The 72,089-nt window shown below is 41.0% G+C and overlaps 1 protein-coding gene and 1 long non-coding RNA gene across 2 annotated transcripts; one reads left to right on the top strand and one right to left on the bottom strand.

Moving 5' to 3' along the window:
• Window positions 1-44,799: 44,799 nt before the first annotated feature.
• On the bottom strand, window positions 44,800-47,544 carry LOC115782094 (uncharacterized). The gene is made up of 4 exons (XM_030732106.1): window positions 47,013-47,544; window positions 46,654-46,758; window positions 46,037-46,244; window positions 44,800-45,894 (listed from the first exon to the last, which is right to left on the bottom strand). Exons 1-4 carry the CDS (start codon window positions 47,183-47,185, stop codon window positions 45,430-45,432), a joined length of 951 nt encoding a protein of 316 aa, XP_030587966.1. The 5' UTR covers window positions 47,186-47,544; the 3' UTR covers window positions 44,800-45,429.
• LOC115782095 (uncharacterized) lies at window positions 47,394-48,935 on the top strand. The gene is made up of 3 exons (XR_004020116.1): window positions 47,394-47,694; window positions 48,137-48,258; window positions 48,797-48,935. It is a non-coding gene; the product is annotated as an uncharacterized LOC115782095 (long non-coding RNA).
• The last annotated feature ends 23,154 nt before the right edge of the window (window positions 48,936-72,089 follow it).

The raw sequence follows: 72,089 nt of genomic DNA, 5'->3' as shown, positions 1-72,089 counted from the left end.
ACAGCACACTGCCCCACACTGGAATAGCTCATGATAGGTTAATCTTGTTTTAGGTATCTTTAACTAGAATTTATGACAATTCATTGCTTATAAGTCTACAGAAGGCTTAATGGATGCATTATCACCTGTGTTTTGGTCCTCTGTTTTAAATTCATTAAGCAGGCTACAACACAGATTGCATGACTGCCAGTATAAATTTGTTTAAAATGAATATTGCACATTTGTGACTGATGTGATATTGTTATAGATATTAATCACATAATGAGATAACCCTTGATATTAAAATTATAACATGAATTGGTGTTTATGAGACATAACAGTTCTGTACACAATAAACAGCCTACTCCATGAAGGTCTACAGAATGAAAATAAATTCAAGGCACACACATACAGATAGCCTCCCAGAAATATCTACTGTAGCTGTTTTGCATGATTTTCTATGCATGAAATCATCAGTAATTTCTAGACTGCCTGAGTTACTGTTCATTAGGCTGCTGTTAGACAATATAAATAGACATAATAGTCAGACTGACTCACTAATGAAAAAAAAGTAATTTTTGCTGTTAGATGACCTGTAAGATGCAAACCTTACACATTAAACTCTGATATTCCCCTACCCATCAAAATCCCCATTCAGTATGGTGCATTTGGTATGAACTTTTTTACATCCATAAATCACACCTTATTCTTTAAATTCAAAGCAGTTTATTGTCATTCTTCTCCTGTGTGTGTCCCTCCAGTGCAAGTTGCCTTAACTATACATTCTATTTTGCAAATTATATATATATATATATATATATATATATATATATATATATATATATATATATATATATATATATATATATATATATATATATAAAATAGAATAGAATAATTTCAGAAATAGAATATGTAGATAACTAACTACCTGAGTAGTTACCTGAGCTGTTCACACTGATATTGCACATCATTTTGTCATGTATTGCACAGTCAGTGGTTTATTTCACAGAATATTATCAGGGGCCTTAAAGAAACAGAGTTCTATTGCACGAGTGTTGTTGTCAGTGAGAATTTGTTAGTCTGACAGCTTCAGGATAGAAACCATTTTGCAGCCTGGTTGACCTCGTTCTGATGGTGAGTAATATACGACCTGAGGGGAGTGGGGAGAACAGTCTGTGGGCATGGTGGGAGGGGTCCCTGATTATCCTGGAGGCCCTGCTCCTGCATCTCCTGACATAGATGTCCTCTACAGTTGTGAAGGTGCTGCTGGTGATCTTCTGGGCAGACTTGACCACCCTCTGCAGAGCCTTCCTGTCAGAAGCAGAGCAGTTCCCATACCACATGGTGATGCATGTTGTTAATGATGCTGTCAACCACACACCTGTAGAAGGAGGTGAAGCTTTTGGTCTCCAGGCCAGCCTTCTATAACTTCCTCAGGAAGTAGATACTTTGGTGGGCTTTCTTGATAAGACAGCCAGAGTTCGTGTTAGTGATGTGAGTCCCCAGATATTTAAAGCTGGAGATAACTTTGACTGCTGCTCCTCCAATGCACAGTGGGGCAGGACAGGAGATGATGTTCCTCCTGAAGTCCACAATCATCTCCTTGGTTTTGGCCACATTGATGCAAAGGTAGTTGTGCTTGTAGCAGGTCTCCAAGTGTTCCACCTCCAGTCTGTACGCCGTCTCTGTGTTATTTGACCACTTCTGTGTCATCTGCAAACTTAATGATGTGGGTGCTTCTGAATGTGGATGAGAAGTCATAAGTAAGCAGTGTGTACAGCAGAGGGCTGAGGACACATCCCCGAGGGGAGCCAGTGTCGAGGGTGATGGGGGAAGAGGTGATGTTGTGGATTCGGACCATCTGCTTCCTGTTTGTTAAAAAGTCCAGGACCCAGTTGCAGACTGAGGAAATCAGACCAAGCATGTCCAGCTAGTGAACAAGTGTCTATGGGATGACTGTGTTAAAGGCGGAGCTAAAGTCTAGGAAGAGCAGCCTGACATAGGAGTCCCTGGACTCCAGGTGGGTGAGAGCCAGATGGACTACCTCGGAGATAGCATCTGCAGCGCACCTGTTTTTCCTATATGCATACTGGTGGGGTCAGTGCTGGGAGAGATTACTGATTTGATCTGTTCCATGACCAGCTGCTCGAAACACTGAATGACTATGGGTGTGAGTGCTATTGGCCTATAGTCATTCATGCATGACACAGTTGAGGTCTTAGGAACAGGGATGATGGTTGCCGTCTTGAAGCAGGATGGGACTATTTCCTGTGAGAGTGAGGTGCTAAAGATGTCAGTCGGTACCTCAGAGAGGTGGTGTGCTCAGTCATTCAAGACGCAGGCAGGGATATTGTCTGGTCCTGTAGTCTTTCAGATATTGGCCCTCTGGAATGATCTTCTGACTTTTTAATTCATGAGTCTGGGATGCTGCTCGTCTGGTGACGAGGTGAGTCGGATGGAGGGAGATTTGTTGAATGCTTCAAAGCGAGCATAAAAGGTGTTAAGAGCATCAGGTAGGGATGGGTCCCTGGGACATACAGCATCTTTTCTGCTGTGGTCTGTGATGCTCCTAATACCCGCCCACATCCTCTGAGGATCGTTGGTGTTGAATTGACCCTGGATCTTTAGGGTATATACAGCTTTGGCTCTCTTGATACCAGCATCTAAAGCTCTTTACACATTCTTAATATGGTAGCACTCAGTGTTTGCACAAAATTTTCTAAAAAGAAATTTGCAGAAATTGTGATGCAATTATGATGGACTACATCTCACTAGTAAGTCTTAGCAAGTTTATATCAACTTTGTATCAAATTAGACAAAAGTGAAAAAAAAAACTCATTAAACATTTAACAAACCCAGTCACACCCTGGTTTGATACCTTACATGTAAATTACTGCCAAATTAAAAATGCATATACCATAGTGCCAGTATATACAACTCTTACTATATAGTTACAGTTCAAATAAATTTCAGTTCACTTTCATTTATATAATACCAAATTACAACAACTGTCCCTTCAAGGCCCTTTATATTGTTGGGTAACAATATAATAGAGTCAGAGCACTGAAGAGGAACATGCACTTCCAAAAATAAGTTCAAAAGGGTGCAGGAACAAAAGCGAAAATAATATAATACACCCTACATTTTTAGAGAGAAAACCCCAACCACTGCGACCCCCTGTGAGTAAACACTGTGACAGTGGGAAGGAAAAACTCCCTGTTAACTGGAAGAAACCCCTGGCAGAACCGGGCTCAATGAGGGGCAGTCACCTGACGTGACTGGTTAGGGGTGAGAGGAAAGTGAAGAGAGCAAAGACAGACATGACCATAGACTCTGGACTCTCCTAAACTCTGGAATGACCTCCCTCTCCACATAAGAGAAGTTCTTTTAAAAAACTTCTTAAAACTTCTTTATTTGCATGTGCATTTCAGACTGGTAGATAGATCTTCTCGGCATTACTATTGGCACTGCTATTACGGTCCTTCATTGTTTATTGCATTGTTTATGGTTTTATTGTTTTATGTTCTTTTGTTTTATATTATTTTATTTGTTGTTTTATTTGTTTTATGCCCTGTGAAGCACTTTGGTCAACGGCTGTTGTTTTAATGTGCTATACAAATTGATTGATTGATTGATTGATTGATTGATTGATTGATTGATTGATTGATTGATTGATAGACACACATGGGAGACAGCCAGAGTTTAAAATGAATTATTATCGATTAAATACAATAGTGGTGTAAAAACACAGAGAATGAAAAGAGGTGAGTAAAGAAGAAACACTGCATCATGGGAAGCCATCAGCAACCTAGGCCTATTGCAGCATAACTCAGGATGGTTCAGGGTCACCTGATCCAGCCCTAACTATGAGCAGGATCAAAAAAAAAAAGTTTTAAGCCTAATCTTAAAAATAGAGAGGGTGTCTGTCTCCCGAATCCAAACTGGGAGCTGGTTCCACAGAAGAGGGGCCTGAAAGCTGAAGGCTCTGCCTCCCATTCTACTTTTAGAAAACTATAAGAACCACTCGTAAGCCTGCAGTCATAAGGCCTTTAAGATATGATGGGGCCTGATTATTCAAGACCTTATATGTGAGGATAAGGACTTTCTGCATTCAACAGTACTGTATAAATAAATTAATAAAAAAAAGAAAATTATACCTACTGTCTCCAGGTCATTGCACACAGACACAGGAGAGAATTAAACCATAAAATAAAATATGTAATACTGTACCTACTGTTATGAGGCTGTTGCACGTGAGTATCACCAGCATGATGTAAATGTAATAGTTTGAGATATAGTCCTGAGATTATTGTGATGCAATCCTGAGATTATGATAATGCTGATAGTGGTTGTAAAGAGCTTGAGTGTTTTGGAGAGTTTAGTACATTGCAGGGCCTGGGTCTTCTAGGTGGCAGTGGTGAGAAGAGCTGACGAGAATGTGAGCTCCATCTCTCAGGATACAGCTTGGTTTACAGAGGCAGCGTGTCTATGGGGAGATGGAGACCAATGATTTTCTCTGATGTATTTATGACTCCCTTGGGCTTAGAGCTTTTGGTTTCTGTGCAGTTTGTGTACCGTGCTGTAATGTTAGAATATTCTCCATTGTGCAGTGACAAAAGGCCTTGAGCACCTCTGCAGACAGATTGATCTTCTCAATGTAATAGATCTGCTGTTGAGCCTTTTTTTTTTTCTTTTTTTAATCAGAGCAGTGGAGTGGGCTATCTATATGAGGTCCTCTGAGAAATGCATCCTCAGACACTTAAAGCAGGAGACCCTCTCTGCCTCTGGTCCTTTGATAGCTAGTGGAGAAAGGACCTCTTTATGTTTTCTGAAGTCCATAATGATTTATTTTGTTTTTGATGTTCAGTGTTAGGTTGTTGTCTGTGCACCAGCTTTCCAGTTAGCAGATTTTTCATTGTTGTTAGAAATGAGAGCCACCACTGTTCTGTCACCTGCAAATTTAATTATTATGTTTGAAGAGCAGTGTATTTGAACTAGAAGCTGCAATAGTCTGGAGCTTGTCCCTTTAGTGCTATGTATGTACATATGAGGATTTTAAAATGAATTCTAAAATCATCTGGGAGCCAATGTAAAGGGAATAAAATAGGGGTGATGTGAGCTTGCTTGCTAGAGTGTATTAGGAGTCTAGCTGGAGCATTTTGTATTGCTTGAAGGTGTGAAAGTGATGATTTATCTATGCTGGTAAATAAAGCATTACAATCATCTAAGTGCAATATCAAACCAAGATTATGAGCGCTGGTCTTCGCAGATGAACAAAAGGAAGCAATCATTTGACTGATTGTTGAATGCACATCAGGAGGGGCTATAATCAAGGCCTCAGTCTTGTTGATTTATGTAATGTGGGTCTAGGCAAAGCATTAAAGTCTTGAAGTTATTTCATAAAGTTCATTTGTAGTTCTAAACAAATTTAGAGTGTTTTTTCTTCACTTTGTCTCTCCAAGATGTTATTCCTCTCTCCCACAGCCTCACATGCAAATGACCAATTATGCAAATTAGGCGATGACATAATATAGCGACTTTTAGTGACTTTTAGGACAGCCAATAGGTACTTTCCTACCTGAGGAGTTGGCAGCAGTGAATGGTAGTTATGTACATGGTTTGGTATGATGACTAGGCAAACTGAATTTTTGTTGATTTTGCTGTGAGATTTACATGGACCACATTATATGTAAGAAGGCTATGTGGGGCCACAGGGCAAATTAAACCAAAACAGAAGTGGCAAAAATTGCAGGTTCTCTAGGTGGCCCCAGAGGCTAGTTCCAAAAGAGAAACAATTCCTAAAGACCTCCATGTTAAAATACCCAACTTTACAGCATTAAAAGGATTCTTGGCCTTCTAAAACCAACTTTGAGATGGGTGTGTGTGTGTGCGCATGCGCATGTGTGTGTGTGTGTGTGTTGCTCCTCAGATTAGCTCATCTCCTGATAGAGAGCTGCTTCGCCCTCTCCTATAAGAATCCTCTTAATTTTCCTCTGGTTCTTTAAGGCAGCTGGTTCAAGGCAGGGTGAGATGGTGACTTTCCATCACACTGATGTGTGTACCTCCAGACAGAACTGGCCTCCAGTTCCAGTATTTATACTTTTAGGCAGTGAATTTGTAGAAAACTGAAGTTGACCAATATCCACAGTTTAAACAGACTTGTGCCTGCTGCTGAATTATATGCTGCACACCTGGAATCTAACACTGACCAGATTAATGGTTTGTGCATACGGTTTTCAGAGAATTCCTGTTTGTCACTTCCAAATAAAAATCTCATTATTTTAACACCTTCTTGCACTTGTCTACTATGTTTTGAGGACGCACAGCCTGTGTGACTCTTTCACCAAACCACAACCCCCAAAAATGTAATTAAAAAAAAAAATTTTTTTTTCAACTCTCGTCCATGTAATTTGAGCTTGATTTTGTCACCAATTATTTTCCTTGGAAAAAACATTTTAGTCTTATCAACTGAATATTTAAACCCATGCATGCATGGCTTGATGGAAATAAATATTATGGGAAGATTTAGTGAAGATTTCTTTCTAAATATCAGGTTTGGGAGATTCTGTACTTGCGGTTTCCATGTGCTAGTGACCATAGAATTTAAAAGTTATTTAGATAATGCTTCAAAATAAGTACTTGGACTCTTCTCCACATGGATGCAGAGATGGTTGGCATTTTTTGTTTGCCTCAGATTCTGGTAGACATGACTGACTGTTAAAAAAGAAAAATAATCCAAAAAACTCTCAGTTTGAAAAGTGTGACTTCTTTGTGTCACTCTGGTGTATAGTTGAGATAAATGAAGCATAACCTTTTATGCTTTAAAAAACAATATACAGTGGTGTGAAAAAGTGTTTGCCCCCTGCCTCATTGCCTGTTTTTTTGCATGTTTGTCACACTTAAGTGTTTCGGAACATCAAACCAATTTAAACAATAGTCAAGGACAACACAAGTAAACACAAAATGCAAGTTGTAAATGAAGGTGTTTATTAGTAAAGGTGAAAAAAAATCCAAACCATCACGGCCCTGTGTGAAAAAGTGATTGCCCCCTAAACCTAATAACTGGTTGGGCCACCCTTAGCAGCAACAACTGCAACCAAGCGTCTGCGATAACTTGCAATGAGGCTTTTACAGCATTCTGGAGGAATTTTGGCCCACTCATCTTTGCAGAATTGTCCTAATTCAGTTACATTAGAGGGTTTTCGAGCATGAACGGCCTTTTTAAGGTCATACCACAACATCTCAATAGGATTCAGGTCAGGACTTTGGCTAGGCCACTCCAAAGTCTTCATTTTGTTTTTCTTCAGCCATTCAGTGGTGGACTTGCTGGTGTGTTTAGGATCATTGTCCTGCTGCAGAACCCAAGTACGTTTAAACTTGAGTACATGAACAGATGGTCTGACATTCTCCCTCAGGATCTCTTGGTAGACAGCAGAATTCATAGTTACATTTATCACAGCAAGTCTTCCAGGTCCTGACGCAGCAAAACAGCCCCAGACCATCACACTACCACCACCATATTTTCCTGTTGGTATAATGTTCTTTTTCTGAAATGCAGTGTTCCTTTTACGCCAGATGTAATGGGACACACACCTTCCAAAGAGTTCCACTTTTGTCTCACCTGTCCACAGAATGTTGTCCCAAAAGTCTTGGGGATCATCAAGATGCGTTTTGGAAAAATTGAGACGAGCTTTATTGTTCTTTTTGCTCAGCAGTGGTTTTCTTCTTGGAACTCTGCCATGCAGGCCATTTTTGCTCAGTCTTTTTCTGATGGTGGAGGCATGAACGCTGACCTTAACTGAGGCAAGTGAGGCCTGCAGTTCTTTGGACGTTGTTGTGGGGTCTTTTGTGACCTCTTGGATGAGTCGTCGCTGCGCCCTTGGGGTAATTTTGGGCGGCCGGCCACTCCTGGGAAGGTTCACCACTGTTCCATGTCTTCGCCATTTGTGGATAATGGCTCTCACTGTGGTTCGCTGGATTCCCAAAGCTTTGGAAATGGCTTTATAACCCTTTCCAGACTGATAGATCTCAATTACTTTCTTTCTCAATTGCTCCTGAATTTCTTTGGATCTCGGCATGATGTGTAGCTTTCAAGGATCTTCTGGTGGACCTTACTGTGTCAGGCAGCTCCTATTTAAGTGATGTCTTGATTGGGAACAGGTGTGGCAATAATCAGGCCTAGGTGTGGCTAGGGAAATTGAACTCAGGTGCGAAAAACCACAGTTATAGTATGTTTTAACAAGGGGGGCAATCACTTTTTCACACAGGGCCATGATGGTTTGGATTTTTTTTCACCTTTACTAATAAACACCTTCATTTACAACTTGCATTTTGTGTTTACTTGTGTTGTCCTTGACTATTGTTTAAATTGGTTTGATGTTCCGAAACACTTAAGTGTGACAAACATACAAAAAAACAGGAAATGAGGCAGGGGGCAAACACTTTTTCACACCACTGTATTCTTTTTTTCAGTGGACCTTTGCACACTTGCAGATATTTATTTAATGCTGTGAAGTTGTTACAAAGTGTGGGAAGAGGAGGGTCAAGGAGAGAGAGATGAAAGAGGTATGGTGTAGATAAGGGGTGAGTATGAAAGAGACTGGGTAAAAGACAGAAAGGGGAAGGAAAGGGAGAAGGAACGAGAGGGAGGAGGAATAGGAGAGGGAACAAGAAATTCACAACATATTTATTTCTTGTTTGTGGGTTTCTTTTGCTACTCGTTCTCTATAATGGTGTTTGGAAGCTGCTGCTCTTCCTTGTTCACTTTAAGTTTCAGCTTCTTCTTTGCTTCTTTTATTTGCTGTTTCAGAGCTTTTTTTCCCCTCTGTGTCTCTCAGTTCAGTCTGTGCCATGTTGGTCTTTATTGAAACTTCTATCTTCTCTTTGAGTGCTTGCTGTATTAATAATAATTCTTTCTTTATGTTTTCTATTTCCATTTTTGTTGCTTGGATTCCTGTTTTCTCTTCTTCCAGAGCTCTCTTTACTTCAAACAAGTCCTTTACATTTTCTGATTCTTTCTTAGATATCTTTAAAGGCCACAGTTGGAAAGGGTGAGGCACTCCCCAGTCCTGCTGTGAAATTCGGCTTCTTCATTGAGGAAGTGGAAGCTACAGATAAGGATAGAATTATTAGCCTCCCATGAAAATGTCTTTTTTTTTAAGTGCTGTTACAGTTTCTTCTCAATCAATTTGAAGTACTTCTCACAACATAAAAGTCATCTTCATCATGAAGGGATTTTCTACCCACATTAGCATTTCTCAATGTTTTTATACATGCTGCTGTTGTTTATGCACATACTTCACTACTGAAGATATTTGTTACTGTATTGATGCACTTCTCACATCAGTCCTAAAACTTTGTCCTTTTGTCACTCACACCTATCGATCTCTCATTTTCCTGAATATTCTCCAGCACTGCATTCGTGTTTAAACCACCTCAAATTCTCAGACAGAGAGAGAGAGAGAGAGAGAGAGAGAGAGAGAGAGAGAGAGAGATTTCTATTTTGCTTCTATTAAAAGTCTAACTGATTGTGATAATTCTTTTCTCTCCTTCCCAGATTTAATTTCTCACCAAAATCTTGGCCAGAAGCAGAAAGAGGAGAAGTGATGCTTTGGCAGTGAGCATGAAGAATCCATTTTCCTCCGCCTGCTGCTGCAGTAGTGGTGGTATGAGCAACAGACAGCAGCAGGGGGAGATTAGGAGCTGATATTTTGCCTCCTCATTCATCCCTGATAACGCACAGAGGAATGATGGCTCTGCTATTTCTGCTGCTGCTTCTGAGATTATTGCTGTTATTATCTGGCTGCTGGAAGCTGCTGTTTAGCTGCTGGATTGTCACAGCAGACCAATCAGTCAATATCAGTGATAGATTTATGGAAGTCCTGCTGGTTAACATTAGCGTTGGTTCAGCTGCAGTCAGTTGATGATACAGAAGGGCAACTGTAAGGTTTACATTAAATGTGTTAAGTAGAAAATAGATAGTTATGGATATGGGTTTTCCATTTTTATCCCAGCACATTAGATTTGAATAATTCTAGTAAGTTTAATTGTCAAACAGACCAACTTCAAAAACAGTATTTGGAGCACTGGTGCCTTCTAGTGTGATTTAATGGGCTAGAATTCATTCTGAAGAATCTGAGAGTTCTGATAATGAATTTGATGGCTGTAGCTGCTCTACAGGTGCTGGTCATAAAATTAGAATATTATGAAAAAGTTAATTTATTTTAGTAATTCCATTCAAAAAGTGAAACTTGTATATTATATTCATTCATTGCACACAGACGAATATATTTCAAATGTCTGTTTCTTTTAATTTTGATGATTATAACTGACAATTAATGAAAACCCCAAATTCAGTATCTCAGAAAATTTGAATATTGTGAAAAGTTTCAATACTGAAGACACCTGGTGCCACACTCTAATCAGCTAATTAACTCAAAACACCTGCAAAGGCCTTTAAATGGTCTCTCAGTCTAGTTCTGTAGGCTACACAATCATGGGGAAGACTGCTGACTTGACAGTTGTCCAAAAGACGACTTTTGACACCTTGCACACGGAGGGCAAGACACAAAAGGTCATTGCTAAAGAGGCTGGCTGTTCACAGAGCTCTGTGTCCAAGCACATTAATAGAGAGGCGAAGGAAAGGAAAAGATGTGGTAGAAAAAAGTGCACAAGCAATAGCGATAACCACACCCTGTGGAACAAAACCCATTCAAAAATGTATGCAAGACATGGGTTTCAGCTGTCGCAGTCCTTGTGTCAAGCCACTCTTGAACAAGAGACAGCATCAGAAGCGTCTCACCTGCTGGTGGGAGTGGCGCAGTGGGTAGGTGCTCGCCTTGCAGCCGGTTTGAGCCCCTGTCCCTGCACTGCGTTGTGTCCTTGGGCAAGCCACTTAAACCACATTGCCCAATGGTAGCGCTGAGTGATCTGGAACGATCATTTTGTTGTGTGCCTTGTGCACACAATGAGTTGAATCTAACATCTAACTTGGGCTAAAGACAAAAAGGACTGGACTGCTGCTGAGTGCTCCAAAGTTACGTTCTCTGATCAAAGTCAATGTTGCATTTCCTTTGGAAATCAAGGTCCCAGAGTCTGGAGGAAGAGAGGAGAGGCACAGAAGCCATGCTGCTTGTGGTCCAGTGTAAAGTTTCCACAGTCAGTGACGGTTTGGGGTGCCATGTCATCTGCTGGTGTTGGTCCACTGTGTTTTCTGAGGTCCAAGGTCAACGCAGCCGTCTACCAGGAAGTTTTAGAGCACTTCATGCTTCCTGCTGCTGACCAACTTTATGGAGATGCAGATTTCATTTTCCAGCAGGACTTGGCACCTGCACAGAGTGCCAAAGCTACTTGTACCTGGTTTAAGGACCATGGTATCCTTGTTCTTAATTGACCAGCAAACTCGCCTGACTTTAACCCCATAGAAAATCTATGGTGTATTGTGAAAAGGAAGATGTGATACACCAGACCCAACAATTCAGAAGAGCTGAAGGCCACTATCAGAGCAACCTTGGCTCTCATAACACCTGAGCAGTGCCACAGACTGATCGACTCCATGCCATGCTGCATTGCTGCAGTAATCTGGGCAAAAGGAGCCCCAACTAAGTATTGAGTGCTGTACATGCTCATACTTTTCATGTTCATACTTTTCAGTTGGCCAACATTTCTAAAAATCCTTTTTTGTATTCGTCTTAAGTAATATTCTAATTTTCTGAGATACTGAATTTGGAGTTTTCATTATTTGTCAGTTATAATCATCAAAATTAAAAGAAAGAAACATTTGAAATATATCAGTCTGTGTGTAATGAATGAATATAATATACAAGTTTCACTTTTTGAATGGAATTACTGAAATAAATCAACCTTCCGAGCATTCGTGTCTGAGTCTTTGATGGGCCCCCAATGGTGTATAGGCCCCTGGAAAATCTGGCCATCCAAACATTTGAAAATTTAAAAAATCTACTGTTACACCGCTTCATCAATTTATATAAATTTTCACTTATTTAAAACTACAAGGAAATAATTGGCTTCTCTCACTGTGGTTGAATGACATAAATTATAGAATTGAGATTTAATTTTACAGTGACAACTCTTAAACAATGAGGACCCACTTACTTCCTGTTCTCAACATTTAATTCTGTTAACAAGTAGACCATAACAGAAAACAATTTTCCCTTTTCAACATTCTTGATAACAAAACTTGAAATTATGTGCAATTTCTAACATTGTGCTGTCCTCGCCTTTGAGTTTCCTGTTTTTCACCAGCTAGACAGCCAGATAACGATGCTCCAATAAAGAAACTTCTCTTTCCGTTTTTTTGCTGCTTTATTGAAGAATGGCCTCTGACCATTGTCCACTTTCGACCATCGTAAAAGAACAAATCTTGTCCAAAACAACAACGTTTCACGATTGATATTAGCCTAATTCACGAACATTCGGCATTACATTCCGCCATCTTGAATCTGTCTACTTCCTGTATTTTTGTAACCACAAACAATGCTACAAAACAACCACTGGAGGGAGATCTAGGGCAATTTTACAAAAACTGCACACGGTGTAACTTATAACTTACAAAAGCCAGAACACTCCCCGCCTGGTACAATACAATTGTGCCACTACAATTAACATTTCTAATAAACATTTTACACTGTTTACAGTTATAGCACTCTTAATTTTCCTCTGACAAAAGCAAAACTATGTCAGCAATGGGTCTTAAAAACACTTTTTCATTTCCATCTTTCACAGTTTTTACTTCTGCTTTTCGAACCTTATTATCCTTACTCTCAAATGTTCTTACAACCTTTCCCATGGACCAGTTGTTTCTGTGTGTGAGAGCATCTTTCAATAACACAATGTCACCAACTTTAATGTTCGGTTTATCATCAGTCCATTTTCTCCGTTGCTGTAGAGTCGATAGGTATTCACTTTTCCATTGTTTCCAAAAACAGTCTGCCAGACACTGTACTTGTTTCCATTGCTTTGAGTAGAGGTCTGGTGGTGCAAAGCTTCCTGTTGGTGCAGATAATGCATTGGTCTTCTGGGTGAGAAGCATTGCCGGTGTGAGAAGGTTTGGTTTGTCTGGATCTGTTGAGATTGGTACAAGTGGTCTTGCGTTCATTATTGCCATTACTTCTGCCATGAATGTACTCAACACTTCATGTGTGAGTTGGATATGTGCGGCCTTCAAAAGAATCCCATCCAGGATGCGCCTCGCAACTCCAATGAGTCGCTCCCATGATCCTCCCATGTGTGAAGAGTGTGGGGAGTTGAACAGCCATGTGCATCCTTTCTCCAGCAGGTAAGCATTCAGTTCTGTGTCCTTGTGATCAATTTGCAGCTCATTACATGCTCCAATAAAATTAGTCCCTCTATCAGAGCGAAGCATTTGAGCAGGACCACGGATGCAAAAGAATCTTCTTAGAGCATTGATGAAACTTGACGTCGACATCGATTCAATGAGCTCAATGTGCACTGCTCTTGTGGACATGCAGGAGAAAAGTACAGCCCAGCGTTTACTGTCTGCACTCCCTCCTCTGGTGCGACGTGTGGTGACTGTCCAGGGCCCAAAGACGTCCAGTCCAACACTAGTGAATGGTGGCATGGGTGTCAGCCTATCAATGGGTAAATCTGCCATCTTTTGAGTCTGCATTTGTCCTCTGAGTTTTCGACAAAGAATACATTTGTGAATGACAGAAGAAATGAGCCGTTTACTGCCAATAATCCAAAAGCCAGCTCCTCTGAGTGCTCCTTCTGTTATGAGGCGCCCTTGATGCGCTACTTTTTCATGATAGTATCTAATAAGAAGGACAGCTATATGATGAGCCTTTGGAAAAATGAGTGGGTGTTTCTCCTCTTTTGTTAGGTCAGCAGGTGCCAAGCGTCCTCCTATTCTGAGGAGTCCATCTTCATCAATGACAGGGTTCAACTTTTGGAGACAACTTTGTTTTGGAAGTGGCTGATTTGCTTTCATGCACCTGTACTCCTCTTTGAATGTTTCACTCTGTACTGCGCGAATGATAAACTTGGCTGCTTTGGACACTTCCTCTGCAGTGTTACTATCACAAAAACACATCCAGCCTTTACTTTCTGTGTCTGTTTTCTTGAATGATGCTGCCACACGTTTTAGTGATGCGACAGTGCAACACAATCTCATCCAATGAGAAAATCTTTCAAAACGACATGGCTCTAGCTGTGCTACTGAGGTTTTGGTAACGAGGGTTTTTACATCAGGTCTGATCTCTGCATCTGCGTCAGGGTTGATGAGAGTAAAACTATCACAATGTGATGGCTCTATGTCATGTTGTGCCAAAAAAGAAGGACCACTAAACCAGTTTGTGGAAGCTAATGTGGAAGCTGCAATTGGTCTAGTGGCTATGTCTGCTGGATTGTCACTAGTGGATATGTGAAACCACTGTGTTGGATGTGTGGTCTTCCTGATTCTAATCACTCGGTTAGCCACGTAAGTGTAGAATCTCTTTGTGTTGTTATGTATGTAACCAAGGACGATTTTGCTATCTGTGAAAAATCTGATAGTGTTTACTTCAATGTCCATCTCATCTTTAATGAGTTCGTACATCTCCACAGCTAAAACTGCTGCACATAACTCCAATCTAGGAACAGTATGAGCTGGTTGGGGGGCTACTTTGGACTTGCCCATGATGAACCCTGTGTGCCACTGACCTTTGCTATCTAGAGCTCTTAGATAGGCTACTGCTCCTATGGCCATGGTTGAGGCATCTGAAAATATGCACAATTCTTTCTTCACAGCAGCGGCCTGAGAGAACGGTAGGTAAGCCCTTGTTATTTGTAGCTGCTCAAGATCTTTCAGTGAATTTCTCCATTTATTCCATCCATCTTCTCTTTCTGCGGGAAGTGGTTCATCCCAATCCTTCTGCTCTGTGGATAGGTCACGAAGAAGAGCTTTTCCCTGCATTGTGATGGGTGAAACAAAACCTAGTGGGTCATATAAACTGTTAACGATGGCCAAGACACCTCTCCTGGTGAATGGCTTTTGCTCAGTGGTTACATGAAAAGTAAAACAGTCACTTTTAAGATCCCACAGCACCCCCAAGCTCCTTTGCAGGGGTATGTTGTCCAGCTTCAAATCCAGGTCTTTTAGATCCTTGGCTCTTTCAACAGCAGGGAATGCTTCCACTACCTTGTGGTCATTACAAGCTATTTTGTGTAGCTTTAAATTTGACTGAGCCAGCATGTTTTGTGCATTCGTGAGTATCTCAACAGCTTCTTCTCCTGTTGCTGTGGATGCAAGGCCGTCATCAACATAAAAATGTCTCATTATGAATTGCTTTGCCTCATGTCCATACTCTTCTTCTCCCTCGACTGCAGCACGCCTCATACAGTAAATAGCCACAGCTGGGGACGGACTGTTCCCAAAGACATGAACCTTCATTCTGTAGTCACAAATGCCTTTGCTAGTATCGTTATTCTCATACCAAAGGAATCTCAAATAATCCCTATGATCTTCTCTCACTTCAAAACAATAAAACATTTGTTGCACATCAGCTGAAAATGCTACAGGCTCTTTTCTAAAACGCATAAGGACACCTAGTAAAGTGTTGTTTAGGTCGGGTCCACTTAATAAGACTTTGTTAAGGGACAGTCCTTCGAACTCTGCACTTGAGTCAAAAACTACTCTCAGTTGGTCAGGTTTTTGTGGGTGGTACACACCAAAGGATGGTAAGTACCAGTGTTCTTTGTCTGAGTCCAAAGGTGGAGCGACCTCTGCGTGGTCATTGTCCAGCATGTTTTGGATAAACTCTGTGTATTGTCTTTTCATCCTGGGGTTCCTGTCCAGTGTTTTTCTGAGGGACTGGAGGCGTTTGAGCGCTTGCTCTCTGTTACTTGGAAGCTCTGGTCTAGGAGAGCGGAATGGCAAAGGTGCCACCCAGCTATTCCTCTCATTTTGATACACTTCCTTTTCCATAATGTCAATAAAGTTTTTATCCTCTGCTGACAGTGCTGGTTTGTCATCATCTTTTGTCCTATTAAACACTGTTTCTCCCAGATGAATGTTATTCATGTTTTCACTGTCCTTTTGGGGGGCAGATATGGTGTTAAGCTGGTAGTTGCAACCACTTGACTCTTTGATTTGAAACATGTTAGGGCATGGGCAGAGGTAAGAAGCACGTCCATTCTGAAGAACATGTGTTTTGAGCACATTCACATTAAGCGGTTTATGCGTCTTCCCCATGCAAGCTTCCCCAACTATAACCCAGCCTAAGTCTAATCGCTGTGCATAGGGTGCACCATATGGCCCATTGATTCTCGCTCTGACTTTATGGACTTGTATAATGTCTCTCCCCAAGAGCAAAAGAATAGGTACTCGTTTTTCCACAGGTGGCACCTTCTCAGCTATCTTCTGTAAGTGTGGGAACTTCATAGCAACTTGTGGAGATGGAATCTCTCTTCTGTCATCCGGAATCATGTCACACTCAATCAGGTTTGGGAGTGGGAGCTTTACTCTACCATCTATTGACTCAATCATAAAGTTTAATGCTGTTCTGCCAACGTTATCTGACAGTCCTGAGCATGTCCTGAGCTTGTAAGTGTCTGAGTGTGTCTTAATCTTAAAAAGCTCAAAAAACTGAGACTTAGCTAGTGACTTGTTACTTTGTTCGTCAAGCACTGCGTACATCTTCCTTGCCTGTTCTCTTTTCCCATCTGGATAGACTAATACAGGACTTATTTTTGAACATGAATATTGGATGTCTACATCGCCACACACTTCTGTGCATTTAGAAACGACTGAGACGCTTTCACTAGTTTGCGTCTCCCCGCCATTCTCTTTCTCAGCTTCAGAGCTTTCAGCTGGTGCAAGAGGTGGACCTGGATGTAGCGCTGCTAAATGTCTGTCGCTGCCACAGTCCATACACTTTATTTGCACACTGCAGTCCCTTGCTAGATGCTGAGTAGAGCCACAGCATTTAAAACAGATTCTGTTCTCTTTTAAAAAAGACTTGCGCTCATCTATGGGTTTCGCTCTGAAACTTTTGCACTTCTTAAGTGGATGAGGTTTCTTATGTATAGGACAAAGCTTATCAGGGCTTTCTATAGGTTTACTGTAACTAGTTTGAGCTGAACTGGTATCTGTTTTGTGTACACTAATCACTTGCCTGTTGTTGCCTTTGAAGCTCTTCTCTTTTTTGATGCTTGCTTTGGCAGGAGGTGTGATGACAAAACTTGGGTCATTTTTTATTTTGGCTTGTTGTCTTACAAACCCCGAAAAGACACTGAAAGGGGGAAAGGTAACTTTGTGTTCTTCTTTGTACTTTGCCCCTGTTGCAATCCATTTTTCCTGTAGTCCATAGGGCAACTTCTCCACGATGGGATTGACTCCACGAGCCGTGTCCAAATATGAGAGGCCTGGTAGGTATCCTCCATCTTTTGCACATTCAATTTCCTGCAGAATGTCACCCAGCTCTCTTAACTTTGCGTTATCTCTGTTGTTGAGTTTGGGAAACTGTTCAGTCTTTTTTAACAGTGCATTTTCCACTACTTCAGGAGAACCATAACACTCCTCGAGTCTTTGCCACACAAGCTCCAGTGCTGCAGTTGGATTAAAGACGTGGACTGAGCGGATTCTCTGTGCCTGCTGACCAGACTCAGCTCCAAGCCATTTGACTATTAAATCTAGCTCTTCTTGGGCTGTAACATGCAAGTCTTTAATAGCATTTTGAAATGATGCCTTCCAAGCCCAGTAGTTCTCTGGCTGGTCGTCAAACTGCAAAAGTCCTGTACTTAACATTTCCCTCCGTGTGAGGTACTTCGCAATCTCCTGTACACCCTGTGTCTCTATAGCTGCTTGAGGAGTGCCAAATGGATACAGTTTGGGTGGACTCAGTCTTTCTCTGTGTTGTGCTAGGTGCTCCACTTTAACCTTATTCTCTTCTGCACTGTGTGAGCTGTGATAATCTATTTCTGCATTCATGGCCTTTTCACATTGTTCACGTGCAGCCTTGTGACAGGCGAGAGGATCTACTTGCAATGTGAATCCTTCAACACAAATATCTGAGTATTTTTGTACATACTCTGCAGTACGCTGTTCCGGGCTGGTGGATGGTCCCACTAATGGATAGTCCTGTTCAATTTTTGAGAGTCCCTCCTCCTCTTCATAAACTGCAACTTCTGCTTCTGCAGCCGCAACAGCCTTCTGAGAACTCAAAATATGCAAATTAGCCTCAAGTTCAGTTTTCTGCTTCATTATGGCTGCCTCCTTTTCCGAATAAGCCAGTTGTGCACGTGTAGCCTCCACTTTTGCTCGTGCTTTTAATGCTGCAGAACTTGTCGATGAACGTTTGGATGAATGTGAGCGTGCAGACTTACAGCGTGTGTCTGTGTTGCTTGCATTGTCCTTGTTCTCCATGTCATCTGCTTTACCTGACTGCAGACTCATGGTTGCTCCGCTATATATCTCCTTGTGGTTGTTGCCTGCTGCGCTGATGTTCTTTTACTGTGCTGTCCTCGCCTTTGAGTTTCCTGTTTTTCACCAGCTAGACAGCCAGATAACGATGCTCCAATAAAGAAACTTCTCTTTCCGTTTTTTTGCTGCTTTATTGAAGAATGGCCTCTGACCATTGTCCACTTTCGACCATCGTAAAAGAACAAATCTTGTCCAAAACAACAACGTTTCACGATTGATATTAGCCTAATTCACGAACATTCGGCATTACATTCCGCCATCTTGAATCTGTCTACTTCCTGTATTTTTGTAACCACAAACAATGCTACAAAACAACCACTGGAGGGAGATCTAGGGCAATTTTACAAAAACTGCACACGGTGTAACTTATAACTTACAAAAGCCAGAACAAACATTTTGTTATACAATTGAAAACGCTCTGTGCCAAATGGCTTTTTAATAGCTAAACAAACAAAACAGAACCAAAACTAAAAAGACCCAGCAATTAAACCAAGTGTACCCTAAACTTAGTATCTCACTTAGCATGGCAAGTCCCTCAGTGCTGCAAACACCTCAGGAACTTTGGCCATTTGTAGTAAGAAAATCTGTCTTTCAGTCCAGGTACAGTTGACAACAGGTACAGCTCAGGTTCACAAAGACTTCTCTCCTTATCCTTTCTGACTGATTTTGGAGAGTCTTGTTTCCTGTTAGTGTCCTTATCACAAGTGTTAGGATCAGACATTACCTGCAGGCCATTCGCGATGCACAAGTAGCCCATTTCTACCATGATGGCACATTAATGTACTTGACTGCAAGGTGTACAGTGATCCTATGTGAAAAAGTAATTGCCCCCTAAAACTAAACTGCAATCAGGTGTTTGCAATAACTGGCAATGTGTCTTTCATAACACTGTGGAGGAATTTTGGCCCACTCATATTTGAAGAATTTAATTCAGCCACACTGGAGGATTTTTTAGCATGGACGGCCTGGTCAAGGTCATGTCGAAGCATCTCAAAAGAATTTAAGTCAGACTTTGACTAGGCCACTCCAAAACCATCACTTTGTTTTGGTTTTTTAGCCATTAGACATCATCAACATGCTTTTAGGCAAACTTGAGCCGATTCCTTGTGTTCCAAGGTTTTTGGCTTGAAACTCTCCCATGAATGTTATTTTTACCCAGTCTATTTCTTATTGTTGAATCATGAATGCTGACCTTCACTGAGACAAGTAAGTCCTGCAGTGCTTTAGATGTTGCTCTGGGTTTTTTTGTGACCTCCAGGATGACTCATCGATGTGCTCTTAGATTAATTTTGATAGGCTGGCCAGTTCAAAGCTTCAGAAATGGCCTTGTAACCCTTTCTAGATTGATAAAGAAAGCACTTCCTGAAAGTAGGTGAGAATGGGGTTGACTTCACATTTTGCTGATCATGCCGGTGTCATGATGGCACATCCCCTTGTTCCTGCTTGACGTGTTTTTATATTAAGTTTTTTATATTAATGGGAACCCTGATACTAGCAGGCTGGGCATGCAGATTTGATAAGAGTATATCACATTGTTGATTCCAGTAACTCAGCTGACATTATGGATAATTAAGGAGATTTTCAGTAACTTCTATAATTTTCAGTAACTTCTATAACTTCTATAATTACCCCACACTAGGAGGAGGAATAGTGTGTTGTTGTTGGTATGTTTAGCTGTTTTTTTTTTTTTTAAACAAAATTAAGGCAAAACTACAGGTCTGATTCATACTGAATTTGCACTAAAGATGGCTACAAAAAAAAAAAAAAAATCCCTATCTTTGGCTCTCTGGAGTCATAGGATGTACCTGTGCATCCAAATGACATTTTCAATTTAAGATGACGTAGCAGCAGGATGCAGCCTTGATGAATCTGTGTTTCAACTTATCTGGAAAGTGTGGACTTCAAACTACGTACCAGTTTTTGAATTGTGTTGATAGACCAATGAAAACCAGAGTTATGATCAATAATATACGCTATGCCTTTTCCTGTATATTGTCCTCATGGGACAGGAAGGGGGTGCAGAAAGAAACAGCAGCAATGGTAAAAACTGTGAAAACAGGATGTTTGCTAGCAGAACATGCTTGAGAGCAAACAAAACAAAGCAAGCAAACAAAAAATCACGGCATATTTAGTAGTGAGGAAATTTCATGACTGGACTGCACAGGCGGCATCCTATCACGGTACCATGCTGCAATTCACTGAGATCCTGAGAGCGACCCATTCAATGATTTGGATGTGTGAGTGAATACTTTTGGCAATATAGTGTATCATGAAGACATAATCCTAGTAAATAATTTAATTCCACGAGCACAAATACAGTTTAAAAACAAATCTATCTTTGATGGACAGTTCAAGTTACTGTGTTAAACTGAGTTACACCGTGGCAGCATCATAAGAGCTGTTTGTAAATATAAAAATATGTCACAATAACAAATTTCACCATTTTCCCTACTGCCTATTTAGTCTATCATATTTTTTCTACAATAAATCAGAGCAATAATAACTTTTGTGTCTCTTGATAACTCAGCATAGAGGTTTTATGGAGGTTTGTCGTAGAGTCATTAAACACTGGAGCTATTTTAGTCGTGGGCAGCAGATGTGCACCCATCCCAGTATCTGCTCATTACTGGGCTTTCACTCTATTTTTGAAATGCAATATTTTTCATGTTTCATACTTCATCTGTAAGTTGATTCAGTCATAAAATAATGTATAAAGTTGCCTATTTAAGCATGCTGTCATTTTCCTTCAGCATCTTTCAACTTCTTTCTATGATTCCTGTATATTTATTTGTCTCCACAAACTTTTCCTCTTCCTCTAATCTAAATATCTTAAATCATGGCATGTTTTCTTTTCTTCTTTTTAAATTTCACTTTGCAAAAATATTGTTTCTTAATATCACAGATTTTTTTGCACTCACCATTTTTCACCAGCCATTAGTATCTGTGGTTGTTTTTTGTTTTGTTTGTTTCTTTTACTTTAAGTGGTTTCCTTTTAGGCTTCAGGCTCAAGCTGTTGCATCTCTGTAAACCTGTGTAAATACAGAGAATTGCTGTCTGTCACACCCTGGAAAGCATCAAGAATCACCACAGAAACCAGCTTGATGCATTTTGTTTCACATTTCCATGATGGGATTTGATCAATGCATCTCCACCTGCTGCTGGAGGCAGTGTAACCCACACTTCCTGAGGTTAAACACCTAGACAGAGCAGAGAACACAGATGAGCTTTGCACTTTTCACTTCCAAACTGAGACCAGTTAATCCATGCTGACATTTATCCTGATATCTTATTACAACAGAAATCTGAACAGTTTGACTTCAGGGTGAAAGTTTGAAAAGAAGCTTTTTCATAGTGAGGTAATCCATTTCCATCCGTGCTAAGTCTCTGAATCAAACACAAGCAGAGCACGCACCATGCTCCACCTGTCATGAATAAAATGACCACTATCAAGTTATCGAGTCTGTGGCCAACCCTCGGCCGATCCTCAGCTGGTCCTTGACCATAATTACATCCCCTGCTTGTGATGTAGTCAAAACGACCACGAGTGGTAATGCCCCCAAAGCAGCATTTAGGAAAACTGGTGATAATGTGTGGTGTATCCACCAGTAGGAGCAGTGATAATGGAAGTGTATTCATTTACAGCTATGCTATATATTCAGGCATTTGCTTAGAGGTTCTATAATTATTACAGAATCATAATATGTTTGACACAACAGTACATTCACATCATGATTCTGATTGTGAAAGCTGCTAGATGAGGCAGTTTAAAAAAATATATGGATAGAATCATCACTGTGTTATAATAAGTTTTTTTTAAATGAATTAAGCCAATATCTTTGAGAGCCAGACCTTATTTTGCAAGAGAGGAAGTGGAAGAACAGAGGACAAGACATTTAGTCTGACAACCAACAGCCACAAGAATACCAAGACCTTTAAAGCATGTAGCCTATTATGGGATAGTATTATCTGATGATTAAAAAAAAATCTAAACACTTTCTTTAGATATTCTTTGGGCCTTGATTAGATAGAGGAAGACATGCAGGAAAGGGCCACATGTTAGATGCAAACCCAGGCCACCTGCACCACATATGTGGCATATATGGTTGCCAACTCACCCTCTGAACCACCCCAGTGCCTGAAAAGCTAAACACTTCTAACACAAACATGTATATCAGTTTTATTATGATTCCAGAGAAATTACATTTACAATGGTATGATCATTTTCTTCTCTGTAAGGCTACATTGTGAAAATATGGAATATGGAAAAGTGTCAATGTCTGTGTCTCATTTCCTTAATTTTTCTAATTACACATTTTTGTGTAAAATTTTAAAGCCTAAATATGTAATTACCTATTAAGTATTTGTCACGTATTCATATTAAAAATCACCTTACACTTGTTTATTAAAGAATGAAGATTATTATAATTATTCTATTGTTATTTTTAAAAATGTCCTACTGCAGTCAGTAAACATTCTTCTTTCTTGTTCTATTCACTTACTTAATGTTATTCTGATATTCTCTCAGTGCTGTAGACTCAAAGTGTCTTTTGCATAATCACAGTCTCTCTGCTGTGGGAAATGAACTGACTGCCCTGTGATGTATCACCTGTGTGTTTCCTTTAATTAATCCTCCTCTTGTGAAGTAAATTGAGCATAATAATTCCACACAGGCTGCTCTGATCTGCTTAATGTGCTGCTCTAACTCTGACTTTAAAGACAGCCTACAGATCCAGCACCAGTAAAACCTTTAGAGACACCAGCTGACTATTGAGAGCAAGAGCACTAATATGATAATACTGGAGTGCAAGAACGAATATATGGATTTGGAAATGAACATAGTAGGTAGGGGAGACTGGGACATATTGGACCAGGTTTTTGGATTTTAGTTTCTAATCCAAACAAAAAACAATCACAGTATTATCCATCCATCCATCCATTCTCTCCCGCTTGTCCGGGGCCGGGTCGTGGGGGTAGGAGCCTAAGCAAAGAAGCCCAGGCTTCCCTCTCCCCAGCCACCTCCTCCAGCTCATCCGGAGGGACCCCAAGGCGTTCCCAGGCCAGCCGAGAGATATAATCCCTCCAGCTTGTCCTGGGTCTACCACGGGGCCTCCTCCCGGTGGGACATGCCTGGAACACCTCACCCAAGAGGCGGCCAGGAGGCATCATAGTCAGATGCCCGAGCCACCTCAACTGGCTCCTTTCGATGTGGAGGAGTAGCGGCTCTACTCTGAGCCCCTCCCGGATGGCCACACTCCTCACCTTATCTCTAAGGGAGAGGCCAGCCACCCTTTGAAGGAAACTCATTTCTGCCGCTTGTATTCGCGATCTTATTCTTTCGGTCACTACCCAAAGCTCGTGACCATAGGTGAGGGTAGGAACGTAGATCGACCGGTAAATCGAGAGCTTCGCTTTTACACTAAGCTCCCTCTTCACCACGACAGACCGGTGCAGCGTCCGCATTACTGCAGAAGCAGCCCCGATCCGTCTGTCGATCTCCCGCTCCCTTCTCTCATCTCTCGTGAACAAGACCCCGAGACACTTGAACTCCTCCAAGGGGCAAGAACTCGTTCCTGAGCCGGAGAGGGCACTCCACCTTTTTCCGGCTGAGGACCATGGCCTCAGACTTAGAGGTGCTGATTCTCATGCCGGCCGCTTCACACTCGGCTGCGAACCGTTCCACTGCGAGCTGGAGGCCACCACCTGATGAAGCCAGCAGGACCGCATCATCCGCAAAAAGCAGAGATGAGACTCTGAGGCCACCAAGGAAGAAGCCTTCCGCCACCTGGCTACGCCTAGAAATTCTGTCCGTCAGGGCTACCCTTTATCACCGATTCTGTTTATAATTTTTACGGACAGAATTTCTAGGCGTAGCCAGGTGTTTGGTGCTATTTAAATGAAGACTATCACACTGATAGATAAGTTCTCATCTATATCTGATTACTCTATCAATTGGAGTAAATCAACAGTTTTGCCTCTGAATTGTAATTTCCAGAGAACCTCTAGGACCCCACTAAAGTCAGGAAATATTAGATATTTAGGCATAAATTTTTCCGCCAGGCTCTCAGACTTGGTACGATTAAATCATATCCCCTTATTAAAAACAATAGAGGATGATCTCACACGTTGGAACAGTTTACCTATATCACTCATGGGGAGAGTTGCTGCCATTAAAATGATGGTTTTACCAAAAATTAATTATCTATTTTCATTGATCCCTAATAAACCTACTCTTCCTTGGTTTAAGTCACTAGACTCAAACATCTCAAAATTTTTATGGAAAAACAAACCATCAAGAATAAGCTTAAAAACTTTACAAAAGCCAAAACACAGTGGAGGTCTAGAATTACCAAACTTTTATTACTATTTCTTAAGCAGTAGATTGCAGTATATTTCAAAGTGGATCAAATCCAATTCATTAGACAACCCATGGCTGGATCTAGAACAGGCGTTTTGTGGAAAAATAAAAATCTCAGATTTACCTTTCATTAGTTCCAGTATTAAACATCATAACTGCTATAAAGTCCTTAGTATAAATACCTCTCTGACAGCCTGGTGGGAATTTTTAAAGATAACTAAGTCTTCACTCATCCCCTGTAAACTAACACCCATTTGGAACAATCCAGATATTTGTCAGAAAAAGAAAATGCTGAATTTTCCGTTATGGCGTGATAAGGGTATAAATAACTTAGAACATATTATCCAAGATGGAAATTTTATCACGTTCCAAGAACTTATATCAAAATATAGAATTGGCAACGGTAGATTTCTGGAATATCAACAAGTTAAGTCCGTCCTACAGGGAAGATTTAACCTTAATCAATTGAATCTAGAAATGCCTACTTGGGTAACAGAATTTCTTAACCTCTGTACCCCAAAATTGTTATCAAAATTATATAAATTATTAATAAAAACTGATGATTCAGTTTCCCTCCCAATTACAAAATGGGAGCGTGATCTTTCTGTCAACCTGGATCAAAATTTATGGACAGAAATATGTTTAAATATCTTCAAAATGACTAAAAGACCCCAAATACAACTTGTACAATATAAGATTCTCCATAGAACATACTACACTGGACAAAGGATGTTCCAAATGGGCCTTACACACTCAAACATATGCACCCACTGTACAAGCAATTCAGAGGATAATCATCTACACGCTCTGTGGTCTTGTGTACCAGTTCAGAGATTTTGGCAGAGGATTTGTGAAGATCTATCCACATGGTTTAGCTGTCATATCCCAACTTCCCCCAGACTATGCATCTTAGGTGATGTCAGTGAATTAATTATGGAGTTAAATATATCACACATAGTTCTTACTGCCTTGTGCATCGCTAAGAAGATGATCCTCATGAACTGGAAGACAAAAAATAAATTATGTATTACTCAGTACAGAAATTTATTAGTAGATCATGTTAGTTTAGAGAGAATGTCTGCTTCTTCTAAAAACAAATTGGAGGAATTTGACTCGCTTTGGTTCCCACTGCTCAGCTCCATTACTTAGTGGGGGTGATGGGCTGCGGGCTCTGCTCCTGATGTGCTTTGTGGGGGGGTGGGGGGGGACTCCGGGGGCCTGGGTAGCTGGTAGCCTCCTGGGGCTGGGGTCCTGGGGCGACCTTCTGGTGATGTCTGTGTGCCTGTCCTGGTTGATGGTGGTGGGGGCTTGGATGGTGCTGCCTTCGGTCCTGGGGTGTGGGCGGGGTGCTTGGGGGGGTGGTGCCGGCCCTCGGTCGGTTGGCTGGTCTTCCCTGTATGGCTTGGGGGCTGGGGTCTGGGGCCCCGGCACTGGGGCCGCGCCGGCTCCCGGTGGGCCCCCCCCGCCGCGGGGGGGGCCTCTGCTGTCCCGGCCGCGCCGCCGGGTGGGGTGGGTTGGCCTGACGTCGGGATGTCCGGTCTACGCTTTTGGGGCCCTGGGGTGCCTGCATTGCAGGGGGGTGGGGTGGGGGATGGGGCCGCGGTGGGGTGGTTGGGGGGGACTGGGCACTGCATTTCCATGCCCAGGCCAGTATGTCCTGTCGCCTGTTTGTGTCTATTGTTGAGTGAATGGGCATCTAGGAGGAGCGGGCCGCCCTCTGCGGTGGGGGCGAGGGCGCCAACCTCGGGTGCTGCAGTGCTCCGGGATGCTGTCACCGCGGCCCCGGGCTCACCTCCCCCTGCCCTGTGCTGGGGTGTGGGAGGTCGGGGTGCCTATTGAGCCAGCGGACAGCTGGCTCTCTTCTTCCAGGATTTTTCCTGGTCATATGCCCCCCCCCCTCCCCCTCCCCATACACAAACACACACACACACACACACAGAATACACATCACTCACAGATGTAGGATGGAGAGGCCACGTGGAGAGCTGCACCACCACTTGCCTCTCCGTTTTAATTGCACTTTAGTCATTATAACTCACAACACATACACACTTACACCCTGATACACATAGGACCTTTGGGGCAGGCATGTTACTCAGAGGTTGATGAGATGGGCCGCTGAGGTGGCCCCACTCGGATCCTCGTCACTGTCTGTCTCCAAATTTTATTTGCACTTTAGACATGGAGGGTTTTGGGGGGGCAGTGTGGGCAAGCGCTGACGACCAACAGTTGGCGCTTGTGGCATAACTGTCCCCTCAATTTTAACTGCACCCTATACACCTCATTCACTCACAAACATTAACACATAGACCTACAAGTTGGGGAGGAGGAGGGGTGGATGGGTCATCTTACACCCCGATTTCTTGCGTCTCGCCCGGGGTAGGGGGCGGGTGGTTCCTTGGGGACCGGGCTGGTGGCGTCCTGGGGTCGCTGTTGGCCCTGGGGTGGTTTCCACTTGCCCCGCCTTCAGAGGGTGGGTAGCTATGGATGAATGTGTGTCTTTGTGTATTTGTCACCGTCTCCGTGAGTATGGGTGGGTGAGTGAATGTGTATGTATGGCATATCTGTGTGTGGGTAAGTATGTATGGGCATGTATGAGTATCTGTGTATAAATGTGTACACGGGTGTCTGGGTGTGTTTGTATGTATGGCTGGACCTGGGTCTGGGCCTTGTGCCTTGCCTCCTGGCCGCTCCTTGCTGGTTGCCTCCTCCCCCCTACCCCCCTGGGATGGGGGTGCCTCGGGGTTCCTGGGTGGGGCTGGGTGTTCTGGCGTGGGTGCTGGCCTGCCCCCCTTGGGGGTGCGGTGCGGGGCTGCGTTGGCTTCTTCGGCGTGGGGGGGGGCTCTGTGGAGGGTCGGGCGGTCCTTGGGTGCCGTGGGCCCGGGAGCCCTGCCGCCGGCCAGTGCAGGGAGCTGGCCGCTGGGGGGGGGCTGGCTTCTCATCGCCTTGGGTTCCCTGGAGCCCTCGCTCCTCGACTGGGGGGGCTCCGTCTGAGACCACCCTCTCCCGTCTGCTGGGGTAGGTGTGCGGTTGTCTTTGGACTGAGTGGCCGGGGGTCTTCCTGGCCCTTGGTGGGCTGCTGGTGGCCTGGGGTTCCGGGGGCTTTCCGTACCTGCCTCTGGCTTCTGATGGGTGGAGCTGCAGCGTTTTGCCCTCATTGGTAAGTACGTTCCATGACACAGACACAAACATGACACAGACACAAACGCCCACTCAATCACAACTCAACAAAATTGTTGGTGTGCGTAACATGCTTTGTTAGTTTTGTTTTTCACACACAAATTTATTTTTGCAAGTATTGATAGTATTTTTTTATATGTTAAAGTGATGAAGTATCTGATTAATAGACTTGTGCTCTTTCCCCTTTTTTTTTTTTGCTCCCTTTCTCGCTCCCTTTTTCTTCTCTTTATTTTCCTCTTCTTCAGCCTGTCAGCTCTGGCTGTTACATAGTATGTGGAAAAATAACTCAGATAAATAAAATAAAGGGTTAAAACATCAACAAGAAGAGCCTATTGAGAACCTATAGAGCTCATCTTGAAATAGCAAATATGTTTGGCACAACAACGCATTCAGATCACAGTTCTGCTTGCAAGATCTACCAGACATGACAGGCTTTAAAAAAAAAAAAAAAAAAAAAAAAAAAAAAAGAAATTCTGTCCATAAAAATTATGAACAGAATCGGTGACAAAGGGCAGCCCTGACGGAGTCCAACACCCACAGGAAACGAATCCGACTTATTACCGGCTATACGGACCAAGTTCTCACTGCGGTTGTACAAAGACTGAATGGCCCGCAACAATGGGCCAGACACCCCATACTCCCGCAGGACCTCCCAAAGGACACCCCGAGGGACACGGTCGAATGCCTTCTCCAAGTCCACAAAGCACATGTAGACTGGTTGGGAAAACTCCCACGCACACTCCTTTATCCTTGAGAGGATAAAGAGCTGGTCCAGCGTTCCGCGACCAGGACGAAAACCGCATTGTTCTTCCTGGATCTGAGGTTCGACTAACAGACGGACCCTCCTTTCCAGCACCCTGGCATAGACCTTACCGGGGAGGCTGAGGAGTGTGATCCCCTGAATGTTGGAGCACACCCTTCGGTCTCCCTTCTTAAAGATGGGGACCACCACCCCGGTCTGCCAATCCAATGGCACTGCCCCAGATCTCCACGCGATGTTGCAGAGGCATGTCAACCAAGACAGCCCTACAACATCCAGAACCTTCAGGAACTCAGGGCGAATCTCGTCCACCCCAGGGGCCTTGCCACCAAGGAGTTGTTTAACTGCCTCAGTGACCTCACCCCCAGTGATGGTCAAGTCATCTCCCTCGTCCCCAGACTCTGCTTCCACTACAGAAGGCGTGTCAGTGGGATTCAGGAGGTCCTCGAAGTATTCCTTCCACCATCCGACTATAGCCTCAGTTGAAGTCAGCATCACCCCACCCGCACTATAAACCGTGTGAGCTCAGCTCCTCTCTTCACCCGAGTGTCCAGAACATACGGCCGCAGATCTGATGATACGATTACAAAATCGATCATCGACCTGCGACCTAGGGTGTCCTGGTGCCATGTGCACTTATGGACATCCTTATGTTCGAACATGGTGTTCGTTATGGACAAACTGTGGTTTGCATAGAAGTCCAATAACAAAACACCATTCCGGTTCACATCGGGCAGGCCGTTCCTCCCAGTCACGCCCCTCCAGGTCTCACTGTCATTGCCCACGTGAGCGTTGAAGTCTCCTAGCAAGACTATCACTCACAGTATTATGATTAGTGCAATGTTAGCCATTTTTGGTATGAGATTCATGCTGGAAAATTCATGGGATCATATTGAAATTTTGAATTGAAAAAATGAATTTTTGTGCCCCACACCAGGGCACACATTTTGCTTCTGGTGCAGGGTCATAGTCAGGCCTCACTACGGTGGAAGGAATGAATTTCTCCTCTTGAAACGCATCAGAATTCAAATGCCAGATCCCTGGCTTCCTTAAGCCATGTTGCCACATGTAAAAGCCTAATTATATGCCCTTGCAAAACAACCAGGGAGGCCATGGTGATGTGCTTTCCAGGCTGGCTAATATTCCATTCATTGATGGCTTTGTTGCAGTATTTCTTCATAGGTCCATAGACAGCAACATCAAGTGGTTAAAGTTTGTATGACAGTGTGGTGGAAATGTTACGGTGTAAACTCCATTTTTCTCTGCAATGTCAACCACGTGAGATGACTATCATGATTGTCCATTAGAAGGATTCCAGGATTTTGTTTACTGCAGCCCACATAAGTAACAAATTGCTCAAGGACCAGAGGGAATATTTCTCTATTCATCCAACCACCTGACGTGGCAAACCCCTTAGTACCAGGAGGAGCGCCATCTATCATGTAGTCTTTATAGTTTACTCTTGGGAAGATCATGGCAGGGGGACAATGTTGTCCTGCTGCAGACCGTGACCAAAGCTGTTCTGCCAAGCCCATGGAACATCTTAGAGCATGTTACAATGTAGTTTTCAAGTTCATCATTGTCCCGCTTTGAAAATACCTGAAAATATTTAAAAAAAACTTTATTGAATCAGTTTTTGTTAAGTTTTGTAAACATCAGATGTGCATTCAGCTCATCAATGGCAAAAGGGCTGCCTTTTGCGGACTTCCAGCAACAATTACCATAACAACCTTGGGTGTGAAGCATGATTTCTCAGCTTCCAGAAACCGTTTGAATTTTTCTGATAGGACAAATGGTCACATAATTATGGTAATTCAAAGTGCATTTGATTAGATGTCTCAGTGGTGACGGCTGTATCGGTGGCAATTGCCCACTGTTAATTGGTTAAACAGGTCCCCGACTGGTCAATTCTCTTAATGTTTTTCTGGTCGATTTATTAAATTGACTTATGAAGATATGTTGTCATTCTTTCATGCTTTTAGCACATATCTTCAAGGCATTAAACAGCAGGCAGGCTCTGCCACTTGCTTTTCATGAATATGTTGGCTAGCTTACAGAGCGGGACAATACCTCACCTGATGTGCATTGCACTGTGACTTGAAATTAAGTTTATCTTGCGGGAATTCTTCTGGTTTGGACTTCTTCACATATCGACCTAAGGTGATTCAGTTGACCTTCAAGTCCTCTGCAACATTTCTGATCGAGTGCCCTTTCTTCAAGACCGCATCGGCAGCATGCCTCATAAGTGATCCATCCACTTTCCCCCTTGCTGTGGCTTATAATTCCTGACCATTTTGGAAAACCTGAAAGACAAATGATGGAGGATCAGGGCATGTATTTATCAACTAGCCTACTCCGAATGTCTTGTGGCTGACACATTTGCGCAGGCATATTTTGCATTACTTTAATTACACGACAGTTTGTCCAATCGGAAAAATTTAAACAGTTTCTGAAAGCTGAGAAACAGAGCTTCATTCCCAATATAGGGTTATTATGGTAACATCACTTCTGCTGTTACCAGAAGCCTACAAATCTGCTCCTTGTTCTCCACTTCACACAAACAAGCACAGAATAGAGAGCGGCATTTTCAGGCCCTTTTATAGTTCAAATAAGGAAAAATGTCCAGGCGGATAATTTGAGGCTTAGGTGTTAAAATACTTGAAAATAAACTGACAAAAAAACTGTCCTAGTCTTACCGGTGCACATTGAACCAGTCATCTTTGTGGTACAATGTGCCCCAAAAATTCTGGTTCAAACTACCTCGCTACTGATTTGACCCAGATTTTGTGCAGTACCATGAATATGCATGCACACAGATACATTCACTCTTTGGAAATTATTCATGCCTACCATCTGCCTTAATTAGTAAATTAAATGGATGCTAATATGCTTTGTGGTGTAAGTATTGACAAGATTTGCAAAAAAAAATGGAATACTTACTTTTGACACTGAGAAAACAGAAAATATTATAGCTCTGTTGCTGATCCTGGCAAACCACATGTAGTTTGTGACTAGGTAGGCTACCAATAGAGGTCTCTTCAGTCTAAAGCGGACTGATTCCACTGCAGCCATGAAGGAGAAGTCCAGGGTGGTTCAGTGCGAACATATCATCAATGTGCCCCAGTCTCACCTACTCCTTAAGAGTATTTTTAATCTTCTACTGAAAGCAGACAAGTAGATTTTCATGTGATATCCTGAAGTTTTTAAACAAGCCACAGGATGTTGATTTATTTGGATTAACTGTGGAACCAGCAAAATCAGCAACTTAAACCTCAAATGCCCCCCTGTAGTTTCAACAGTATAGGGAAATTTGATATTTTTGCTACTTCAGGCATTAAAATTTGAAATCAAAACCCAACAGTAAGACAAAGGTAGACTGTATGAGCTTATTTCACACTACTTGTAAGCACATTTTATAATTTAGCTTTACATTTCACAACAGATGAATGTCAAAAGAAGTAAAAGTAGGTTGCATAGCTCTTTGAAATGACAGCTTCAAGTCTACCACCCACTGACTGAACCAAACGTTTAATAACTTCAAAGGCCTTTAAAGTTGCTGCCTTCAGGTAATGTTTGCTATGGGGTTCTCTGTCTCAAGTTCCTTCCTGGCAGGTAAAATGATCAGTAGAAATAAATCTTAGACCTTCTTGGTCTCAGCTTTAAAGTTTTTGAAACTCCACTTTGGTTAACATTTTTTGAGGTTATGGACTTTTGCAGGATAAAAGGTCAAAGAATGTAATTGGAAGAACTGCTTTGTACATTGCCAGATATATAATGTGTTTGTCCATCTCCATCATCATTTCTTTGTTGGTGTATCTAAGTTTATAACATCACTGATGGCCACCATCTATGGATAGTGTCCAAAATAATCTGCTTCATAAGAAGCAGAAATTACTTTTCTCTGAAGGGTGTCTGAGCTCAACTTAAGACATACAGTGAGAAGCTCAGCCATCCAGGAGGTGCTCTAACCTGATCCCCTCCCAGCGTATTAAAAGGGGCCAGTTGAGGTGGTTTGGTCATCTTCTTGCTTACCTCCTAGGTAAGGTTTTCTTGGGCAAGTCATACTGGAGCGATGTCTATCTGCTCCTTTGGGATACCTTAGGAGGTGCCAGGGAAAAGGGAAGGGGGGGGGGGGGGGGGGGGTCTGGGCATCTGAGTGTAAACTGCTGCCCTTGCAACATACTTGGACAAACAGTAGAGGATGGATGGAGCTACTTGCAGAAGCAGTCACACACATGCCCAGGTCATGACATGACTTCTTCCATAGTTTCAATCATGGACACCTCCTTTCTTTTACCATCTGTTACACACTACATCAAATAATTTAAGATACAGCATCCAGGGCATGTAGTCAACAGACTATGTTTATTTCAAGTGTATACAGTGAAACACTGCCATGACAGTGCTGAATGTAGATAAACAAACAATACGTAAATAAAAACAATAAAAATAAAAATAACATACAACAGAAAGCACATTAATGTATGACAGATTCAGTCTACACCATCATGTCTGTGTGCATGGTCTGGCCACATCACAGGCAATGGGACAAGGGTGGAAACCCCCTCCCCCTCCCCTTGTGTGCTGAATCCAGCCTTGATAGGACTTTACAATAACACTGTCACATGCATGTTCCATTGCCTCCAATATGTTCTCCCTGGTGTAGGACTGGTGGTCAAACACCTTCCACCTCCACGCAAAGAAAAACCTCTATTGGATTGAGGAAAGGGCTGTAAGGTGGATGGAACATGTTCATGTAGCGCTGTTTTTTGTGAACCACTCACATATCTGGACGGCATGGTGAAACTTCTCATTGTCCCAAACTATGATCTATACAGGAGGCACTGCCTGCTAATCCAGCTGTTCATGCACAACAATGCAATCCTGTAGACCACCCAGGAATGTGAGGAGGTGTTCGGTGTTATATGGCCCTAGGTTAGCATGACGGTGGAGGATTTTCCCCCAGTTACCAATAGCTGTACAGAGGGTGACACTGCAGGCCCGCTGGCCAGGGACTTCCACGTGTTGTGTGAAAGGGGCACTCTTGCCACACGCATGTGGTCGTTGTTCAATTCTGGGAAAGGGGGAGCGCACTTATGAATGTACAGTTGTGTTCAAAATAAAAGCAGTGCATTTAAAAGCATGAGTAAAGCTTGTAATCCTTAAGTTATTTTTATTTCCAAGCATTGGGAACACTGCACATTATATTCTAAATCAAAACAGGAAGAAAAATGCATAATTTTTCCAATTACTTAACAGGAAATGAAGAAAAATGAATGTTGGGTTGTTCCAAAAAAAAAAAAAAAAATAGTGTCTGCATTTTTCTTTATAAACTCAAATGTTCACTTTATGAACTGAAAAATCTTTAGGAATTAGCATTCCTGTGAATCACTAAACTAATACTTAGTTGTATAACCCCTGTTCTTGAGAACTGCTTCACAACTGTGTTGCATGGAGTCAACCAACTTCTGGCACTTGTGAACAGGTATTCCAGCCAAGGATGATTTGACAACTTTCCACAATTTCTCTGCATTTCTTGGTTTTGCCTCAATAACAGCATTTTTGATGTCACCCCACAAGTTTTCTATTGGATTAAGGTAGGGGGTTTGGCTCCGGAACCAAGATGCTATTCTCTTACTGGTGTGGTTGTGGTCATTTTGTTGAAACACCCATTTCAAGGGTATTTCCTCTGCAGCATAAGGCAACATGACCTCTTCAAGGCTTTTGATATATGCAAACTGATCCATGATCCCTGCTATGCAATAAATAGGCTCGACACCATAGTAAGAGAAACATTCGAATATCATGATGCTTGCTCCACCATGCTTCACTGTCTTCAGAGCATTCTGTGGCTTGAATTCAGTGCTTGGGGGTCATCTGACAAACTGTCTGGGCCCCTTGGACCAAAAAACGAACAATCTTAATTTCATCAGTCCACAAAATGTTCTACATTTCTCTACAGGTCAGTCGGTGTGTTCTTTGGCAAATTGTAACCTCTTAGCACATGCCCCCCCCCCCCCACAACGGGACTTTATAGGGGCTTCTTGCTGACAGATTAGCTTCACACAGGTGTCTTCTAATTGTACTCACCGGTAACATCAGACTGTCTCTGATCACCCTGGAGCTGATCACTGGCTGAGTCTTTGCCATCCTGGCTATTCTTCGATCCATTTGAATGGTAGTCCATTTCTCTCTGGCTTTTCTTTCCATTTTAGAGCATTGGAGATCATTTTTCTCAGGTTTTCACTGAGAAATGCATGTACAACATGTGTTGGCTTCATCCTTAAATAAGGGACACCTGCTTTTTCACAGAAAAAATAACCTCACTGATTGGACTCTATACTGCTATTATTTTTGAACACATCCCTTTCAATTAATTATTCAATTACCCAAACTCAGGAGTATACATATCATGAATGTTGGGTCTGTTGGTTTTCCGTGACTCTACTTCACCTACTGGTAAATTGTTTGCAATGTAGTAATATGATTTCTACCAAAAAGATGATTAATCTGGTTACTCATGTTAGACTGCTATTATTTTGAACACAACTGTATATTGCCAGTGGACATTGGACATGGTAATGAACATCACAGTACTTGCAGTGTGGCATACTGTGTGTCAAATGTTGTACAGCATCAAACAGTGACTGTTCTGATGATGCTGCCACAGAGAATCTGCTCAGATTGGGTTGGACCCTTTGTCATCCCACAGACGAGTACATGGTTTGCTTTCTCGATCATCCTCATCCACTACCTTTCACATGCACTCTTCCTCCTCTGCCTCTCTGCATGTGTCTGTCCATACAGAGATGCACATGTGCCACCTGCACACTGAACTGACTTTTATCCTGCCCAGTTGGTCTGGTCACATCATTTAAAAAATGTGTCTTCAATTGCCATGTGTAACAGCTGACAGTGGTGTTGGAGTTGTGTTTGCATTCTCCTGCCAGTGTTTACAGTTTTGCAACAATGTGTTCAGTGACTGTTTGCTGTTGCGCAAAAGAGAGCAATTGAGTTGCACAGTTCAGGCTAAGTGCCTGAACTGTGTTCGTGGTTTGGCCAGAAGAATGTGTGATTTGAGAAATTTGTTTAGGCTTCTGTGGATCTGATTTAGAGCAGGGATCCTCAAATCCAGGCCTTGAGGTCTGGTGTCCTGCAGCTTTTAGATGTGTCCCTGATCCAACACACCTGAATCAAATGGCTGAATTACCTCCTCAGTACGCAGTCAAGTTCTCCAGAGTCCCGCTAATGACTTCTATATCTGACTCAGGTGTGTTGAAGCAGAGACGCATCTAAAAGGCGCAGGATACCGGACCTCGGGGCCTGGATTTGAGGATCCCTGATTTAGAGAATGGGGTTTAGTGTTTTAGCGACTGAAATACTGTAATTCATTTTGATTTGTATAGCGTCAAATCACAACAGTCATCTCAAGGCACTTTACATTGTATATTGTAACCCTACAATAATACAGAGAAAACCCTAACAATCAGGTGACTGCCTATGGCAAGCACTTGGGAACAGTGGGAAGGAAGAACTACCTTTTAACAAGAAGAAACTCTGGCAGAACCGAGCTCAAGGAGGGGCAGCCATCTGCCATGACTGGTTGGAGGGGAGGGAATGAGACCGAACAAAAGACACACTGTGGAAAAGAGCCAGATATTGATATTAACTAATGATCAAATACAAAGTGTTATATAAACACATACAGAGGGGAAAGAGGTGAGTGAATGAGAAACACTTATGGGAAGCCCCCCTAGGCTTATTGTAGCGTAACTAAAGGGAGGGTTCAGTGTCATCTGATCCAGTCCTAACTATGAGCTTTATCAAAAAGAAAAGCTGTAAGTTGTCACCCATATACAAACTGGAAGCTGGTTCCACAAAAGGAGGACCTCAAAGCTGGAGGCCTTGCCTCCCATTCGCATACTGTTAAATACCCTAGGAACCACAAGTAAGTCTGCATTCTGAGAACAAAGTACTATATTGGGGTGATGTGGCATTATAAGGTCTTTAAGATGAGATGGAGCTTGATTATTCAAGACCTTGTATGTGAGGGGAAGGATTTTTACTTTGATTCTGGATTTAACAGGGAGCCAATGAAGAGAAGCCAATATTTCTTTCAGAAATATGTTCTCTTTCTAGTCCTTGTCAGTACTCTCACTGCAGCATTTCGGATCAACTTAAGGTTTTTCAAGGAGTTTTTAGAACAACCTGATAATGAATTACAGTTGTGGAGGTTAGAAGTAATAAATGCATGAATTAGCTTCTCAGCATGACTCTGAAACAGGATGCTTCTAATCTTAGAGCTTTAGCACAAATGCAAATAAACAGTCCTATGTACAGATACAGCCATTTAAAATTGGAGTTCTCAGCCGGCTGTCAGCCAGTTCCCAGTTGCTGGGAGTTCCCCTCCTCCTGGGGCGCATCTACTTTCCACTATAAACAGGAACTTTTCAGTGTCACCAAGAGATGGTGCTTACTTCCCAAAAACTGTGATGTAAAGTTTCAATTTGTTTTGACAGCTTTCATGCTTAAATATTTTCACCAGCTGAAATATAAAAACTTAAAGTTCAGTTTGGAAAATTTACAGACATTTTGCACTGCAAATCACAAAAACTATTCCCAGCAAATAATGATCTAATCTAATAAATAGGCATAAATAAGCCAGACTTCCACCTACTGTGCTTTCCAGGTTTTATGAAGGTCTTTTCTTTTTAATAAATAATTTTCAGTCCAGTTGTTTGTTGAGCTACTTGACAATGACCTATGATTTTTATTTTTTTAAGGGAACTTAAATCCAAAATTGTCATCAGTATGTATGGAGGGGATTAGGAGAGAGGTACAACAGTGAGTGTCTACAGCCATCTGTAAAACAAAATGGAAGCTTTAACAGCAGCTTAATTTTTCAGTATGACAATGATCCCAAACACACTGCAAACACAGTAAAAGCACTCTTGGATAAAAATAAAATACATCAGTCATGGATTGGCCTCCCCAGAACCCAGGCCTTATTATTGAAGCAGTGTGGTATCAGCATGATGGAACAGAACCAAAGGAAGCCAGCATCCAAAAAGAGCTCTAAATGCCCTTCAAAAAGCCTGGAGAACTATTCCTGCAGACTACAAATTACAGAAAGCTGGTTAAGAGAGTTCATGCTGTGTTGAAGAATAAAACCTGTATTTCCACATATGCTTGCATGTTTCAATAATAGACATAGCTCAAGAATTTTGCACAGTTCTGTAAAATAAGTGAACCATGCAAATTAAAGTCTGTTAGATCAGTGTTAATTTATGGGTGTGGTGTGTAACTCTGATCAACTGTTTGTGACAGGACTATTATTAGAACTATTACTCTAGGGTCTTTACCCTACAACATAAAACACCTTGATATGACTGAAGAACGCTATCCATCCATTTTCTTCCACTTACCTGGGGCCAGGTTGTGGGGGCAGTGGCCTAAGAGAAGCCCAGACTTCCCTCTCCCCAGCCACCTGCACCAGCTCATCCGGGGGGGAACCCAAGGCATTCCCAGGCCAGCCGAGAGATATAATCTCTCCAGCGTGTCCTGGTTCTACCCCGGGGCCGCCTCCTGGTAGGACATGCCTGGAACACCTCAAAGAGGTGCCCAGGACGCATCCTAATCAGATGCCCGAACCACCTCAACTGGCTCCTTTCAATGTGGAGGAGCAGCGGCTCTACTTTGAGCCCATCCCAAATGGCTGCACTCCTCACCCTCTCTAAGGTCAGCCACACTTCAGAGGAAGCTCATTTCTGCTGCTTTTATTCGCAATCTTATTGACCCCGAGACACTTAAACTCCTCTACCTGGTGCAGCAACTTGTCTTTGAGCTGGAGTGGGCACTCCACCCTTTTCCGGCTGAGGACCATGGCCTCAGACTTAGGTGCGCTAATTCTCATCCCAGTCACTTCACACTTGACTGTGAACCTTTCCACTGCAAGCTGGAGGCCACCACCTGATGAACCCAACAGGCCCGAATCATCCGCCAAAAGCAGAGATTCTGAGGCCACCAATGCGGTAGCCTTCCGCCACTTGGCTATGCCTAGAAATGGTGACAAAGGACAGTCCTGAAGTCCAACATCCACAATACAGACCAAGCTCTCACTGTAATTGTACAGGGACTGAATGGCCCACAACAATGGGCCAGACACCCCATACTCCCACAGGATACTACGAGGGATGCAGTCGAATGCCTTCTCCAAGTCCACAAAACACATGCAGATTGGATGGGCAACCCCCCCCCCCCCCCAAAAAAAAACACACACACACAACACACCACATTGCTCCTCTTGACTTCAAGGTTCAACTAACAGACAGACCCTCCTTTCCACCACCCTGGCATAGACCTTACTGGGAAATTTGAAGTGTGAGATCCCTGGAGCACACCCTCTGGTCTCCCTTCTTAAAGATGTTGAATACCACCCTGGTCTGCCTATGCCTATATATCTATAGATAGATATCGAAAGATCTATCTATCTCTATCTCTATCTATATATATCTTCCCCCAACAAAAAGCCAGGGAAACAAAACCAACACCTAACAAAACACCCAAACAACCAAAGTAACAACAATAAAAACAAACATTTAACGAGCCCCCACTTGTCACAGGCTGGCTCACAGCCCATAACAAAGAATGAGGGAAGGCAAAGGTATAGGCCAAATCAGATTAGCTTTATTGAAAAATATACAAATCAAAAAGAAAGATAAATATAGGGTGTGAAGATGTCAGTATGTCCAGTGTATGAGTGGACATGTATGTGGAAATCTGGATGAATATTGCAACCCAAAACCAAACTAAGACAAACCAAGGTTACCTGGAGGAGCAGAGAGGGGAAAATGGTTAGTAGAGCTCTGCTTAAATTATTGAGCCCAGGTGGCTCCAGTTACTCAAAGCACACCTCTGCCTGCAGGAGGCACCGCCCCTATAGGAGGCACTGCCCCTGCAGGTCAGAGGAGGGGCTGTGACAAGTCCTAGAATTGATTTTACACCACAACTTTTACAACAAAGACCATTTTTATCACTAGATTACACTATATATATCTGAAAGCTATAACTAAATGGCATGATAAAATACAACAACATACTTTGTTCTTTGCATCCAAAATACACTCACTGGCCACTTCATTAGGTTCATTAATGCAAACCTCTAATGAGGCAATCACATGGCAGCTACTCAATGCATTTAGACATGTAGACATGGTCGAGACAATTTGCTGAAGTTCAAAATGAGCACTAAGCACCAGAATAAGGAGAATAAACTTTGAACATGGCGTGGTTGCTGGTACCAGTCAGGCTGCTCTGAGTTTTTCAAAAACTGCTCATCTACTGGGAATTTCCTCATACATTCAAGGTTTGAAAAAGAGAAAATAATCCAGTGAGCAACAGCTTTGTGTAAATGCCTCATTGATGGCAGAGGTCAGAGGAGAATGGCCATACTGCTTTGAACTGATAAGAAGGCAACAGTAACTCAAATAGCCACTTATCACATCCAAGGTATGCAGAAGATCATTTCTGAATACACAACACGTGGAACATTGAAGCAGATGGTCTACATAAGCAGAAGACCACAATGAGTGTCATGCCTGTCAGCCAAGAGCAGGAAACTGCATCTTCAGTTTTGCATGGACTCATCAAAATTGGATGACAGAAGATTGGGGAAAAAATGGACTAAAAACAGATTCTTTATGAAACAAATGAATGGTAAAGTGACAGGTGGAAGACAAGGTTACCAATTTTTATTAAATAAATATAAACACACATAAAAATGGTTTGACAAAAGATAAAAATGTTGATGTTTATTATAAATGCATTAAAACTGATTTGAAATTAATATAAAAATTGACTGTATTTAAGACACAAAGTCAAGGAACATTGAGAGCGTGGAGGAGGGGCTCCTTGTTTCAGATTGGCTTGCAACTGGGTCAATGGCACAAGAGTTGAACATTTTCAAAAAAAATTTAAAAATAAAAAAAGACTATATTCTGGGTTCTAGGAGACAGTTTGTTTGGGATGTAGACTAGCAAAGGTACTTTACAGGAGAACATTTCAGGCAAAGGGAACACTGCATTGCAGAAAAAGATGGTAAAAGAAGAATTTAAAATAATCATGAAAATCAAAAAGGAAATTAAGAATGAGCAGTCAAGCTTTGTCCAGAGAAATAAAAAAGAAGTTTGGAGCAAAGTACAACTGGCTAAAATTCTCAGAGAGGGAAGTTTGATGGTAGTAGTTAAAGCAGAAAAATAGAAAAATTAAAGCCACAAGTGGCGATGATCGGGCCCTCGCACCCAGCACGAGTCGAGCTGTTCTGCATTTCAAGATATTAAATGAGCCTGCACAATTTCATATACACAGAGAAAGCATAGCCCTCATGTTTTGAAATTTTCTGGGGCTTGAAATTGAAACAAGTTCAAATTCAGAGGGTTGCTAGGCAACACTGATTGATTTTCTATAAAACCTTGGATCACTTTTGATGGGCTTCTTGTCTAGATGATCTGGAGCGATTTTGGTCTCACTGAATCAAATGCCTTAGGAGGAGTTAATTCAAATATGAGGCCTGAAAATGGCAAAAAAAAAAAAAAAATGACACCTTAAATTGAAGATGGCTGACTTTCTTTTGGGTTTCAGGTATGGCTCCAAGACACTTTTTTGCACAGATGTTACATGAGCCTGCGCAATTTCAGATATATAGATAAAATGTAGCTCTGGGGCTATGTATAAAACATGGTATTGTATGATATTTCCAGTTCCCACTAGGTGGCACTCTAACTTTACTGACTATACGCATATCAGTGTGTTCAGGACAGGAAGCTTATCAAAGCACTGTGGTTTGGTGCAGATTGGGCAATGTGGCTTTGAGTTACTGCTATTTTTGTCATAGAAAATTCGCCATCCTGCCAGGGTCACGCCCTTTGGCGAAAACTCAGTTTTCACCCATTTAATTCAAAATGGCGGACTTCCTGTTGGGTTTAGGGCATTGGACCCAATGGTCTTTTGTTCATCTGGACATGTTACATATGTGTACCAAATTTCATAGATGTACATGAAACACAGCAGTCAGAATTGAACTAAAGGTGGCACTGTAGAGCCATTTTGAAAGGACCATGTCTGAAACCATTAAAATACGTAAATTTTCACCGGACCAGACGTGCAAAATTTCATGAGTTTTTGAACATATGTACGCCCTCAAAAAAGCAATTCATTTGCCTGAAATCAAAAGCAGATACAATAGGGGCCTTCGCACAGTTTGTAAGGGTCTTCCCACAGGTTCTGCTTGGGCCCTAATTAAATACTGTGTTGAGTCTGTCATTTTCAGCATCTACATGGATGTTAAAATCACCCACTATAATTATTTTATCACAGGGTACACCTGTACAGGCTAACACAGAGAGGCACACAATCATTCACACTCACATTCACGCCTATGAGCAATTTAGAGTCAGCAGTTAACCCAGTGGTTCTCAAATCCAGGCCTCGTGGCCCAGTGTCCTGCAGGTTTTAGGTGTGTCCCTGATCCAACACACCTGAATCAAATGGCTGAATTACCTTCTCAGTATGCAGTCAAGTTCTCCAGAGTCCTGCTAATGACTTCTATATTTGACTCAGGTGTGTTGAAGCAGAGACACATCTAAAACCTGCAGGACACTGGGCCACGAGGCCTATATTTGCGAACCACTGAGTTAACCTAACCCCACTGATTGCATGTCTTTGAAGCACCTGAAGGGAACCACGCAGACATGTGGAGAACATGCAAACTCTGTACAGATGGTGGATTTGAACCCACAACCTTCTTGCTGTGAGGCAGCAGTGCTCATCACCATGTGCATTGATTCTTTTTTAAATTAAAACATCATAAGTACCTCCCCAATAACTACTTGTCTTAGCTAGCTAAGGATATTGACTAGCTTACAAAACACACATTTCACTTTGGAAATAAGCAGGGAGATGCCCAGTTTACTGCAGAAGACCTCATGCTGTCAGTTTGGGGAAAAAAAAAAAGCTCAGAGAACATTATTATGATAAATGTTCCAGGCCAAAACGGACCCACCACTGGTCCAAAGCATCAGGGATTTTTGTATTTTTCGGGTGTTCTTTGGACACAAGCTAAGTTTGACTGTTAAACTACCTGAGAATCTAACTGGTGATGTCATGGACCTGCTGTTCCAGTTCTGTGCTGTGTGAGGCTGGCGTGCTCTCCCTATGCCTGGGTGCTTAGCTGGTTCTCTGTATCCCTGTGTCCAGCCCTTGTGTTATGACAGCTGGGAACGGCTCCATCCCCCCATGACCCTGAAATTCATAAGCAATGGCTTGGGGGTTCAAAAAGCATCATAAACCAATGATTAAAAATGTAGTTTTGTGTGTGTATGTGTGTGTGTATTTGTGTGTCTGTGTGTGTGTGTATTTGTGTGTGTATTTGAAGGCAGCTTTGGTCTTTGTAGTGGTTTTTGTCACTTTTGAAGTAGTTTTGTGTCTAATTTGTGTGTGTATTTTTTTCAGTGGCCATTATGGCTCTCTCTGTAGTTGTGTTTTGCTTTTAAGTAGATTTTAGTATTGAGATGTCTTTATGGCATTTTTGTGTCTGTCTTAGGGCATTTTGTGTCTTTGTAGTGCTTTTGTGTCTCTTTGAAATGACAGTGTTTCGTGTCTTATTGTCACCATCTTTTGTGCCATTTTCACTGCGCATCAATTTTACTCTCTTTGCATTTCTTTTCATCCATCTCTCTCACGCTTTTTTGTTTTTTTGTGGTAAATTTACATCTCTTAAGTGCTGTTTTTATCTCTTTGCTGTTAAATCATTTTTTCATTAAGTAATGCGCTGCTCCACAAAGAAGCTCAAGGAAGAAAGTTACAGTGCATGGAGACCTGGCTGACATGTCTTTAAATGTGAATAAATATGTGGATGGAATAACAAACTCATTTACAGACCACTGGTCCAGATTCTGTAAAGCAGACTGAGAACATCAGGAGATGTTAGAATTCTTTCAAAGGGCTTCCTCTTGTTGGGATATTCATGATATATATATATATATATATATATATATATATATATATATATATATATATATATATATATATATTATGTACATTTACTTCCCTGAGAAATTTGTTTTTGATTGGAAGAAAAACATGGTAGCACTTTCTATTACAGCTCGGTAATAATGTGGTAATAAGGGGGTAATAATGGGGTAACAAGCTGGAAACAAAATGTAATAATGGGGTAATATACAGGACATTATCATCCAATTACCAAGGTAATTACCAGCTAATATCCAAGTAATACCACTAGTAACAACAGCGAAAAAGCTGGAAACAGAAGGTAATAATGAGGAAATTTAACGGTTATTGCCATCCAATTATCAAGGTAATTACCAGCTAATATCAAGTAATACTGCTGGTAACAACAGCGGTTACAATTGAGTAATATTCCACTGAAATTTATGTAAATGGATCGTAAGGCCCCCAAAACTGATGGTAATGCTGTGGAAACAGAGATATGCCCATGAGGCTAAACCCTTTAGTAATAGTAGCTTAAAAATGTGGTAAAAATATTGTATGGAGATAGCAATAAGGAAGTAATGTTTATGCATTTAACTTTTCATAATTTTTAATAAATTGTAATAAACGCAAATTATGAAGTAATATTGGCTAATGTTTTAACATAATAGGATGGTATTACCATGTTATAAGGCTTGAATTAATTATACCTTAGGTTCTCAGCATTCTGCTTTGCTTAATAGCCTAAATATTATGCTTAATGCTTTGGCTTATTAAATGGAAATATTTATGGTAATTTCTTTGTAATAAGCAGGAATCAGGGCTGCAAAATGCAAAACCGACTGTTTCTATGCAATAACCTATTTAAGTAAACTGCAACAAGTGTGAGCATTATCTGGAAATGCTCATGGTAGTTTCTGTGTAATAAGCAGGAATCAGGGCTGCAAAATGCAAAACCGACTGTTTCTATGCAATAACCTATTAAAGCAAACTACAACAAGTGTGAGCATTATCTGGAAATAATGGTGGTAGGTTCTGTGTAATAAGCAAGAATCAGGCTTGTAAACTGACTGTATTTATTGCCAAGTTAATCACTGAATAAAACAAAAGTCAAGAGTTCTGATGATGAACTGGAAACACATGGAAAATGCTAAACTACCTGTTTGAAAAACATTAAGTATTAGATTTAAAAAAATAAACATGCATAAAACACTCATTAAAAGCTCGCTGGAAAATAACTGCATTGTATTTGTTTGAGGATCACAATATTAAGCATAGCTAAGAGGTCTATTTAAAATAGTTTTTGAAATTGCATAGGAGTGTAGAAGATCCTCTGTCACAGCACATTTTATATCTGGATGACAATGGAATACATATTTTAAATGTCCAATACACAAAAACAAAATGCCATCCATCTATGCATTTTTTCCAGGGGAGCTGGACCCTGTCTCAGCTGTCATTTGCGGGAGATGGGCTACACATTGGACAGGTCACCAGTCTGTCATCGGGCTAATGCCGAGACGAACTATTCACATTTACAACTAGGGTCAATTTACACAGTCAGACCTAGAGCTAATTTAGAATCACCAATTTATCTAACCCCATGCATGACTGTGGGAGGAAGCCAGAGTAGCCAGAGAGAGCCCACACAGATCTGGAGATAACATACAAACTCCATGCAAAAAGGCTCCAGCCACAGGGGTGATGTTATTGTACTGGATGTATGGCTCTTATATCCTTGAAAAGGCGACCAAGGGGTCCATTTCTGTGTTGTCTACCCAGCCAGTAGTTCCACTCAATAAAATGTAGGATCTCTCTCAGTGACTTCTCAGTCATGTTGCCTCTGAAACGGTACACCTCTTGCTTAAAGGTTCTCCAGGACCTTTCTATATGCTGGGTATGTGCTCCTGTAGCAGGGTGAACAAAAAACCTCTGGTGATTGACTTGGTAGTGTATATACCCATGTTGCCTCAGTCTGCAGTAGGAACGCCAAGAGTCACTCAAAATTGTACTTGCAGGTCTAACATATCGCTGTATAATAGGAAGTAGTCTTTCAGAATTTCGTCTGCGAACAAATTTCAACACAGGCCTCCTTCTCCGTTGATTGACTTCCAACAATCCAAAAACCCAGCCACTCCTGCGCCAAGTAGCACCAAATCGCCCGCGTGCATACTGAAAAATTAGAAGTTTTTGGAAAGAGGACAGTGTTAAGGCATGATTTATTTGCAGTTGTCTGAACAACAATTTCATAGATACAGATGTACCTATCACCATTATTCACCAATTAATATCTTAAATAAATTCATATCTTTACCTTTCTCTTGTGACAAAACTTGCTCTCATCAATGACAACAAAACCATGTCTTCCACCTATTCTCATTTTCCCCCTCCTCTTCAGGTGCTTAACTGCTTGCACACACACCCTCCTTAGTGTCTTGGACATCTTGGACAAAGTGCGGCTGCTTCCACAGACTCCCTCTTCAATTAAGTCCACTTGCCTCAGTCTTAGCCCTTGTGCAAACCTGCAGCAATGTAGTAAACCTATATGAATAATGTTAATGTGATATTAACACAGTTTATTACTGACTTCTTAATCATGTAAAAGGTGTTACTGTTATGTCACATGTATGAAATTATTATAAAATAATAATGTGGTAGAATAGAAGGGATATTACTAAAGGTGGTTCTACACACTACTTAATCATGGGGTGTACTTAGTTAGTACTTAATTTTCATATACTGCTTCTTCATTTTTGCGTAGCTTTTATTAAATAAATAATGAAATGTTGTTGCTGCTCATTCAAGGTTGCATTTACCTAATTTTACAACAGTTTGTGTTTAATATTATGCTATGAGTCAAAATAGTTTACTACATGCAGTACATATGTACTTACTGTTTATCATGACTATATGTATGTCTGTGTAACAAACCTATGCATGAACATCATCCAAGAAGTCAAGGAGGAGCGAGAGCCTGAGAAAATAGACCCATCTCTTATGGATTTGGACATGAATCTATTATGTCTTCGACACACCCTTTGAACAAAATATGCCATTTGGTAAAACATAATGAATACATGAATTAATACATTAAATATCAATAAACAACAATAATAATATTTTAAATTTTTGTGACTGTGCTGATTAGCTGATGGTATTTTACAAAATGTCTTACTAAAGTACTTTCAAAGTACTCTCCAAATGCAAATAACTAACCTAGAAATGTGTAATTCAGGCATATGGAAGACATAGGTCAAATTTAAGAAATTTATAGGAAATCAAGAACTTACCAGCGATATCCATCTCTTGTGTTGCCACCTTTTCTCATTTTCATTTTTCTTTCACACAGAGAGCATCTCTTCTTTTTTGAGAGTAATTTCAGTTTTTGAAGCCATTTTATAAGTACAAGCTTCTTCTTATTTCCCCTTTGTGTTATGTTTAATAATTTTTCAGCGGTGTTCATGTTGAATGGACTGCAAGTCGAGTATGAATCACATACTGGCGCCAGATAGTAAAGCAGCTGTCTGGTCCGTCAGTTAATGGTCCCCCATTCACTCTGCTTCCACGGCAGTAAGAAAAGTAAATAAAAAATAATAAATAACTTCATTCTTTAAGTGCAAAAAGCAAATTTATTTGGATTTATTGTCAATTTAGATTCAGTTAAGTGGGACAATGTACCCTGTTTTCGTTACAGCCGTAGGAGTGCCTGTGCATCACTTTAAATCTTCCCCCTCCAAACTAAGCTCTGCTGGAAAGAACCGGCTGCCAGTAGGTGGCAGACTGCGGTCTGGTGGGAATATGCACATTTTCTTTTATCTCTGGAGGAGAGAGAAAGAAGAAGTTGGCGCCAACAGCCACACTTTGCCTCCTTTTTTGGCGTACCTCACAGTTCCAAGCTGGCAAAAACCACTGGATTACAAGAGTGTCTTTGGAATAAAATCGCCATACTTTCTACTGTTGTAAGGTTGCAAGGTAAGAACATGAATTCTTAATATTACAGAAAATTATGCACATTTTTGTCTTTTTTTGATAACATGCTGTGATGTTTCGGGGTTGGCACATTTTATTATATATATATATATATATATATATACATACATACAACAAAGGAACTAGTTTGTGTCAGTCTGAATCACTGTGTGGTTTATTTTGATCCTGATATTTGATGTTTTGAGGTTTGTCAAAAAATACTTGATATTGGACCATTGTGTATATGTGTAGACCCAGAGGGTTATTGGTTTATAGTCAGGTGTATTTCCTGTATCCTTATTTAAAAAAAAAAAAAAAAAGTTAAATTCTGCACTTTGTATTTGCTTAACTATATTACTGGCTCATTATTAACGATAGCCATTAAATATTCCAAAGTTACCAGTAAACCATTGAATGTTTCCAATACAATATTCTAACATTTCAGAGCTATGCCTTTAAGAAGAAGGTACAACACAGCCAACCAGGTACATCCATCTGTGAGTGCTGATGGCAGTGCTGGATCTGCACAGGTGGAACAACTTGACAATGTAGAGGGTAAAGGAGAAAGTAAGTATACAATCTTATCCACAAGCATTAATTGACTACACTCATGTAGGCTTTTTCAGTATGACACCTTTAATGCACCAGTATTTATAAATCACTACCCCCTAATTCTATACTCCTCTCAAACTTCCTACAGTTCACTATTAAGTCTTCAAAAATACAGGGGGAAAATACCTATCATTACTCATTTTTGTAAGCGCAAACTGTCATATATGTTAAAAAGCATTCTGTTGTAGAATTTGACTGTATTCACAAGTAAAGTTTGAAGCAAAAGTTAGTATTTATTGGCAGCCATAGACTGAAACGTAACATATATTTTAGAATCTGCTAATAACACAACAGTGAAGACACCGAAATAATTTAATTGTTGTAGAAGAAGAACATTATGGAAAAGAGAAACTCAAACAAAAAACCCAACAATGTTGCCATACATTGTATAATACAATTAAAACATCAAAATTGATTCCTTGGTTTTCATTGTATCTAAACATGTCCTTTTTCTTTTGTTTTGTGATGATATATATTTTTTTTACCATTATAGCGCCAGGAACTCCATCTACGTTGGCTCCAACTGCTACAGCAATAATTCAGCAGCTAAGAGACAAAATTACTGTCCTTGAAGATGAAAGAAATTTCCTCAGAGAACAGCTGAAAAAAGCACTGGATAACATCCCTACTACTTCAGGTGAAACACAGAAATTGTGATCTGCTTTGATTGATTGATAATTTAAAAATGCAATATGGCTTATATATATATATATATATATATATATATATATATATATATATATATATATATATATATATATATATATATATATATAAAAACAGAGGACACCTACAATCTAAAGCCTCATCCATTTTTTTAGAGTTTATAATCTAACCTGTTGAAGAACTTCAACTGTCAGTCATCTTCCATCAGTCCGGTCAATGAAAAAAATGGTTTGTTTTTAGAGTCGTGGCCAAAGGCTTCAGCAGTTGCAACACTAAGAAAGCAAAATTTATTTGCCAGTAACAGTTTTTGAAAAATATGAATTGCTTGCGAGTTAGCACTCTGTGTTGACCCTGCGACAGGCTAGCGACCTGTACAGGGTGTACCCTGCCTCTTGCCCTATGTCAGCTGGGAGAGGCTCCAGCCCCCCCGTGACCCTGAAAAGGATAAGCGGAAGAGAATGGATGGATGGATGGACGGACGAATTGTTTGTGATAGATTTTCACTGTGTCATAGACACATTTATAAATAATTTAATATAAACATGTAAAAGTAGATGGATACAAAACTTTGTGCCATTGTCACAACTTTTGATCACAACTGTATACTCCACTTGTCTCTTTTTCACAGTACACTTTATTTTATTTTTTTATTTATTTTTTTTTTGCAATTCTCAGCAAAACAACATCATTCCCCCTCAAGTTCCAGTTCCTCAGATTCATCAGCCTCAGACTCTGAGTCGTCTTCTTCACCGAGTGACGGGAAAAAGAGCAAGAAGGCCAAGAAGAAGAAGAAGAAGAAAGTGTCACAGTTTGGCAAAAGAAGTATGTTATGTAGCAGTTAACATTCTTTTTTTACATTTTTTTTTAGAAAATGTCAGATTTGCTGACACAGTCATATAGCTATGTGTCACAGTGAGTTCTGTCTTGTATGACTGCTCAGTTGTGTGATTTAACATTTTAGGTATTAAGAGTGTAAATATTGGAAACAATTCAACACATATATACTTACTTGTTCATGCCTCTGGATGTGTTGTGATTGTTTTGTTCTTGGCTTTTACAGTGAAACACCCAGAAGATGTCAAACACAGGTATATGTTTGTTCTTAAAACATTCAAGAAAACACACAGCCTGAACTGAAGTTGTGAAAAACTCAACGTGGATCGAAACACTATTGCCTACACAGCCGTCATTGCTGAAGTCCTTTTGGTAGCGGACAGCAAGGAGCAGGGTTATTATAGTTAACGAAAACGAACGAAATAACGAAAACTGAAATTGAAAAAACATTGTCGTTAACTGAAATAAATAAAAACTAAAATTAAAAGGAAGAAACGACAACTAACTAAAACTGAATTGTGAGTTTACAAAACTAACTAAAACTAACTGAAATTATAGATATTGTTATTTTTTCAAAAGTCTTGTGGATTGATATGAAATCATTTTTTTCTCTCTCTGAGTTTAAGCTCGGAACGCCGTCGGGCAAATGGGTGCGCATGTGCGTGCGTGCGCACACCGCGCTGCTCCTCAGAGAGTCCCATGTGGTGTTTTTTTTTTTTTTTTTTTTTTACTATGATAGCACAGATAGCAGCGAGTGTCTTGTTGTGGATGATGTTGTGGATGATGTACGGAACACTTAGGAAAAAAAACACCAACATCAAAGTAGACCTGAGAAGCGCACACAAGGCAGCTACGGAAACCGCTCTCATCCTACAAGGCAACCCGGCCTCCACCTCCAGAGAAACGTGACTACTCGTCGGGTCAACGCAGCCCACAACGTTGTGTTTAGTCCTTGTGCGTTTCCGGCTACTTTATCAGTCAGATAATAACAATCAGGACTAATAATCAAAGCATCAATATAAGGACTCACAAATGTCAGCAAATTCCTGGAGGGAGCTGCTGAAACTATGGGAATGGACGTGAAGGAATGAAGAAAGTGAAAAAACAGGGACAAATATGTTTGCACCCTAAAAACTGAGCACAAAGAGCAAGGACCAAAAAAAACCCCCAGCACACAACCACAAGGTAATTAACACACGCAATCCAGCTATACATGCATAAATGCGGACATGAGGTCGGACACTTCCGTAGGCTACATAGGCCGCAAAGACCCTGCAAGTCTAATCAGCGAGCATCTAACCAAGCTAGCTCCAAAACAGAAGCAGCATCAGGTGGTGAGAACATCAGGATGCAGCTGGATTTGAGCTTTGACTCCTTCAAAGAGTTTGTTTTTGTCAAACACCACATGTAGCTGTTGTTAATCTGCTGCACTGAGGCTGAACTTTATTGGGAGTTTATTGTAGAATTTATCGAGTTTTGGAGTTCATATTGTTATCAGTGTCTCCCTGTTGATGTTCATGTGTGTCCTTAATATTACACACATTTAGCATGTAGTTCTGCTGTCTGTGAACAGTTGGTTGCTGAATTTATTTCTTTAAAGGGTATCTTTAAAGCGTACCTGATTAAGTATGAAAATACTAAAACTAATACTGAAACTAACTAAAACTAAGCATAAAACCAAAAATAAAAACTAATAAAAACGAGCAAAACCACTCTGAAAACTAATTAAAACTAACTGAATTAGAGAAAAAAAAGTAAAAACTAACTAAAACTAAACTATAATGTAAAATCCAAAACTATTATAACCCTGGCAAGGAGAAATGTAGGGTTCCACCCTTTACTGGCGGCTCACTCCTTAAGTATGCAAAAGAGGTGAAGGTTTTCCTTGATGATGAGCCAGAGTTAAGAGCAAGAATAGACAAAAAGAAAAAAGAGAGAGAGTTGTTGCCCATCTCTTACAAAATCAAAGGGAATTAGGAAGTTCTTCTTGATTTTTTCTATTTTTTTGTCACAACCTTTTGAGAAAATGTTTGCAGTTTTAACATGAATAGTTTAGTTAATGAGAAGTCTGTTTTTTCCAGCTATTTCCAGGATTGGATGATGTTTTATTAATTTCTTTGTGATAACTATTCATGTGTGATAAGTTTTTCTTTGAATATTACCCATAAGAAGTGAAACCATAGGGTTGTTTTATTGATTTACTTTGTTTTATTTTTTCGCATGTCTTTGTGTTGTTGATGTTGGTTGTTTGTTTGTATTTTCATTTTGTAAATCCTGATCTCATATCTTAGAATAAAATATTTCTTTATTTACTTATGTTCAGGCATTGATCAAGTTATCATTTTTATAAGGTTGCTTCAAGTTTATCCATGTTGTGTTATACAGACATTGCTTTGTTCTTTAAGGAAAATGACAATAAAACTGCAAGTTCATGAAGGAATTTGGTCAGCATTTTTAGTTTAGTATATGTAAACAAGCAGAAATTTCTTCTTGTAATCTGATGGTTTTTGCAGTTATTGCTATAGAACCTACCACCATTATTTCCAGATAATGCTCACACTTCTTGTAGTTTGCTTTAATAGGTTATTACATAGAAACAGTCGGTTTTGCATTTTGCAGCCCTGATTCCTGCTTATTACACAGAAACTACCACCATTATTTCCAGATAATGCTCACACTTGTTGCAGTTTACTTAAATAGGTTATTGCATAGAAACAGTCGGTTTTGCATTTTGCAGCCCTGATTCCTGCTTATTACACAGAAACTACCATGAGCATTTCCAGATAATGCTCACACTTGTTGTAGTTTACTTAAATAGGTTATTGCATAGAAACAGTCGGTTTTGCATTTTGCAGCCCTGATTCCTGCTTATTACACAGAAACTACCATGAGCATTTCCAGATAATGCTCACACTTGTTGCAGTTTACTTAAATAGGTTATTGCATAGAAACAGTCGGTTTTGCATTTTGCAGCCTGATTCCTGCTTATTACACAGAAAACTACCATGAGCATTTCCAGATAATGCTCACACTTGTTGCAGTTTACTTAAATAGGTTATTGCATAGAAACAGTCGGTTTTGCATTTTGCAGCCCTGATTCCTGCTTATTACAAAGAAATTACCATAAATATTTCCATTTAATAAGCCAAAGCATTAAGCATAATATTTAGGCTATTAAGCAAAGCAGAATGCTGAGAACCTAAGGTATAATTAATTCAAGCCTTATAACATGGTAATACCATCCTATTATGTTAAAACATTAGCCAATATTACTTCATAATTTTGCGTTTATTACAATTTATTAAAAATTATGAAAAGTTAAATGCATAAACATTACTTCCTTATTGCTATCTCCATACAATATTTTTACCACATTTTTAAGCTACTATTACTAAAGGGTTTAGCCTCATGGGCATATCTCTGTTTCCACAGCATTACCATCAGTTTTGGGGGCCTTACGATCCATTTACATAAATTTCAGTGGAATATTACTCAATTGTAACCGCTGTTGTTACCAGCAGTATTACTTGATATTAGCTGGTAATTACCTTGATAATTGGATGGCAATAACCGTTAAATTTCCTCATTATTACCTTCTGTTTCCAGCTTTTTCGCTGTTGTTACTAGTGGTATTACTTGGATATTAGCTGGTAATTACCTTGGTAATTGGATGATAATGTCCTGTATATTACCCCATTATTACATTTTGTTTCCAGCTTGTTACCCCATTATTACCCCCTTATTACCACATTATTACCGAGCTGTAATAGAAAGTGCTACCAAAAACATAATTGATTAAAAATACAGAAGCTTATAATGTTCCGTGTCATCATGAACTTTGTGTTCTGACTGTACAATGAACCACACTGATGAAGACTACACAATGATAGAAATGGAGACTTCGAGGTCACCCTGTTGTTGAAATTCTCTGTTTTCCACATTCTGTTTTGTAAATGATGTAATCAAGACTGATATGCTGTGGCTATATGAAACTGTAAGTTGAATTAGAATGTGCCAGTACTTCATGCCATCTCGCACGAGCATGACATGCAGTCTGACCCAGATATCTGTTAACTGTTTGAAATGGCTTTATTAAATTTAATAATTGGACTCCGTATTCTGTTTGTTTTGTGTCATTCCTGTTCGATAAATGAACACGCAGAAACCTAAAGACTTAAGCAGCACACACTCTTATTATTTAAATTCCTTCACTCTATATTACTGAGTGCACCAATCTGAGTCATGTTTGACTGACATACAGTATGTGGATGATACATCACACATGCATCTCTTTGTACTGTACTATATCCCCCAGTTACACCACTCAGTCTACTGCTTGTGGCTTGGGCAGATCAGACTAAAGCAGTGGTTTGTCATTTGTCATCATGCTGCTAAATATACAGTATATTGCTGTAAATGAGTGCCTGGGTGCATTTCATTGCTGTTTATTTTGAGCTGTTCTCCAACTGCTGATGTAGCCTCCAGGCTGAAACACAGTCAAGCTGCTCTATTGGCTGTTTCTTGGTGATAGACGGTCTTGCGCTTGATGCACTGGAAAGTAACAGTGGTGTTCTCAAAATCTTGTGATTGTTTCAAGCAGTTTATTTATGTAAGCCTTATCATAGAGCATTTATTTTTGGACTGTTTATTATTGAAATTGATTTAATTTGTCTTTTACATCTGCAAGAAACTTTTCAAGCACATATTTTAAAGGTTTTTATTCAGCAGCTTTTTTTATTTTAAAGAAGCAGGAGGTAGTTTTCTCACTGGGAGTATGAGGAAACAGACACAGCAGCCACTTCACTGGTAAAGTGTGTTAACACGCAGCCTTTTCAATTGCTTGTTAACAATTGTCCTCTGTGTTGATTCGCTCTTTTCTCTCTGCTTCTTCTTGCTTTCTCTCTCTCTCTCTTAGTGTGGTGTGGGTGCATCTCATTTTTGTTTACCTTTGTGCAGAGGTGGTCTCTCCTGGTTGCGCCGCCCATTTGTCAAGTACTCACCTGAAGCAGATTACTCATTACTGATTACTCACCTGTTCCTCATGTATGCTGATCAAGATGGCCTATTTAAGGCTGAAGGAGCCTCTCAATTGTTATTGGATTGCTGTGTCAGAGTAAGGAAGGAATGGTGGCTCCAGTCATGGGTGTTTGTGGCCTTGTGGATGAAGTGCTCTTCTCTGCGCAGACCTTGCCTGCCTTGGACCTTTTATAGCAATCGGTATCAGTTTGTGAGTCTACAGCCCCCTCATCCTGCTAATAATTCACATGCATTTCTTCACTGAACAAACCAAGGTCAGTTGTGACTAAAAGCTGGTTCTGTGTCTGATCCACTTTTCAACAGTTTTTGTTCTTGGAAAATTCCACCATGGGTATATTGAGAAATAATCTCAAAAAGAATATAAGGCTACATTTGGATAGTTACAGAATGGTTAAATGCATGTCTGTTCCTGGTCACTTTTCCTTGCCTTTGGCAGAAACTAAAGCTCAGAGCTCAAATAAAGTGAACTTCAGAGCTGTCAACTTAATTCAGTTTTACTGTTATAACACCAAATTGCAACTGTGCCTGGTATGTTCTCACTTTTCTGTGGTGGTGTGTGGACCTGGACAACCCAATGAAAAATAACACATTACTAAAGTTTAAGTGAGAGCATATTAACATGGGGAAATGATATGGCTGAAATGCTCCTTATGATACTAAATGTTTTCATGACTGCCACACATGCGATATGTCGACTGTCAGACCTTTAAATATGGAAGGTTGTGCCGCAAAGGTGGAAAGACTGTCTGGGGCTGGTGCGCCAGCTACCGTTGGCAACCCGGACTCTGTGGCCAGCTGTAGTGACACACAAACAAGCAAACAGGTGGTCAAACTTTCTGGTAAAGCAGTTGCTGATACAAGGTTTGATGCAAAGTGGAATGTTTTCAGAGGTACAAAAATCTCTTGATGGGTTCATTGATTTGTGTGATAACCTTGTTTTAAAGCAAAAAATGATGCTCAGTAATGAGTTTATTGAAAATAAAAAAAAAAACTGTCTGAAAATGAAGTTACTGGTAATTTGAATGTTGATGGTTGAAATGGTGTTGATATTGATCCTAATGTTTCCAATGTGGATAACATTCCAACAACTGTCACCAGTAATGGGTCAAGTACTGTTTCCTCTGCACAAATTAATGCAGCAGCTGAAAGAACTGCACATGGTAAATGGACTAGTTCTTATATAGCGCTTTTCTACTCAGATATGAGCACTCAAAGCGCTTACACAACACGTTCACATTTACCCCATGCACACGCACTCATACAAGCACTTCCATGATTAAAGCACTTAGCTTAATTAATTAATCGTCTAACATTCACTCACATTCATACTCCGACGGAACGGTCGGAGAGCAACTTGGGGTTAAGTATCTTGCCCAAGGATACATTGGCACGCAGCCTGCAGTAGCCAGGAATTGAACCACTGACCTTCCAATCAGTAGGTGACCTGCTCTACCTACTGAGCTACAGCCACCACAGCATCTACTGCTAAGTTAGTGGTTTTGCAGGCTTCAGATGGACAGTGTTTCTCTATGGTGCCTACAGATGGCATGAACTCTGATTTTGAAAGGGAGAAGAGGAAACTGAAATCAAGCAATGCTCTTAATCCTATGGCAATAGAAGCCAGTAGCACGGCTACAAAGTAACACAGCAAAAGGACATGCCACTACAACTGCAAACGATGGATGTGACTGGATGGATGTGTGGGTGCCTTCCAGGACATGGTTCCCTTGATTGTTACTGCCTCCCCTGGGATGGGGTGCCTGTGGGTCCCGAGATGTGTGTGTGTGTGGCCAGATGTCTTGGCGTGGCTGTTGGCCTGCTCCTTTTGGGGGGGGGGGTTGCCCGGGAGTGGCTCGGGCCTCTTTGGGGTGTGTGTGTGGGAAGGCCCTGTTTTTCGGGCGGTTCTTGGGCGCCAGTGGCTCCAGAGCCATGCTCTCGGCTCGTGTGAGGGGGGGGCTGCTTATTGCCTCTGGCTCTCTGGGGCTTCTGCCTTTTGGCCGTGGATCTCCGTCTAGAGTCTCTCTCCTTCCTCCTGGGGTGTGTGGCCACAGGTCTTCTGAGCTCCTTGTGGGCTGCAGGTTCCCTGGGTCTTTTCCTGTTTGACTCTACATTTCGGGGGGGTTGCAGCTTCACTTGCTCAATGAGTATATTTCATGATAGAAATACACATACATTGCAACATGACACAGCAAGTTTTGTTTTTTGTGTGTGTGTGTGTGTGTGTGTGTGTGTGTGTGTGTCACACACATGAGGAGCTCTATAGAGAACCTATAGAGCTCCTCTTGTAAAATCAAATATGTTTGGTACAACAATGCATTCGGATCATGATTCCGTTTGCGAAAACCACCAGACATGACAGGCTTAAAAAAAAAAAAACATATATACAGAACAGGTTCTCTTCATGCAGCTAACCAGTCAGAAGCCCTGCTGTTCTAAGATCAGTATCCCTTTCCCCTTTCAATCCCTTTTTGACTTTTTTGTTTCACAGTAAAATGGCTGCAGGTTTCACTGTGCTTATATGGTAGTTTAACCTTTGTACAGAGAGATTCAGAATTATTAATAATTTGGACAGCTCTGCACTCTGGATATTTGAAACAAACACTCAAAAACAAAGCTGAATGTCTTAAAAGGTTTGTGCTGAAAAAGAACTCAACATAAATTTTGACTTATTAATAATTTGCCAAACAATGTCATTTGGTTTCAGCGCAGATACTAGGCTTTCTGCTGCTGCTTCCCTTTTTTTTGGAAATCAAGTAAGAACAGCAGCATTCACTGTATAAACACAATAAGATTCCACTGGAAAACTCAAATATGAATTATAGTTCAACATCAAATGGCCTATTATGAAATCCTACCCAGCAAATTTGGATATCAGGTAGAAACTGGTGAAGTGATATAAATAAGTTTGTGAATGTCAGCCATAAATACTGTGAGAAAGTGTACAGTCTTCTTAGTAATTCATCTTCGGTTAATATTGTTTTACCATCATCACCACCCCTGGGGTATCCCAGGTGCCACAGGGCAAGAGGCATGATAATTCAATTCATTTCAATTTTATTAGTATGGCACCAAATCACAACAGTCGCCTCAAGGCGCTTTGTATTGTAGGTAAAGGCCCTACAATAATACAGAGAAAACCCAACAGTCCAAACGACCCCCTATGAGCAAGCATTTGGCAACCAAATCCAAATTGGGAGCTAGTTCCACAGAAGAGGGGCCTGAAATCTGAAGGCTCTGCCTCCCATTCTACTCATAAATATCCTAGGAACCACAAGTAAGTCAACAGTCTGAGAGCTAAGTGCTTTATTTGGGTACTATAAGGTCTTTGAGATAAGGTGGGGCCTGATTATTGAAGACCTTGTTTGTGAAGAGAAGGATTTTAAATTCTATTCTAGATTTAACAGGGAGCCAATGAAGAGAAGCCAATATGGGAGAAATATGCTCTCTCTTTGTAGTCCCTGTCAGTATTTTGGATCAGCTGAAGGCTTTTCAGGGAGCTTTTAGGACAGCCTGATAATAATGAATTACAATAATCCAGCCTAGAAGTAATAAATGCATGAATTAGCTTTTCAGAATCACTTTGAGAAAGGATGTTTCTAATTTTAGAAATATTGTGCAAATGTAAAAAAGTGGTCCTACATATTTAATATGTGCAGTGAAGGACATATCCTGGTCAAAAATGACTCCAAGATTTCTCACAGCATTACTGGAGGCCAAGGTAATGCCATCCAGAGTAAGTATCTGGTTTGACAACATGTTTCTAAGATTTGTGGGGCCGAGTACAAGAACTTCAGTTTTATCTGAATTTAGAAGCAGGAAATTAGAGGTCATTCAGGCCTTAATGTCTTTAAGACATTCCTGCAGTTTTACTAATTGATGTGTGTCATCTGGCTTCAGGGATAAAGCTGAGTATCATCTGCATAACCATGAAAATGTATGCAATGCTTTCTAATAATACTGCCTAAGGGAAGCACGTATAATGTAAATAAAATTGGTCCTGGCACAGAACTGTGTGGAGCTCCATAATTAACCTTAGTGTGAAGAAGACTCCCCATTTATAAATGGGAGTCTATTAGATAAATATGACTTAAACCAGGGCAGCATGGTGGCGTGGTGGTTAGCACTGCTGCCTCACAGCTGCCTCACAGCTAGAATAACATCTCAATTGCTGTGTGGGTTTCCTTCCACAGTTCAGACATGCAATTAGTGGGGTTAGGTTAATTGGCCACTCTGAATTACCCAGAGGTGTGAATGTGAGTATGAATGGTTGTCTGCCTCTCTGTGTTAGCCCTGCGACAGGGTGTGCCCTGCCTCTCACCCTATGTCAGCTAGAATAGGCTCCAGCCCACCCCGAACAGGATAAGCGGAAGAGCATGGATGTTTTAAACTACTGCAGCACAGTACTTATGCATGCTCTAATCTCTGTAATAAAATGTTATGGTCAACAGTATCAAAAGAGGTCCAACAGGACAAGAACAGAGATGAGTCCACTGTCAGAGGCTGTAAGAAGATCATTTGTAACCTTCACTAATGATGTTTCTGTACTGTGATGAATTCTGAAACCTGACTGAAACTCTTCAAATAAACCGTTCCTCTGCAGATGATCAGTTAGCTGTTTTACAACTACTCTTTCAAGAATCTTTGAGAGAAAAGGAAGGTTGGAGATTGGCCTATAATTAGCTAAGACAGCTGAGTCAAATGATGGCTTTTTAAGTAGAGGTTTAATAACAGCCACCTTGAAGGTCTGTGGTACATAGCCAACTAATAAAGACAGATTGAAGCATTAATAAATGGAAAGACTTCTTTGAACAGTCTAGTAGGAATGGGATCTAATAAACATGTTGCTGGTTTGGAGGAAGTAACTATTGAAGTTAACTCCAAAAAACTGGAGTGAGAGAGTTTAAACAAATACCAACAGTGCTGAAAGCAGCCGAACATGAAGATAAATCTTTGAGATGGTTATGAATAATTTTTTCTCTAATGTTTAAAATTTTATTTGTAAAGAAATTCATGAAGTCTTTACTAGTTAAAGTGAAAGGAATACTTGGCTCTACAGAGCTCTGACTCTTTGTCAGCCTGGCTACAGTCCTGAAAAAAAACCTGGGCTTGTTCTTATTTCCTTCAATAAATGACGAATAGTAAGATATCCTAGCTTTATGGAACTCTTTTTCCAGGCTAAATGAGCATCTTCTAAATTAGTGAGATGCCATTCCCTCTCCAGCTTACGGGTTATCTGTTTTAAGCTGTGCCTTTGTGAATTATACCACGGAGTCAGGCACTTCTGATTTGAGGTTTTACTTTTCAGAACAGGTATTCAAAGTTGTTTGCAGTGTAGATGTAAAACTATCGACTAGACAATCTACCTCACTGGGAGCAGAGTTTAGGCAGCTGCTCTGCACTGTGTTGGCACATGGCACTGAAGAGCATAATAATTATACCCTTAAACTTAATACAGTAGAAGTCTTTCCGAAAGTGCTGTGACTAACACTTATTCCTCACTGCTGCATAATCCATTAGTGTAAATGTAAATGTTACTAAGAAATGATCAGACAGGAGGGGGCTTTCAGGGAATACTGTTGAGTCTTCAGTTTCTAGATCTTGTCAGGACAAGATCTAGAGTATGATTAAAGTGGTGGGTGGGCTGTGGCGCGTGGCCACATCCGGCCTGCGATATAATTTTATACTGCCCATGAGATGATTTCATATATTATTAATGGCCCGTGGGTAAACAGCGCTCCCAGCACTTATACTACAAATCCCACAATACACTGCAGCAGCTGTTGCCAATGACACATTGATTAGTGATCAGCAGATAAAAACACAGGGCCATTACCAGCAATCCTGCCATAGCTACTACCTGATGCCACCACAGATCTCACATTATTGGAATAGAGCAAGGAAAGGACTTTTAAAGGGGACATATCATGCAAAATCCACTTTCTTAGCCCTTAAATACATTTTTGTGTGCACTTTGAGTGTGTAGGAGTGCAGAAAACTTAAATTTATTCTCTCCCGGTGCTGTGTAGATTTATATTCTTTTCGGGTCATATTTTTCAGTCTGTTCAGTTTTCTCTACTCCCTATTACTTATATCACCCCCCCATGCATCAGAGCCTCTTTGAAGTGCCTGTTTCTCTAATGCTAGATAATCATATCGCTGCTATCAAATTACAAAAATGGCAGAACGGGGCGGTGTGGAAGGCTCTGCGACCTGGAGGGGGGCGGGGCCTGAAATGTCTCATTCACATTTAAAAAGACGACCAAAACGAGCTGCTCTAAAATGCGCCTCAGAACAGGTGTAAACAAGGGGTCTGTGGAGCTACAAGAACAAGGAATTCAGACCAAAGCATTGCAGTTCTACTTTATATAGACCACAAGTAAATGATTTACATATGAAAAGGAAGGATTTAAAAGCATGATATGTCCCCTTTAATTTAAACTCTCATACAGTACAGGGATACATAGATCAGTATTATAGTTATGTTCAAATCAACACAAATGCATCAAAGAATATGTCCAATCAAACCAGGATAAGCAGTCTTTTTTTCCTTGAGTTTCATGTTGAAGTAGGAAAAATTAATGATAGACTATCAGTATACACACCTGAAATGTTTGCATTACTGTTAGCTGCTCACTAGGTAGAAGACATAAGATTGTTAGTAATTTGTTCAAACTCAAGTTTAGCTTTGGCCAGTTTAAAGCAAGTCACACATCCTAATACTCTGCAAATGCTTTACATACTCAAATTGATGGGGGTCACAGCTACAGTGTATCACAAAAGTGAGTACACCCCTCACATGTCTGCATATATTTAAGTATATCTTTTCATGGGACAACACTGACAAAATGACACTTTGTCATATAAGCTGCACACAGACTACTTTTCATTGTGTCAGTCTTCATGCAACGCAACAATTCGTCTTTTAAGATCCTCAGAGAGTTCTTTGCCATGTTGGAAGAGTGTGAGAGCTGTACTACAAAATTGAACACACCTGCTCCCTATGCACACCCGAGACTTAGTAACACTAACGAGTCACATGACATTTTGGAGGGGAAATGACAAGCAGTGCTCAATGTGGACATTTACGGGTGTAGTCTCTTAGGGGTGTACTCACTTTTGTTGCCGCTGGTTTAGACATTAATGACTGTATATTGAGTTATTTTGAGGGAAGAATAAATTTACAGTGTTATATAAGCTGCACACAGACTACTTTTCATTGTGTCAAAGTGTCATTTTGTCAGTGTTGTCCCATGAAAAGATATACTTAAATATCTGCAGAAATGTGAGGGGTGTACTCACTTTTGTGATACACTGTACTTTTTTATGGATTCCAACACACTAAAAAGAAATAAAATGGCAGATATGGTTGTGAAAGCCACAAAAAGTACATTAGTTGACCTGGCAATTAACTTCATTTGGATAGAAATAAAGAGGACACTGAGGCAGAAAATGAAGGAAAGGTGACAAAAATAATGGGAGGAAGAAAGGAGAGGAAGGTGGTTTTTCAAAACTCAAAGATAAGTGGGAGAAATGAGAAACAGGGAGGAGCGAAAGAGAGGAGACAATCCTATCACAAATCAGATTTAGACAAACTGTTTTAAACAGTAGATTATTTATAGTATGGAAACACCATATAGAGAAATGTGATTACTGTGGAGAAGAAGAAGAAAGCATAAAACATCTTATATTACAATATAAAAGTACCAGGCTGAGAGAGGGCAACTGATCCAAAACCTTTTGAGAGAGAGAGAGAGAGTGAGAGTGAGTGAGTCAGTCTGGTGGCCATGGGCATGGGTCTGCCCTCCTGTAGGCCCACTACCCATAGGAGGCACCATAGGACTCAGGTGCAATGTGTGTCGAGCAGTGGTCAAAGGCAGAGGTCCTGGTGGTTTGATCCCTACCTACTGAGGCTGGCTACATCACCTCTCTGGTGGGGCATGAGGCTGAGCGATATTAGCTACAGTAGATATAGTTGGGTTCACCTCAGCACACAGCCTGGACTCTGAAACCAGTTTCCCGGTTTCCTTCAGATAAATGAAAAGTTAATTCAGTATCGTCTAGGTTGGCTGGTGAGTTGACAGAATCTTTGCTCAGAGGTCGAATTTAGACACAGACATATACACACACATATACACATTAGTACAAAAAACTAAAACCGAGTACAAAACAAGTAGTAAAATATATACACAAAGACACACACACACATGGTTTTTGTCATAGTGGCAGCAAGAATTTAAAACTACTTTCACCCCTGGTTGTTACACACATCAGATGAGTCCTGACAGCATTCTTGTTGATCTGTCGCTCTCCAGACTCATACAACACCTCTGGCTGCTGACTGATGACTCTGTGGAAAGCTAATCGATGGCAGGAAAACATCAGCAATAATCACCCCCGGCAGATGTCCAGAGAGCATGACCTGATGAAGACAGATCAGAGCAGTAGGGAAGCTCTGATGGAGTCTGACAGGACGCTGAGTGCTTTGATAAGAGATCTTTGAGCGCAATCTGCAATCACAGTCCGAAGCTGGGCTATCAATCATTTGGATGGATATATTCAGAGAGGTTGAAGAGCTGATGCACTGCTGTTACGGTCATTAAACGTCTCCATCACTAGCCCATAATTTTATTAGCCTTCATTCATCTCCAAGTATTGAACATGAAGGACAAATGTTGTTGCCTGATATTTTTCAGATTATATTTGGAAAAAAATAATTGCTGTTCAATGTGAGAAAAATAAAATTATAGATGACTGTGTCGCCAGATAACTTCTTTGTTCACAATCTACTCAGTGGAACAGATTCATTCATTCATTCACTCAGAAACATTCATATTTATTTTTAGGTTTCCTTTTCATTCTCTTTTTTCCCTAATTATGAATTTTTGGGAGGATTTCTATCATGGTCCTGAGTCTGTGATCCAGTGTTTTCTGTTATGGACTTCTGTTATTTATTTTTATTTCTTTGATTCTTAGTAATTCTGCTTGTTCTTTTGTTTGATCCTCAGTTTCCCTCCTCAGTGTGTCGGCCTTCCCAGTGTTATCCTCATTCATGTGTACAGCGTTTTTTTATTTCTTAGGTGTGCCTGCTTCCCAATGTTGTGTCAGGTCTGTGTTTCCTCCATGTTTGCGTCCTTGTCTCATGTCTTGGATTCAGTTTGTCCCCTGTCCTATGTATGGTCCTTTGTGTTCCCTGCATTATGAGTATTCTCCATAGTGTTTATCCTCTGTCTCTGTCAAGTTCTCATGTCTAAGTCCTGGTATCAGTGTATGTTGTTTCCTATCATATTTTTATAATCCCTTCCCTCTTGTGTTTGTATTTAGTTTACTTGTGTTGGGAATTTTTATCACTTTGATAAAAACTTTGGTATTTACTGTTAATATTTTTATATCATTTATTAAAAAATATATTAGTCACATACACTGGATTAATGAACACTGTATACTTTAGATTAGTAGGATAAAGCTGAGGCCTGTTATATCAATTTCTCATTTATGCTTTAGGCCTTGGTGGGATTCAGGTACATCTTTGGTTCACATGAACTTGTCACCTCATGTTGTAATTTAGGAAACTCTAGGACAAGTGGGCCCCAAGAGCTGAGTTCTGCAGACCCACCTGTGTTTGTGTAACATGGATTAGTGAGGAGATAAAATCTAGCTAAGTGGGGATGGTCCAAGAGGTGTTTTCATAGCCAAGATTTTAACTGGGAGAAGATCCATCATTATGACATCTGCTTGAACTGTCGTAAACCAAGAGGTACCCCGGTGACGCGTGTGCCTAAGCATGTGATTGACGAGTGGGTGGAACAGAGACAAAAGACGACTGGTTGGGGGTTCAGGTTTTGAGGGTAAAAACCTATGCAAATTAGTCAGGGACAAAGGAGGGGGTGGAAAAAGTCCTGTGGGGAATAGTATAACTGCCCTGCCGGGAGTGGCCCAGGAGCTTCTTCCATTTGTCTTTGCTTGCTATGCTAACTAAGGTTACACTCCCGGGAAGCACTTAACTGCTTTCTTGTTCTGTTTAGCTCTGTAATAAATCCTTGAAATGAATCCTGCTCATCTCCAGTGGCTTTATTGGAAATTCTGGTTTTAATTGTGTCCACACCTGGCCTAAGTTGGAGTCCCCTCAGTAGGGGAAAGGGAACAAAGTGGAAACAGGACCACGGCCGACATTTTCCTTGTTTGATTGTCTGTCATTACTTCCAGCTGTGCTCCCACCTGTTGCCTGTTTCTCCATTATTCTCTCTCTGTTTTTATTGTCTTAGTCTCCCCTTGTCCTTTGTCAGAATCTCTTGATTGTGGTGGTGTCCATACCTGTCCATGTCCCTGTAATTCTGGGTTCCAGTATTCCTAGTTTGTATTTGCCCAATATGGGTTCTGTAAGTGTCTTTCTTGCTCCTGATTAGTTGAGACCTGTTTCCAGTCATAAATAAAGGTCTGCTTTTTTCATCCACCTGTCTACACAACACATAGTCTGCCTCCGTAGGCTATAATTTTCACTAATTTTCAAATTAGTGATTCATGATCACAGCTAAATCAATAAAATGAATTTGTCTGCATTATGTTTCTACATAGGTTGATCCCAAACTATATGTATTTGACGATTTGGCATAAGGTGGTGATTCCCCTCCACGAATTGTCACCTTATTGTGGTGGAGGGCTTTGTGTTCCCTATTAATTCCAGAGGCTATGTTATCTGGGGGCTTTTGCCCCCTGGTAGGGTCTCCTATGGCGAATTGTTTGTAGGTGAGGGGTCAGACAAAAAACGATTCAGATGACCCCTGTGGAAGAACAATCAAAGTAACAGTTTACCCTGCCCAGGATAGGGTTACCAGGGCACCAGCCTGAAGCAGGACTTGGGGAGGGTGCTGAAGAGAGGGCACCTGGTGGCCAAGCCATAGCCTGTGGGGGCATAGCCCAAAGAAGAGACATGGGCCCATCCGCTTGTAGGCCCACCATCTGCAAGAGGAGTTTTAAGATTTGGGTACAATGTGTGTGGCAGTGGCCAAGGGCAGAGGCTCTGGCACACCGATCCGCAGCTTTAGAGGCTAGCTATTGGGACATTGAATTTCACCTCTTTGGTGGAGAAGGAGCCTGAGCTAGTGCATAAGGTTGACAGATACTAGCTATATATCTCTGAGTCAGGCTCACCTCAACGCATGGCATGAGTTCTGGAACCAGTCTACTAGAGAGGGGCTGGACTCCACTCTGGAGTTGCCCTCAGTGAGTGGGGTGGGTATTCTTGTATCCTTTCGACTTGCTATCTGTAGGTCAGAGTTTTCATTGGTGGAAGAGGGGTTTGCTTTCCTGCACCTTTGGGTCATGGAATGGGTCCTGACTGGTGTTTCTGTTTATGCACTGAATAGCAGTTCAGAGTACCCAGCCTTCTCTGAGTTACTGGGTGGGGTGCTTCTTGGTGCTCCGGCATAACTTTGCCAGCATTCCGAAGGAGGATGAGGACATCAAGTCCAAACAGACCATGTTCCTCACCTCCATTGTTGAGGCTGCTGCACGGAGCTGTGGCTACAAGGTGGTTGGTGCCTGTCGTGGTGGTAATCCCTGAACCCGATGGTGGTCACTGGAGGTGAAGGGAGCCATCAAGCTGAAAAAGGTGTCCTATTCGGCTTGGTTAGTCTGTGGGACTTTGGAGGTAGCTGACAGGTACCAGCAGGTCAAGCAAAACAGCTTGTGTGGTGGTTGAACCAAAAACCTGGGTGTGGGGGAGTTCAGGGAGGACATAGAAAACTACTTTCAAGTCAAGTCAAGTCAAGGTTCATTTCTATAGCACATTAAAAATAACTTCCATTGACCAAAGTGATGTACAGATCATCAAAAACATGCAATAGTCATTAAAACAACAATAAATACAATCAAAAAATCTAATGTTAGCTGGTAAAACCCTAGGTAAAATCACATATATATATATATATATATATATATATATATATATATATATATATATATATATATATATATATATATATATATATATATTAGGGGTGGGACTCGATTAAAAAAATTAATCGAATTAATTAATTACAAAGCTTGTAATTAATCGAAATTAATCGCATTTTAATCGCATTTCAATATTTGACATGAGAAATATTAATTTAAGTTTAGTTGATGAATAAATCAATATACATAAGCTTAAACTTCAAAATTTTGTTTATTTTCCCACCAGTCTACTACACAGACCAATGAAGGGTGGAAGTGCTCCTGTGTTTAGCAAACACCTGAAATTAAAGTTAAGCATCATAACTGGATAGTTTTAGTCAACATTAATGTCTCACTTGTTATAGTTGGAAATTAATCATTAGCTCAGCTGTATTCCTTGATGTTGAAATGTGTTATGCTTGTTTTAACAGCTTATTTTGAATTAAAGACTTAAAATTAAACCACAAAAAGGAGAAAAAGTTCGTTCTCCGTTTAACAGCTGCTTTTACACAGCTGTGCTTCACACTCACGGTTGCTAGGCGACATGAGCTACGCAGAGGTGACGGCAGCTGATATGAAGGCTAGCTGCTCACTTCCGGCCTTTGTGGTGTTCGTGGGCTGCGAAAGACGTGGGCCGGGTCCTTCGCAGGATGCGGCCCCTAATTTGGACATTGTGCGTCGATATAATCTGTATGCCGGGAACTCGCGCACTGAGAAACGTTCCACGGTGCAAAGTGCGATTAAAATGCGTTAAAATTTTTAACGCGTTAATTTCTCCGTAATTAATTAATCAAAATTAACGCGTTAAAGTCCCAGCCCTAATATATATATATATAATATATATATATATATATATATTATATATATATCTATATATATATTATATATATATCTATATATATATATATATGTATGTATCTATATATCTGTCTCTATCTGTCTGTCTCTATCTCTCTGTCTACTCTCTCTGTCTCTCTCTCTCTGTCTCTGTATGTCTGTCTCTATGTCTCTGTCTGTCTGTCTCTCTGTCTCTGTCTGTCCTGTCTCTGTCTGTCTTCTGTCTGTCTGTCTCTGTCTGTCGCTGTCTGTCTGTCCTGTCTCTGTCTGTCTGTCTGTTCTGTTTTCTGTCTGTCTGTCTGTCTCTCTCTGTCTGTCTGTCTGTCTGTCTCTCTCTCTGTCTGTCTCTGTGTCTCTCTCTCTGTTGTTCTCTCTCTGTCTGTCTGTCTGTCTCTCTCTCTGTCTGTCTCTCTCTCTGTCTGTCTCTGTCTGTCTCTCTCTCTTCTCTCTCTGTCTGTCTCTCTCTGTCTCTCTCTCTCTCTCCCTCTGCCCCCTCGTCCCGCCCGCCTCCTTTCCTCCCCTCGTCTCCCCTGCCGCCCCTCTCCCTGTCTTCCTCGTGGCTTTCACCTGCTTAAGCGAATGAGCTTCTCTTGTATGAGAAGGTAAGTTATTCTAAAGCTTAGGTGCCACCACTGCAAAGGCTCTATCACCTCTGCTTTTAAACTTGGATCTAGGTCTACTTAATAACCGATTGTCTGTAGACCTCAGACCCCTAGAAGGAATATAGGGTCTCAAAAGATCCGTTAAGTAGCCAGGCGCCAAACCATAAAGACTCCTAAAAACAAGCAGTAAAATTTTAAATTGGATCCTAAAAAAGACTGGGAGCCAATATAGGGAGGCCAATATAGGTGTAATATGATCACTGTGTTTATTGCCTGTCAACAGCTGCTCTGCTGCATTTTGGACCATTTGCAAGCGGTGAAGCAACAGCTGATCACAGCCAACACAGAGAGAATTAGAGTAGGCCAGATGAGAAGTAATGAAAGCATGAATTACTCTCTCAAAGTCCTGTGGTGGGAGGTAGGCTCAACTTAACTACAGAGCTAATCTGTTTATCAAATTTTAAAGTACTATCAAAGGTAGTGCCAATGATCCTTGCAACAGGATGACAATAAGAGGATAAAAGGCCAAAGGCAATCTAAAAGGTGAGGTTGTCTAAATAAGATAATTTCTTTTTACTTTTATTTGGTTTGAGAAAAACTAAGCCTTATGACTTGAGCCTTTTGGACAGCCTTGAAGCAATTCTGGTGACTCAGGGGAACTGGTTTTAGGGGGACTGCTTTGAGGGGGAAAGGGGTGCTCTCTATTTTTTATTTAACCTTTATTTATACAGGTAGTCCCATTGAGACTCAGTGGCTCATTTGCAAGAAAGTCCTGTTTCAAGGAACATAATAAATATTCAATAATAAAATAGAAAACTCACACAGTGTATTGTGCAGGTGGGGCGCTGCTGACTTCAACTGAGGGTATAGTCAGCTGTGGAAGGAATACTTCGAGGACCACCTTGATCACACTCACACACACCTTCTGTAGCAGAAGCAGAGTCTGAGGGCAAGGGGGGTGATTTGCCCATTACTGGGGGTGAGGTCACTGAGGTAGTTAAACAACTCTTTGGTGGTAGGGCCCTTGAGGTGTATGAGATTCTCCCTGAGTTTCTGAAGAAGAGGGACTGGAGGGTGTGCTCCAGCTATCAGAGGATCACACTCCTCACTCGCCCCTGTGTTTTGTGGACCTGGAGAAGGCATAGGACCATGCCCCTCAGGGTATCCTGTGGGGGGTGCTGTGGGAATATGGGGTGTCTGGCCTGTTGTTGTGAGCCATTCAGTCCCTGTACAACTGCAGCAAGACCCTGTTCTGAATTGCCAGCAATAAGTTTTCTGTGGGTGTTGGAGTCTGCCAGAACTGGCCTTTGCCACTGATTCTGTTCATAGTTTTAATAGACAGAATTTCTGGGCATAGCCAAGCGGTGGAAGGCTTCTGCCTTGGTGGTCTTAGATTATTATCTCTGCTTTTTGTGGATGATGTGGTCCTGTTGGATTTGTCAGGTGGTGCCCTCCAGGTCACACTGGAATGGTCTGCAGCTGAGTGTGAAGTAACAGGAATGAGAATTAGCACCTCCAACCATTAGACAGACTCCACCACCGCCATAGTCATCAATCAATCAATCAGTCAATCAATCAATCAGTCAATCAAAATATTTTATTGTCTTCGAGGGGCAGTTTGTTTTGCTGCCATTAGCAAGAATGAATAACTCAAACAATCAAATATACTACACATACAACCAGGGACACAGAATCATCTAAAATAATTCAAAAAGTTAATAGAGGTGGGAATAAATGAGAATTTAAATCTGTTTGTTCAGCAATGTGGCAGAGAGTACCTCCTTTCTGAAGCCAATAGCTGATACTTTGGGGACAGGGGTGAGTGCTATCACTCCGAATCCTCTCTCCCTTTTGTGTAGCTCTAACCCTGTACGGGAGGGCAAGATCATTAAGCCTTACACCTGCCACTTTGCTACACAATTTTGCAATGTTCTCTAACCTCCTTTTGTTCTTGAGACCCAGAGATCTGAACCAACAGATCAAAGAAAAAGTTAAAACAGACTCAATAAAACAAGAACAAAACATTTTCATAGAAATATTATCCACGTTAAAACCCCTAAGTTTCCGATACAAATACATACGCTGATGAGCCTTTGCACAAATGGCATCTGTATTAAATGACAGTTTGTTGTCCAGTATAGTACCAAAATATTTGTATTTCTCCACTACCTCTATTTCCTGGCCATGAATATGAACAGCAGGTAAGGATGAGGTTTTCTGACAGAAGTCCATGATCATTTCCTTTGCTTTTGATGCATTTATGTCCAGAAAGAAATTCCCACACCATGTTACAAAGTCATCTATAACCAGGCCATGGTCAGGATCCGCATCATGGAGCAGAGAGATGATCGTGACTCATCTGCGTATTTAATTATATATCTGTTCTGATAGTGGCTCTGACACTCATTTGTGTAGGGAACAAATAAAAGTGGAGAGAAGACACATCCCTGAGGGGAACCAGTGGAGGATAAAAGCAAATCTGATAAAATGCCACTGACTCGCACTCTCTGTGGTCTATCCATTAAAAAATCCATGAGCCAAGAAACTAGACCAGAATCAAGATCGTATGGACTGATAAGAGATCTCACTAAAATATGGGGCTGAATGCAATTAAAAGCAGATGAAAAATCTATAAAAAGCAAACGGGAAAAATTTTGTGTACCATCCAGATGCTCCAGAACCTTGTGGACCTTGCTGTGCACACAGCATCCTCCACACTCCTTCCTGTTCTATAGGCAAATTTGAGGGGGGTCTAATTTTGTCTCAGTGGCACAAAAAATTGAGTTTCTCAAATATTTTCATTACAATACAAGTTAAAGCAATGGGACGATAATCATATAAGGATTTAGGTGATTTGACTGTGGACACCAGTACAATAATAGAGTCCTTCCAGATATGAGGAACTTTATGAAACTCAAGAGATTTTGAGAAAAGAAACTGGACATACCTCCAAAAGAAATGGGACACTTCCTGGGTTGCACTCCCATAATAGACTTAACACCCTCCCAAGCAGGGCATGAGCATCCACTGCCCAGCAGTGACTGCACTTTATCTTTATATTTAATTTTGGCAAGCTTCAGTTCTTGTTTCACTTGCTTTTGCAACTCTCTGCTATGAAAAAAAACATCACCACAGTTGAATGCAATGTTCCTCTGATTAATAATACTTTTCAAAGCTTTGGATACCCTAGGTTTATTGTTTGGAAATATGCAAATTTACTTCTTTGGGATTATCAAGTCTTGTCTAGGTCATAGGAAGTCCTTTTGAATAAGTCCCAATCAGTACAAGAAAAACAGTCTTGAAGGGTCTGGATGGACTCCGCTGACCACACTGGAACCAAACAACACTGGGTTTTTGTTCCCTTTAGGACAGATTTATAGGTGGGAACCAAATGAACAACATGTGGTCAGACATGCCAAGAGAAGCTCTGTTAAAAGATGTTTAAGCTCCCTTAATGGAGACATAACCAAGATCCAGGGTCTTCAAAGCCTGGTTATTTCCCCTTAAACGGTGCCACATTTGTAAAGAAAATGCATTTGTGGGTTGAGCAGCAGAGCTGGATATGTGGATTGTGCTCATGAAAAATTTGCCAAATCTTCTCTGCCAGTGCCAAACAGCTTATTCTACTATTGACTCTTGCTTTTAGCTTCACTTACATGATCTGACACTTGTCATCATTGGAGGCAATCTCAATGTAGAGAGATATCAAGATGAAATTCTGCAACAAATGGCAATCCCATAGCTCCACAGTCTAGGACCAAACTCCATCCTATAAGATGACAATGTTCACCCCCACAGAGTGGGGTTTATCAGAGACTACCTCCAGAATTTGAGAGTGGAGAGGATGGAATGGCCTGCCTGCAGTTCTGACTTTTATTC

The sequence above is a fragment of the Archocentrus centrarchus genome, chromosome 6 (assembly GCF_007364275.1).
Source record: "Archocentrus centrarchus isolate MPI-CPG fArcCen1 chromosome 6, fArcCen1, whole genome shotgun sequence".
Classification (NCBI taxonomy): Eukaryota; Metazoa; Chordata; class Actinopteri; order Cichliformes; family Cichlidae; genus Archocentrus; species Archocentrus centrarchus.
The sequence above is the reverse complement of the archived record's forward strand: the minus strand, read 5'-3'. Positions and strand labels throughout refer to the sequence as shown.

Bases quoted from the DNA above. Each gene is read 5' to 3' on its own strand.
- LOC115782094 (XM_030732106.1), bottom strand. From the start codon at position 47,185: ATGAACACCGCTGAAAAATTATTAAACATAACACAAAGGGGAAATAAG. The intron at 46,759-47,012 runs GTAAGTTCTTGA...TTTTGTTCAAAG, and splicing joins ACAAGAGATGGATATCGCTG to GGTGTGTCGAAGACATAATA. The intron at 46,245-46,653 runs GTTTGTTACACA...ACATTGCTGCAG, and splicing joins TGGATGATGTTCATGCATAG to GTTTGCACAAGGGCTAAGAC.